Source organism: Delphinus delphis, chromosome 15 (genome assembly GCF_949987515.2).
Source record: "Delphinus delphis chromosome 15, mDelDel1.2, whole genome shotgun sequence".
Classification (NCBI taxonomy): domain Eukaryota; kingdom Metazoa; phylum Chordata; class Mammalia; order Artiodactyla; family Delphinidae; genus Delphinus; species Delphinus delphis.
The window spans coordinates 27,499,034-27,570,424 of record NC_082697.1 but is presented as its reverse complement, the minus strand read 5'-3'; the positions used below and the strand labels follow the sequence as shown (position 1 = coordinate 27,570,424).

The following is a 71,391-nucleotide window of genomic DNA, read 5'->3' as shown; positions in this document are numbered from 1 at the left end:
GCTTGGGCCACAAGCCTCTCTCATTGCCGCTTGGCCTCTGTCTGTGTCCTCGGAGCTTCAGCCTTCTCATAGAAACCTGGAACTCATGCAGCCACTCATTCATTGGTTCATTCAACAGCTCTTTATTGAGCATCTACTAATATACCAGGCCCTGTGCTAGGCACTGGGCCTACAGAAGTGCAGACAACTCCTGCCATCGTGGAGCTCACATTCTAGTGGGTTAGAGAGACAGTAAAGATGAATAAGTCAATATTTAATCCATTGCCAGGCAGTCAAGTGAGGACAAATAAAGCAGAGGTAGTAGGTAAAAATGGTGGTGGGCAGAAGTTCTCTTTGAGGGGATGTCTAAGCAGAGACCTGCAGGGAGGAAGGAGTGGGCTGTGGGAACAGTGGCACTTCTGCCATAGCAGGGACAGACTGGCCTCGTACCTCGACCCCTCTTTTCTACCTCTGGGCTTTTGCCAAGGCTTCTGTGGACTGCTACCGGCTGTTAGGAGTCAGGCCGCACAGCAGGAAGTGAGTGGCGGGCAAGCGAGCAAAGCTTCATCTGATGCTCCCCATCGCTCCCCATAGCTCGCGTTACTGCCTGACCCATCCCCACTTCTTCCGTGGAAAAACTGTCTTCCACGAAACCAATCCCTGGTGCCAAACATGTTGCAGACTGCTGCATCAAGAAATAGCTATACATTTGTGAGATTCAGAAATGCGGAAGTCAATACCAGCAGACACAACTAAAGATACTGAGATGCATTTTGGATCAGGTGAGGTAATGGTTACATCCCTGCAAAGTGGGAGGTAAATTTAGAATTTCACCACATCACACAAGGGCAATAAAGACGCTAGGCTCCTGGTTGTGCCACTGTGTGTAGCACTCATACTTTTCAAGCCACCCGAAGGGCATGTGCTAGAGTTTCACTGACACCCCGGCCAGTGGAGTTAGGGGGAGCCCCTGTGCTCCCAATGGCCCCCCACATGGGTTTTCTGGAGGACAGTCACATCCTCATCACTATATTTTGGGGTCCATCTAAATTGAATTTAGTCTGCCCCTCAATTTTACACAAAGGGACTGGAACTCTGAGAAGGGATTTGATCAAGGGGACAGTGAGGTCTTAGTGTCAGGACAGTTGACAGAGAGGAGTACTGGGCCCACCAAGCTTGATTCCAGTCCCTGCTTTGTTGCTTACATGGCTGTGTGGCCTTGATCCCCTGATCTCTTTGAGGCTCAGTTTCTTCATCTGTAACATGGGGTAATACAGGTGGTCCTTGTGGGTATTGTGAGGTTTAAATGTCATCAGGTAACCCAATGGGTCTTCGAAGTTCTTGGTTTCTCATCCACCCTAGTATATTTTATTTATTTATAAAGTGAAAACATGTATCACTGTCCCAATATATCATTACTTTATTATATGATATACACAATAAAAAATTTTAATGACATAAAAATATGCAGATAGAATTACTAATCATTTTCCTGTAACCCACTAGGATGTATCCTGCAGTGGTTGACCTCCACTTTGGAAACCGCTGAACTTGGACACAGCAGGTGCTTATTAATGGAAGTAGTTTTAATGCTATTACTTTAAAAATACATAATTATTATTGTTAGAGAAAATCCTTGCTCTAAGAGAAAATCTTACACTAGACTATAAGCTCAGTGGAAGTAGAGACCAGAGAAGGCTTCCCTGAAGTGTACACAATAGGTGCTTAATAAATGCTTGTTGATGGATGTGCCCAGGGGTGAGAGAAAAGTAGAAGAAAGAACAGTGGGTTTGGAATGAAACAATCTTGGGCCCAAATTTTAGACTGACCAGCTCACTGTATGACTTTGGGCAGGTCCATTTACTGGACCTCAGTTTTCTGGACCTCAGTTTCCACATATGTAAAATGGGATTAATAAACTCTCCCTGGTAGGATTGAGGTGAGGATGATGGGCATTGGATGTGAATGTGCTCTGTGCTCTATTCCCCGTAAGAAAGCTCTGCATGGCCATTATCATCACTCACCCAACAAACATCTTCTGAGCCTCCAGGGTGTGTTAAAGAAATGTGTTACTTGGAGTGCTTTTGGCTGCAAGTAACAGAATACCTGATTTAAAGTGACTTAAACCATAAATGTTATTATTTTTAACTTTTTAGATTGGTGTATTGCATAAATAAAGTGCCTAAATCTTGAGCCATACAGTTCAGTGATTTTTGCAGATGTATCCACCACCCAGATCAAGATATAGAACATTATTGGAACCCCATAATGAGGAAGCCAACCTCATTTCCCTTTCATGACTAATTCTCCCTCCATCTGCCACCACTGCAAAGGGTAGCCACTAACCTGACTTCTAACAGCATAGATTAGTTTTGCCAGTTCTTGAACTTCATAGAAATGGAATCATACAGTATGTACTTTTTAATGTCTAGTTTCTTTTGCTCAACGTAATGATTTTAAGATTCATCCCTGTTACTGCATATATCAGTAGTTTATTCTTTTTTACTGCTATGTAATATTCCATTATGTATGGAATAGTATGGATATATCACAACTTATTTGTCTAGTCTCTTGTTGATGGACATTGGTGGTGTTTCTTGTGTTCTGCTATTATGAATATAGCTACATGTACACAATCATTTGGTGGACATGTGTTCATTTCTCTTGGGTAAATACCAAGAAATGAAGTTACCTGGTCACTGGGTAAGTTTGTGTTCAGTTTTAGTAACTACTGGTCAACACTTTTCAAAGTGGTCGTACAAATTTACACTCCTACCACCAGAATATGAGAGTTCCAGTTATTCCATGTCCTCACCAACACTTTGTATTGTCAGTCTTTTCAATTTTAGCCATTCTGGTGGGTATGAGGTTATATCACGTTGTAGTTTTAATTTGCATTTCCCTGATGAATAATGAAGTTAAGCACATTTTTATGTGCTTATTGGATATTTGGATCTCTTCTTTTGTGGGGTTCTTATTCACGTTTTGCCCCACTTTTTAAAAATTGGGTTGTTCATCTATCATTGATATATTATACAGATGAGTTCTTTGTTGGAAAGATATTTCAAATATCTTCTCCAAGCACATGGGTTGTCTTTTTGTTCTCTTAATGATTATTCTGATAAACAAAATTCTTAATTTTAGTGTAGTCCAATTTGTCAATTTTCTTGTGATCATGCTTTTTGTGTTCTGTGTAAGGTATATGACAATTGCCAAGATTATTAAAATATTTTTATAATATGTTTTCTTCTAAAAAACGTTCATTAGACCAAAAGGGATTTATTATTATCACACATGGTAAGAAATCTCTGATCCCAGGGTTGATTCATCATCAAAGTCTTGGGCTCCTTTGATCCTTCTGTATATTGTGTGGATGTTCCCTCATGGCCACAAGATGGCTGCCACAGCTCTAGGCAACACATTCTTACATGACAATAACCAAAAGCAGGAAGAAGGGGAGTGGGGGAGATAAGTATAGATAGAGGGAAGAAACCCTTTCCCAGAAGCTCTCAGCTGACTCTTTCTTTTGCCTTATTGGCCACTGGGTCACATGACCAACCCTCACTACAAGGGAGGCTAGGAAAGTATCTGGCATTTTTGGCCTCTACCATGAGAGGTGGGCTCTGCCAGCATGGGAGAAGAAGAGAACTTCTGATTCTGATCTCTCTGATCGCTCTCTAATATCTAATCAGTGAGCAAATACAATATCTGCCACAGAGATTCAGTGGCAAACGGGGCCCAGATCCTTAACTCAAAGTAGGGTGACCAAAGGCCCTGGTTTGCCTGAGAAATGAGACTTTTAGAACTAAAACTGAGAAAGTCCTGGGCAAACCAGGACATGTCAGTCACCCTATGCCAAGGAGCTATCACTTGGCCTGAAGTCAGGGGTAGACTAGACGTTGTCTCTAACCTGGATGCAGAAAGTCATCCAGAGAAGTTGCTAGGAAGGAAGTGTCAACTTGCCTGCTTTAAATTTCCACCAACCTTAGACTCCAGCCCCCGATATTCCACCATTAACTGTACTCTAGCCAGTCACTCTGACTAAAAACATTTATGAGTACCTACTATGCACCAGGCTCTGTGCTAAGTGCTGGAAATTCTGAAATGAATCAGATGCAGATCTTACCCAGAGAAACTCCCAGGCCAGTAGGGGAGACTGTCAGGTAAACAGTCATAAGTTAGGGTGGTGATGGAGGAGCCATGATGGGAGGACAGTGCAGCCTGGCAGGGCTTTCTCGGGGAGATACTGCCCCTCAGAGAGCTGCAGGAGCCTGCCAGGTGGAGGAGGAGTGCAGCGGTCAGGAATGAGCCAGGAATAAGCACTGTCCTGTTTGCCACTTCTTTTAAAGATGCTGGGCAGCTCATTCTTCAGAATTTTATTTTTCCTTGAATAGAAGTATATTTCCCTCTTAATAAGAATGTTTCCCCTGTGTGTGCAGAGCTCCCTGCGAAGCCCTTTCACATCCACCCTTGTCTGAACTTCACGTTGGCATTATGCGGGTGCAGAGCTGCAAGGATGATTATCCTCATTTTATTGAGGAGGAAACTCAGGATGACCCAGAGAGGAGGAGTCACCTGCCCAAGGTCACAGGGCTACAAAGTGCCAGAGTGGGCATGTCAACTCAGCTCCATTCCCTCCAGCTGCCCGCCTGCAGCCAGGGCCGAGGTTGCCCTAGTGCTTGGGAGAAGAGGTCAGATCTCCTCGTGACAGGGCCCTCCCAGAGCTGTGTAGTGTTCCCGGCAGGAGCACCCCTACAGGTGATGGGAGCCGATGTCCAGACGTGGTCCCAGGACCTTCCCATTAAACACCAGCCGGACACAAGGAAGGCCTCCCCCATCCTCACCCCTGGAGTCCAGGTTAGCCCCCTTAAAAACAGGGTGTCTGGGCTTCCCTGGTGGCGCAGTGGTTGAGAGTCCGCCTGCCGATGCAGGGGACACGGGTTCGTGCCCCGGTCCGGGAAGATCCCACATGCCGCGGAGCGGCTGGGCCCGTGAGCCATGGCCGCTGAGCCTGCGCGTCCGGAGCCTGTGCTCCGCAGCGGGAGAGACCACAACAGTGAGAGGCCCGCGTACCGCAAAAAAAACAAACAAACAAAAAAAAACAAAACAGGGCGTCCTCCTCTCCCTCTCAGAGATATGGTGGAGAGAGGGCACTGCAGTCCCATGGGGTCTGGCAGAGTCACTGATGTGATTGGTCACTTTGCCAGACAGCATCGAAATAAACACCCCCCAGGGAAGGATGAGGTGGCTTCAGGGTGTCCACAGTCTCGTGGGAGTGGCTCCCCACATCAGTGGGGTATGAGAAGTGGGGACAAAGGGCAGCCTCTCTCCCTCCAGATCCAATCACTGAAAACACTCTGTAATCACTGCGCAAATGAGGCGTCACACCCCTCAGACCTCACAAGGAACTAGCACGGATTCACTCACTCATTCATTTACTCATTCATTCATTCCCTCATCTATCCAACAGCTATTTTTTGAGCACCTTACCTCAAGGAGCTTCTTAATTTAATGTAGCCTAATGTATCAATCTTTTCTTTTATGATAGGGCCCTATTCTTGGAGCTGGGGAGACGATGGTGGCAGGCTGCCTCACAGAGCTAACAGTCGAAGGGGAGAGAACTTAGTCCCATCAGTAACATGCGAAGTGAGGATAACACTAAAGGGAACAGTGTAGAGACCGACAAAACCAGATTTATTTGGCAGGGGGGAGGTGTGAGAGGGTGACTCACTATGGGCCCCTGGCATCCTTTTTCTTTAAATCAAATTGAATCAAATATTCTAAAATGTACCTACACTAAATATATTTTTAGCCATAACATAACTTGAAAGAGTTTAAATCTTTTACCTTTTACTGGCTATGAATAATTTATTTCATTAGCAGTTGTCTAAACTCTATGGCAGTTGGCATGCACCCCTGGGAATGCTTGCAAAGTGAAAAAAATTAGAATCTACAAAGGATTTTCAACTCCAACTTGAGATGTTGAATGAGCTGGAGTTTTGAGTAGGATTTTATGTGAGCAGAGATCTGTGGCTAAAATGCCTTGGAAACTTTCCTCTCCTGGGGCCACTCCTGGGCTTTCTCCTGGGTGGGAAAGGTGGTATGGGACAGTCTGGAGTAGTAGGGGCAGTACTGGGAGCCTGAGGCCAGCACAACATTGGTGGTGGGGGGGGCACCATTCTGGAGCAAAGTTCAGCATCCAGAGGATGCAATGGGTAGAGGGACTTTCCCTGGACTGGGGATCGGGGCATGGTTAGGGGGTGATAACTGTAGGGCTAGGGCTGGCTCTCAGGGCAGGCTGTAATCTTGGCCGGGGCCACCTCTGACCTACAGCCTATGATAGCTGCAGTCCCTGGGAACAGCAGGAGGCATTTCTCTGCCCCTTCCTGCAGCAAAGATTGCCTCTGGCTGTCATCAGGAAGGGCGAGGCATGCCAGGCCCATCCCTCGGCCTGAGACCCAGATGACTTTTGGAAAGCAATCCTACTTGCATGTGCTAGAGAAATAAGGATTTTAAAAAAATTATTAGTATCATCGTGGATCAAGAACTATAGGGCTAAGCTCAAACCATGCAGGTTTTAAAAAATAAATAGAATAAATAAAGTAAAATTTAAATAAAATCTAAATTTAAGAAAAGAAAGTCATTATCAAAATTTAATAAAAAGGAAATCCAGTGTTTCCTAAATACAGGAGCAAATGCTCCCCATCACTCCCAATGAAGAAATTTACATTTAAAATGTACAATGGGTTTGACAAGGACAGCTATTTAATAAAGATATTAAAGTACATCCCTAAAAGTTAATTACAAAAGAAAAAGTAATACCTTTATGGTGGAGAAAGGACACCACCTTCAACCAGTGATCAAAGTTAACACTAATAAGGGGACAAATTGACACCATGTGTTTGCTGATGTAATACACGGGAAAGGATACACCACCACTTCTAAGGCTTTCTGCGAAAAAGGCATAACCTGAGTCTGATCATGAGGAACAGTGCACAAACCCAAAGTGAGGGATGTGACATTCTATAAAACAACATATTTATATTCTTCAAAAATGTCAAAGTCATAAAACACAAAGAAAGGTCAGAAACTGTTCCAGATTAAAGAAGACTAAAGAGGCACAACAACTAATACAATGGGTAACGACTGAACCTTGCACCGGAAAAAAAAAAATGTATAAGGGACATAATCGGAACAGTTGACAAAGTTGGAATACAGACTGCAGATTAGATGAAAAGTACTGGGTGACAGACTGGCCAGTGGGGAACAGGAATTCTGCTACACTGGTTGGAGTGTCAGGCCATTTGGCAACATTTAGCAGGTTACAAACACATATTCACACTGATTCCAGTTCTAGGAGTTTATTCTACACGTACTCATATTTGCAAAATGATGTCTGCATAAGGACAGGCGTTGCAGCCTTTGCAATAACAAAAGACAAGAAACAACTTAAACATTCATCCAATTAAATAAGTGATGGCACATCTAAACCATGGAATTCATGCAGCTGTGAAAAAGAAAAAAGGCGGATCTCTAAGTACCGCTGGCCAGGGAGTGTCGCAGCAAATGAAGTGCAAAACACTGAAAAGTAAGGTACCATTTGGTAAAGAAAAAAGGGGAGGAGGGAATGTATGTGCATATGCTCACAAGTGCATAAACCACTTCTGAGTGGAAACACAAGAAAGAAGCTGAAAACAGTTGCCACTTAAATCTTAATTTACAGACAAAAGGAACTGGTGCTCAGAGAGGTGAAGTGGCTCACCCAAGATCACACAGCCAGTGAGCGACTCACAGAGCTTGAATCTGACTTGTCCAATGGTCCTGTCCCCTTCCCACCCATTCCCTAATAAATACACCCCCATTATTAAGTGATGACTCACATTACAGAAACGTCTTCTAATTAAATTTGAAAATAGGAAAAGCATTTGGAATGTACTCTGAGGAGGCTAGCCTTAGCAGAATTACTTCCATACCAAGAATTTGTTCCCCCGCTATGTAGCAGCTGGATTTTTTTTTTTATTCCTTGATGAGTGGAATGTAAGAAGCACAGAAGATGACCAGTTTCCACCCTTGGCTTTCTTCCTAAGCTGCCTCGAACCCTTTGTACAATAAGGACGTAGAAATCAATTGACCAATCAATTAAGAAACCTATTGATGAATTAATTCCCATGTTTACCAGATGTGCTTATTTGGGAGAGTTATTGACCCAGTATGGACACAGCAAAGTCCTAGGCTCTATTCCCCAAAACACAATGACAATCAGGGGGGAAAGCTGGTTCGTTTTACAGCCAACAGTCTGAGAACACATCTGTTGTCAAGCTCCAAGTCAAGTTACTAAAATTGTGGAGGAAAATATGGGCTCTTTCCTTTTCCTACCATGCAGAGATGTAGTAAAATAAGCTGAATGTTACTATCCCAGCTCCCTCCTCTGTAGGCTGTGTGACCTGCAGGATGTACCTTCACAGAGCCTCTTGTTTCCCCATCAAGGGAATAGTGGATTTTGCCGGGTGGTTGTGGAGTTCGCCTCCAGAATTGGCCATAAGCCTACAAGTGTCTCTCACGCTAAGTCCAGCACCCAGTAAGAACTCAAACTAATTTTTTGGAAGATTTAACTGAGTAGAGTTGAAAAGGTAGAATGTGGGCGAGTTTGGTGCCACCTCCTGGCCATGTGACCTCATGCAAGCTCATGACCTCTCTGAGCCTCGACTTGCTCTTCTGTAAAATGGATTCGATGATGCCAGCTTCGGAAAGTGGTGAAGATGGAACAGGTTAAGGGATGTGAACAGTGCTTAGGAATGGTTGGCCCCTCCCCTTCATTACCCAGTGAAGGACAGACTCGTCTCCTGTGGAAGCTGATGCACAGGTCTCAGCCTCGTAGGCCCCCATCTCTGGCACCAGCTCCAGTGGCAGTTGTGAAAAGCACTGGCTGGTTGCTTGAGGGAGAGATCAGGAAGTAATGATGCCCACAGCTCTGTGGCCCCTTCCCTGGCAGATGAGGAATCACTCTGCTATTGGGGAGACTCTGTTGGCTAACTCACCTCAAATAAAATGTATTCACCGGCATACCCCTCTTTTTGAAAGTGTGCTTTACGCTACTCTGCTTTTATGAAACATCTACATTAGTACGTGTTATCACTAACCAAAAGAAATTTGAAGAGGATTTACACTTTTATAAAAAAAAAAGGTGAAAAGCAAAGACAGAAAATAGCATTCAGCGTTTGCTTTGCAGCGAGCCCTTAGAGAGGCAGCGCACCCCCTGAGCAGTGAGAATGGCCCCATCCAGCTCATCCCCCGCCCCCACCCCCGCCGCCCAGAACTACACTCAGGATCTCAGCATCAAGCTGCCCTAGCTTTGAACTGTGGCTGTGGGCATCTGTGCTTCATCTCAATTTATTTCATGCATATCCATTAGCAAGATGTGTCCTAAAGCAATCGTTTTTTCACCCTACACCATTTTGGCTTACAAAAGTTTTCATAGGAACCCTCTACTTTCAGATAGCAGAGGAAACCTGTGTTCACAGTGACCAACAAGGGCTGATGTCATCTAGCCCAACTTGCCTCTTCACCTTCTCTCTCTCCGTCCCTTGTTCTGCTTCATCCACACCAGCCTCACTGATCTTCAGGCCCATCAAACTTGTTCCCACCTCAGGGGCTTTGCCCCATTGTTCCCTCCGCCTGGAATGCTCTTCTCCAAAGTTGTCACAAGGGCTCAGAGAGGACTTCCCTGACCTCCATCTTGCCTTAGTTACTCCCAACATAGCTCCCCGGCTTTATGTTTCTTTGCAGCACTTATGCCTCATGTACAGTGTGTATTGATTTGTTTGTTGTCTGCCTCCCACAACCAGAGTATGAGCTCCAAGGGGGCAGGACTTTGTCTAGCTCCAAGTCAACCTCAGACCCTACAACAGTGATTGCGGGATGGTAGGTTCTCAGTAACTATCGAATAAATAGGGATTATCGGGTGGATTGGTGGATGGGAGGATGGATGGATGAGAGAATGGTAGTGTAGGAAGATGGGTGGTTATAGTTTGGTGGATGGGAGGATGGGTTGATTGATTGATTGATAGGTGGATGGGGAAATGGATGGATGAGAGGATGGGAGGGTGGGTTGATGAGCTGATGGGTCAATAAGTAGATTGGAAAGAGCACTGGGTTTGGAATAAGACAGACCTGGGTTTTTGTTCCAATCCTCTGCCCACTCCTTATGTTACCTTAGCTGAGTTACTCATGCTCGCTGACCCTCTATTTCCGTATCTGCAAAATACGCAGAATGAATCCTGCCTTATGGGGTCATCCTTTGGACCTCTATCTTCTAAGAGAATGGGCAGAGGCAGAGCTGAGGGTGGATCGGGTAGGTAAAAGCAAGGAACATCGGCAGAAAGTATTGCCTCTTCTGACTTTGTCTCCATGTGGGAGACCAGATGACCCACGATAAAAATGAAGTTGTGGGGCTGGAAAAGAGGAGAAGTATATGGCAAAAATATTGGGAAGGAAGGATGGGTAGGACCAGCGATTCACTTAACAGAGGGTCTGATAAAGGGTGGAGCCCACAGCGGAGCTGGAAACTGGAGGGAGAGTGGGACCATGCTCCCAGCAAGGGGAGATCTAAACCAAACCAAAATGCTCCTGGATCCCCAGCCACGGATTCTTTATTGGAGCTTTGTGATGATTCAGAGAGGCAGCCCAGTAGTTAGGAGTAGCACTTTGGAGCCAGAGGGACCTGAAGCTGAGTCCTAGCTCTGTCCCTGACTTGAGCAAGTTGCTTCCTCTCTCTGAACTCTGGTTTCCTCATCTGAGAAATGTAGATAATAATCATTTCTGGCCCTTAAGGATGTTGTGGGGATTAAATGAGACTGTGTGTAAAGTGCTTAGCATGGAACCCTTCACTGGGGAAATCAGCCACCATGTAGTGAGGAGACTCAAGCAGCCCTGCAGAGGTGCCCACGTGGAGAGGAACCGAGACACCCAGCCGACAGCCAGCACCAGCTTGCTGGCCATGTGAGTGAGCCACCTTGGAGGCAGACCCTCTGGTCCCAGCCAAATCTTCAGGTGAGTGCTGTCCCAGCTGACATCTGGACAACAACTTCCTGAGAGACCCTGAGCCAGAACCACCCAGCCAAGCCATTTGCAAGTTCCTGGCCCTTAGGAACTGTGTGAAATAATAAATAATTATTGGTGTTTTAAGCCAGGGGTCAGTGAACTTTTTCCGTAAAAGTCCAGATAGTAAATATTTTAGTCTTTGTGGGCCACGTGGTCACTGTCATAACTACTCTGTCATTCGAGAGCAAAATCAGCCGTAGATAAATGTGGCTGTTTTCCAATAAAACTTTATTTATAATAAAAAGTAGTGGGCCGGTTTCAGTCTCTGATCCATAGTTTGCCAACCCCTGCTTTAAGCCACTAAAATAAATGATTCATGCATTTCTCACGGTGTATAAAAATGGTCCCTTTCTTCTTAGAGTTGATGGTCTTACCTGGAATGCCATCTCCTGTACATCCTCTCCACTGGATTGCTCAGACCTCAAGGGAGGGTCTGTGCTGATTCACTTCCATGTCTTGGCTCTCCCAGCTCTCAGAGAAAGTGTTAACCTAACTATTTTCCGGAGAAACAAACCACGTAAAACTCAAGACACTATTTGTGTCACAAGTAGGAAGCAGACACTTAGGGCTGTGGGAACTCTCCAAGGATTAATGTAGTCTGCAAGGCTTCCTGGAGGAGGTGATTTGAGCTGAATCTTGAGGGTAGGTACAACTCATTAAGCAAAGGACAATCATTTCAGACCAGAGGGAACAGCATGAGCCCAGTGTGGAAGGGCAGACACGTGTGGTGGGGTCAGTGCACTGAGGGCCTTAAAGACCAGGCTTGGATGTCATCCTGGAGACCAGGGCTTCTCAAATAGGGGCTCCACAGATGGGTTCTGGAGAGAGATGCTGTCACTTTCATAAAATTCTGTGACCCAGAGACAATGGGTCCACTGGGGTAAGCCACTGAAGCCACTGAAGATTTGTGTTTTATTTTTAAACAGAAGAGGGTGAGTTGTTTGGGGTTCCCCGTGAAGCAGACACAGAGATGAGGAACCAAGCAAATGGTTAATTTGGGAGGTGACTCCAGGAAGCACTGTGAAGAGAGGGAAGTGAGGCCTGGAAGGAAAGACAACCAAAATAATGCAACAGGTTGCTGATGTGGGCTATGAGAGCTCAACCCCAACAGGACCTCAGCCGGGGACCTCTGGGAGACAGTGAGAGACACAACAAAGAGGCATCCCAACTGAGGGCTGGGAGCTGCGTATCCACCCATCAAATCCTATTAGTCATTGGCCAAAGGGGGACCCTTGATTCCCCAGCACCTCTGGGGAACCCTGGGGGACCCTTGATTCCCCAGCACCTCTGGCCTCGGGCAGAGAGTTGCAGATGTTTTGGGAAGGCTCCTTGGGCATGGAAAGGCGAGCACCAAGGGCACACTGACACCAAAGGGACAACGACAGCTTGTGCTATAGGTGGGGTGACACACGCACAGTAGTGTGTTAGAAAGAGTAACTGAGCAGCTGTGGAAGGCAGGCGGGCACTGACGGGAGGAAGTCAGAGGCTGAGGCCTGGGGAAGTGGTCGCAGCAGACACTGCAGCCCAGCCCTGCTGGGGCTGGGAATGGAGGAGGGGCTACCAAGGGCCAGGCCTGGCCCCACAGACCCAGTGAAGAGGTGGATCGGCCCTTCCCAGGGTCGGAAGCCAGGAGGGCAGGAGGCTGAGTCAGGTTCCAGACGCCCCAGGTTTGACATGCCCACAGGGCTTCAAGTGGAGAGGACCAGCCAGGCAGATGGAGCCTCATGTCACAGCTGGGGACGGGGTTGGGGATCCCCCCGGAGGCGGAGATAGGAGAACAGAGCTGAAAACTGACTCAGGAATGTAGCTAGGTGAGGGAAGAGCAAGAGGAGTTAGAAAAGAAGGAGAAAAGAGCACAGAAGGGCCATGGGAAGGGCAGCGTGTCTGAGCTGATGCGTGGGAAGAGCTTGGTCCCTGAGTAAACAGGGAGTGGAGAGGCCAGACCTCCAGAGAGGGTGGAGAGAGAAGAGGATGAGAAAGCAGCCCACACACAGGTGGGCAGAGCTTCTAAGATGTTTCATGACAAGAGGGAGAAGTGAAGTGAAGATCAGAGCGAAGGGGACAGAGAGGACAGAGACCAGAGACAGGCAGATGGAGGCGGGGGAGGGGGAGGGCCCAGCTGGAATCGCTGAGAAAGGACCAAGGGAAGGAGGGAGCTAGCAGAGGGGGTGGGATCCCAGAGGTGGGATTCAGGCTCGTTCAGGACCACGAGCAGCCACCTTTCCCTCCTCCTCACACAAAGAAGGACCAAGAGACAGACATGCAGCAAACAGGCAAGCCGGGGCTGGTGGCTTCCTGCTGGTGCCTGAGGCAAGGAGCCCCAGGCAGCCCCCATACCCAATCTCCCTTTGTCTTGGAGAATAACATTTCCCCTGATTTTTAGCTGAGCGCATGGCTGCCCTGCGTGATACCACATTTGCCAGCCTCCCTTGTGGCTGGACATAGCCATGTGGTTGTGGGCTGACCTGTCCCACCCGCTGGAGGATAGATGTGTTGGGGGCTATCTCGGACAGCCCCCGGGGAGCCGTGCACCATGCAGACCCCGCACCAGGCTGCGCTGCTCACATCCAGGCTGCTGTGGGAGGAGTTACACTTGCACCTTATTTAAATCATTCTTATCCCAGCTCTCTGTTCCTACACAGGATCTAGGCACCCACTGCTCCCCCAGCTGTCTACTTTCTCTCTCCAAGTTCTCTTCCTCTGTGGCATCTTCCACAACTGGTGCATCATCTGCCTTCCTCCCTCCAGCCCCTGTCCAACCAGATTATCAACTCCAAGAGGGCAAGGACATCACCAAACCCACAGCTAAACAAGGAAGCTGGCCAAGGGCCTGGGGCAAGAAGCCCAATGTGTGCAGACAAGGTCCCTGCTTTGGGGGCACAGTCAGCAAGACAACAAATCAACAAGATCGGTTCAGATGGCGGGAAAGGCATAAAGGGAACGAAGCAGCCTAAGGGGATGGAGCGTGGTGACGAGGGACCGGGTGTATTTGACTGCGTGGTCAGGAAAGGCCTCCCTGGCGAGGTGGCATTCAAGATGAGCCCAGGAGGACCAGAACGAGCTCACCATTGGAGATCTGGGGAGTGTTCCAGGCAGAGGGGACAGCAAGAGCAAAGGCCCTGAGATAGTAATGAACAGGTGTGCTTAAAGAGCAGGAAGGCAACCAGTGTGGCCTGGGGCAGAGAGACAGAGAAGCGGCCAGCGGGGCTGGATCCTGTGGGCCTTGTGGGCCGTGATAAGGGGAGAACCAGGGGCAGCCATGGCAGGTGTTAAGCAGGAGAGGATGACCTGGTTCTCTTTATATCAGATCCCTTTGGCTTCCTGGGGCCGGGTGGGAGTGGGGGTGGGGGTAGAGGGCAGGGGTAAAAGCAGAAGACCACCTGGGAGGCCTTTACGTGTGTGCAGTCAGGGGTGCCGGATGCCTGGACTAAGCAGTCACAGAGGTGATGGACAGAAAGGGCTGGTGTGAGAGCTATTTCACAGGCAAATCTGACGAGTCACGGTCATTGTCTTAGCAGACCTGGAAATTAGAACTCAAGTGCACATTGGTTACTTGGGAGTGGACCCCAGAAAGCAAGGAAGTGAAGGAAGACAGGGAAGGAAAGGAAGTGAATGGAAGGAGTGAAGATCAAGTCGGGCAACCCGGCTTCAATCCCACTGGGAAGTCTGGAGACAGAGTCATCCCACCCAAGGGGCGAGGAAGCTGCGGGCTTATCCACAACTCCCAGTATCATCCTGGGACGGGGCGAGGAGGAGGTGTGTTAACTTACCAGCACTCCCAGCCTGCCCGGTGGGTGGCTGGAGCCCTGGGTTCTGCACAGCAAGTACCTGAATGATGAACACCAAATGGTATGGGCAGGGCACCCACTGACAGAGCCGGAGAAATGGCAGGACGGAGAGACTTGGGACTGGATGCCTTTGCCAAGAATTCTCAGGAGCTGAACTGGTCAGAAGTCACGAGCGATTGGTGGGGGACCATTGAGGCCCAGGTAGGGACTGGGATTAAGGGGCTGAGGAAGATCAGAAGGTTGGTGCCTATCGTTTCCTCCTCAGCCCAGTTTTGGCGGAGCTGGCTGAGAAGGAGGTGGCTGAGGACTCTGTAGGCTGGGGGAGGCTGGGGGTCCCGAGGATCCTTAGGGCTGGGAGTCAGACACCAGAGAAGACAGTGGGGAACTCTGGGAACCAGGGCTCGGAAGCTAGAGGCAGCCAGATCTGTGTTCTCTCCGTGTGACTCTCTGGGGCCTCCATTTCCCCACCTGTGAAATGGGTCGTTATGGGAACTAAGGACAGAGTGTGGAAGGACCCAGAACTCTAGCCTTTCTAAGGCCGGTGTCTGATCTTGTCCCTCCCCAGTCCTCCTCAAGGGCGGCAGCTCCTACTTCCTCTCTTCCCACCCACCCCCAGCCACCCGCCCCCTCCCCATCTCCTTGGGAATACACTCAGACAAGGCCACGCCTGCCCCAATCCCACCACCCTTGCCACTGCTCCGCTCCCCTTCCTGCACACCCCCTCGCTCCCTCCATCCTAGCCACTCTACCTCCCTTCACTGCCTTGACCCCAAGTTCATTCCCACCTCCGACCCTTTGCATCTGCTGTTCCCTCTGCCTGGAATGCTCTCCCCAGATCTCCACACAACTCGCTCCCTCACTTCATTCAGGTCTCCGGCCAGTGTCACCTCTCAGAGAAGCTCTCCCTGACTACCCCTTGTCGCTCTCTGCCTCCTCACGCCACTCATTTTCTTCATAGCACTCGCCCTCTCCCCTGCTGGACTGTAAGCCCCAGGAGGGCGGGATCTGGACCTGTCACGTTGTTGGTTGAGTCCTCAGCGTGTGGACCAGTGCTCAGTAAATATTTGTTGAATAAATGAATGTTTAACTTCTGGGAGTTGTTTAAGACTCAGTTCAGATATCAGCTCTTGCAGGCCTCCTTCCAGCACCTTCCCGGGGTCTCCACCACCCCTGCAACATGCCTGCACTTTAGAATTTATCCAATTTTGTTGTAATTGCCTGCTTTCCCGCTCTGCTCCCCACCAGGCCATGAAGACCTTGTGTCTTTAACTCTCACCGCTCCCTGGCACACAGTTGGTGTTAGGTAATGAATGAATGAATCAATCAATCAATTATCCAACTACTAAAGGTTGGAAGCAAGACAGGGGATATGGGTCAAGAAAACTTGGGGGCCCAGTGTCCCTCACTGCACTTCATGTGAAGTAATTTTTCTATCCCTAAAAGCGGCACATAATAGGGCTGCATGAAATATTTTTTGAACAAATAGTAATAGCTAACACTTATTAGGCACTTACGATGTGCCAGGCACAGTTCTAAGTGCTTTGCAGGTATTAACTCATTTAATCCTCACAATAACTTGATTACCATCCCCACTTTACAGATGAGGAAACTGAGGCACAGAGGAGTTCAGCAACTTGCCCAAGGTTACATGAGTTTTAAGTAATAGAATCAGGACTTGAACCCAGGCAGTTGGATGCCAGCCTCCATGTGTCACCAAGCTCTACCGCCTCTCAGCTGACAAACAATGGATATAAATAATAATGGTGGCATCACCTGCTATAATTTGCACCTTCCCAGGGTCAGCACTTGTCTGCGTGCTCTGCAGTTATCTGTTGATCTCCAGAGTCCTCCTTGGGCATGTATTATCTCCATTTCATAGATGAGAAAAGTGAGGCTCAGACTTAAGGGTGCACAGAAAGTAAGAGGCTCTGGCTCTCAGCTCCTCCCAGAGTGGGAAGTTCAGAGGCCTGAACCTTGGCTTTTTCCTCCACCTTTCTGCACTCAGTTCTCCCTCATCTTCCCAGAGCCAAGGCTGGTCCCAGCACCCCTGCCCCCAGCCCACCAGAGACCTGCTGCCCCCAACTATGCAAAACTTCTCTTTGTCCTTCCCTTCTCTCCCCCAGCCAATTACTGAGAGATCAACTTGATTGTGAACATGTTTTAGAAATATTTTCACTATTGTTTGAAACATTTTCCCTTTATTTGAAAACGTGTTACAACTTCAACCGCAGGAACAAGAAAAACCCTGTCCTAGCAGACAATGGCTGTGAGTGTAAAACCAGGAACGACTGTATTAAATAATCAGAACTGAAAACTACCCAAACAATAGAACTCCTCAGAGTTCTGGCATCAGGAGGACTTGGGTCTTTGAGGCTGCCCCCAGGTGGGGTTTACAGGGTTTGCAAACACAGGAGAGGATATGGGGATCTTGCCTCCAGTAATAGGTTGTAAATCCTGCTCTGATGCCTGCACCTTCTCCAAAGGGTGCTGAGAGCAGTTTTCTTTTCCACCCTTTTCTGGGAGATGGACTGAAGCCTGGGGAAGATGGGAAATTGGATTCATACAGCAGATCCAGGATGAGGCTAGATCTGGAGTCCCAGGTTAGAGACCCCACTGGGGGCTCCGTCTGGGGCCAAAGCAGGGGGTCAGTGTGAAACCAAGATCATAAGTCAGTATGGGGCCCGGGGTATGACTCAGTCTACAAGAAGGATCAGGGCTCAGCGTGTCACAGGATCAGGCTCAGTCGGAGGCTGGAAACTGTGAAACAACATTCAAGGTTCTGACCAAATCCAAGATGGTAGCTTAGTCTGGGACTCAGTCCATAATCAAGAATGGGGTCAGGGCTTCCCTGGTGGCACACTGGTTAAGAATCCACCTGTCAATGCAGGGGACATGGGTTCAAGCCCTGATCCGGGAAGATCCCACATGCCACGGAGCAACTAAGCCCGTGCGCCACAGCTACTGAGCCTGCGCTCTAGAGCCCACGAACCACAACTACTGAGCCTGCGAGCCACAACTACTGAGCCTGCGAGCCACAACTACTGAAGCCCGTGTGCCTAGAGCCCATGCTCCTCAACAAGAGAAACCACTGCAATGAGAAGCCCGCGCACCACAACGAGGAGTAGCCCCCGCTCGCCACAACTAGAGAAGAGCGCGTGCGCAGCATCGAAGACCCAAAAATAAACAAATAAAATAAATAAATTTATTTAAAAAAAAATAAAGAATGGGGTCAAAGCCCCACCTGGGACGAGGATTATGATTCAGTCTAAGATCAGGGTCAAGTATCGGTGTGTGATGAAGGACCAAGGCTCAGTCTATGATGAGAGAATCAGGGTTCAATGTTACGACCAGGATCAGGATTCATCTTGGGTCCCTGAATGACCAAATAGGAGTCTATCACTTCCTGAGACCTTGGGTGAGTCAGTCCACCTACGAGGCCTCACTTTCCTCTTCTGTAACCTGGGCTAACCATAACCTGTGTTCTGAATCCTTCCATAGTTAAATGTCAGGCCAGATGAAATAGTAGATGTCAGCAAGCTTTGCAAACTGTAGGGCACTGGGCAGATGTTTATATAAACACCCCAGAGGAAACCCCAAACAAGGCTTATTGTGGAAAAATCTAAATGTCACTAAGCCTCCTACTCCATCTTCTATCCCACTTTCTCTTCTGTCTGTAAAACTAATAATAGCTAACAGTTACACAGCATGGCCTTGTGCCAGGCACTGTTTTAAGAGCTTCATGTATATTTAATCTAATCCTCAAACAACCCTAAGAAGTAGGTATTAATATCATCCCTATTTTCAGAGGAGGAAACTGAGGCAGAAATAAGTAATTTGCTTAAAGTCACACTTAATACACAGGAAATCTCTGGTTCAAACGCAGGCAGTTTGGCTCCCAAGTCTATGCTGTGTATAGGAACTAGGGTGGGGGATGAGTCTGGGGGATTCTTCATGGAACAGACAGACAGGGGTAAGAGATGCAGGTCAGCAAAAGGCCTAAGGATGACCCATGGCCCCCAGCAGCATGCCTGTGCCCAGGAGGCTGAGTCTCTCAGCAGACCCCACTCCTACACAGGGACCTAAAAGGCTGGGGGGAGGAGTTGGTGGGTGGCATTAAGGCATCTCTTTAAACTTGTTTGTTTATGGAAAGAAATTTCGGGCCAGCTGCTGAAAACCTGTATTTTATGGGTAATTTTTCAATTTATTTCACACTGGTATTAAAAACAACAACCCAACCTACCACAGAGGCTGTGATTCCACTGGGGTTGGTGAGGGAGGGGTGGATGACTTGAAGTAGCTCCTTTGTTTGCCTGAGCATCCCAGGGCCAAGGCTGCTTGCCTTCCCTTGGGAAAAACCAAAGTGAAGAATGAAGACAGGGGTTGCAGAGGTTGTGATTTAAGAGGAGAACAAGACGAAGTCCGGTGGAGGAAGGTGGGGGGTTCAATGCCTCTCTTTTACAGATGATGAAACTGAGGTATAGACAATGGAAATTATTAGTGAAGATTTACTCTGGATTAGGCATTGCTTTTACCTGCACTACCTCAGAAGCAGTCAGGACAGAATTAGTAAAATACTGTCTTGGTTTGGGGTGGCTGAGAAGCAGACCCTGAGACACAGATTGGAGTTCAGGAAGTTTATCTGGGAATTGATCTTGAGAAACACAAGAATGAGAATAAGGAGTGAAACAGGACCGAAAGGCAGCCCATGAAGGATGGCTCATCAAGACAGTTACCACTGGGCACAATTTGAGCTCAACCGTGCTGGAGAGTTCTGGGAGACAGCATAGAACGTGCCTCAGGCTCTCTCACTTACTGAAGCAGGGAGTGGGGGTATTTGTCCATCACTGGGTATCTCCACTCTGCTAGTGAGTCTATTAGCAAAGTTTTTGTTTCAATTATTGTATTTTTCAGTTTTATAATTTCTTTTGGGTTCTTTTTTGTAACTTCTATTTCTTTGTTGAGATTTTCTTCTTCCATTTTTTTCAAAAGACTGTATAATTTCTTCTCAAAGGATTTTTTTTTTTTGATGGCTGCTTTAAAATCCTTGTCAGATAATTCCAACATTGGAATCATCATGGTTTAGCATTGGCTGATTGTCTTTTCTCATTCAAACTATGGTTTTCTGGTTCTTGGTATGACAGGTAATTTTCTGTATATCCTGGACATTTGGGCTATTATGTTGGAAAACTCCAGGTCCTATTTAAATCTTTCATTTTAGCATGCAGTCTCACGGTTTAGGTATAGCATATAATTTCTCACCTACTTTGGGGGCTGTAGTTGCAATGACCATTTGGTTTCCACAGCCCTTGCAATTCTCTTCTGACCTGCTTTGTTCTTCTGGTGTTACTGGGGTAGTATTATCCTAATACCGAAACCAGACAAAGACAGTACACAAAAATATATAGAGATCGATATCCTTCATGAATATAGCTGCAATAATCCTTAATAAAATATTGTCCAGTAGAATTCAGTAATATATAAAAAGAATCATAAACCATGGCCAAGTGGGGTTTATTCCAGGGTGGAAAGGCTGATTCAACATTCAAAAATCAATGAATGTACCATATCAACAGGCTAAAGAAAAATCACATGATTATATCAATAGATGCAAAGAAAGCATTTGACAAAATCCAACACCAATTCATGATAAAAACTCTCAGAAAAAAATGGCAATAGCAATAGCAGTAATAGAGAGGAACTTCCTCAACTTGATAAAAAGCGTCTACAGAAAATCTACAGCTAACATCATACTTAATGGTGAAAGACTGAATGCTTTCCCACTAAGATTGGGAACAAAGCAAGGATCACTCTTGTTCAGACAGTGCTGGAAGTTCTAGCCAATGCAATAAGGCAGGAAAAGGAAATAAAAGGAACATAAATCAGAAAGAAAGAAATAATAACTTTTATTTTATTTGCAAGTGACATGATTGTCTATTTTGAAAAGCCCTAAACATCTTTTTAAAAGTACTCCTAGAATTAATAAGTGAGTTCAGCAATGTGGCAGGATAAAAGAGCAACACATAAAAATCAGTTGTATTAACCCAATCAAAGATGGGCAGAAGACCTAAACAGACATTTCTCCAAAGAAGACATACAGATGGCCAATAGGCACATGAAAAGCTGCTCAACATCCCTAATTATCAGAGACATGCAAATCAAAACTACAATGAGGTATCACCTCACACCAGTCAGAATGGCCATCATTAAAAAGTCTACAAACAATAAATGCTGGAGAGAGTGTGGAGAAAAGAGAACCCTCCTACACTGTTAGTGGGAATGTAAGTTGGTGCAGCCACTATGGAAAACAGTATGGAGGTTCCTTTAAAAACTGAAAATAGAGTTACCATAAGACCCAGCAGTTCCACTCCTGGGCATATGTCCAGAGAAAACTCTTATTCGAAAAGATACATGCACCCCAATGTTCATAGCAGCACTATTTACAATATCCAAGACATGGAAACAACCTAAATGTCCATCAACAGATGAATGGATAAAGAAAATGTGATATATATATATCTGAATTTGCCATAAAAAAGAATGAAATAATGCCATTTGCAGCAACATGGATGGACCTAGATTTTATCATACTAAGTGAAGTAAGTCAGACAGAGAAAGAGAAATATCATATGATATCACTTATATGCGAAATCTAAAATATGATACAAATGAACTTACTTACAAAACATAAACAGACTCACAGACATAGAAAACAAAACTTATGGTTACCAAAGGGGAAATGGGGGTGGGAGGGATAAATTAGGAGTTTGGGATTAGCAGATACAAACTACTATATATAAAACAGATAAACAGCAAGGTCCTACTGTATAGCACAGGGAACTAAATTCAATATCTTATAATAACCTATAATAAAAAAGAATATGAAAAAGAATACATATGTATAACTGAATCACTTTGCTGTACATCAGAAATTAACACAACATTGTAAGTCAACTATACTTCAGTTTTTTAAAAATCAGTTGCATTTCTATATACTAGGAATGAACACGTGAGGCAGCAAAACTAAAAATACAGTACCATTCACAATTGCTTTTTAAAAAAGGAAAAGAAATACTTAGGTGTAAATCTAATAAAACATATGCATATGCTGAAAATGACCAAACATTGATTTTTTTAAAAATCAAAGAAGATCTTAATAAACGGAGAGACATATCATGTTCATGGATTGGAAGATGCAACATAGTCAAGATGTCAATTCTCCCCAAATAGATATACATACTTAATGCAATTCTGATCAAATTCCCAACAAGATTTTTTGAAGACATAGACAAAATTACTATAGAATTTATATTGAAAGGCAAAGGAACTAGAATAGCTAAAACAGTTTTGAAAAAGAACAAAATGGGTAGGATCAGTCTACCCAATTTCAAGATTTCTTATGAAACTACCATAATCAAGACAATGTGGTACTGGCAGCCAGAACAACGCAGAGTTCATGCAATAAAATGGATAACCTAGAAATAGATCCATACAAATATACCCAGTTAGTTTTTGACAGAAGAGCAAAAGCAATTCAATGGAGGTAATACAGCCTTTTCAACAAATAATACTGGACTAACTGGACATCCACAGGCAAAAAAAGAACCTGACTTACACCTCACCCTTTATACAAAAATTAATTTGAAATAGATCATCGACTTAAATGTAAAACAATATAACTTCTAGAAAAAAATAGGAGAAAATAGTTGAGACTTGGGACCAGGCAAATGTTCTTAGATTTAACACCAAAATCATGATCCATAAAAGGAAAAATTGATAAAGTGGACCTCATCAAAAGTAAAACCTCTGCTCTATGAAAGACACTGGTTAGAGAATGAAAGGACAAATTATGGACTAGGAGAAAATATTAGCAAATAACATATAGAATAAAGAAGTCTTAAAATGCAACAATAAAAAAATCTAATTAAAAATGTGCAGAAAGACATGCACAGACGTTTTTGCCGAAGAGGATACACAGAAACTTGTGTACAAACGTCCACAGTTGCTTTAGATTTAATAACCAAAAACTTGAAATTATTCAAATGCCTTTTGGTGGATGAATGGTTAAACAAACTATAATACATCCATATCATGGAATACCACTCCGCAATAAAAAGCAACTATTAATACATGCAATAACTTGGACACATCTCAAGGAAATTATGCTAAGTGAAGAAAGACAGTCTCAAAAGGACACATACTGCATGATTCTATTATATAACATAAGTGTAACAACATAATTATAGAAATGGAGAACAGATTAGTGGCTGTTAGGGGTTAGGGTGGAGGGGAGGGAGTGGGTGGGGTCCTAAAGGAAAGCACAAGAGCGCGAGTCTTGTCATGGTCCAGTTAGGCATCTTGATGTGGTAATGGCTACATGAAACTATACACGAGATAAAATTGCATCCCAGGAAACTCTTCAATCCCTGGCAAACCAGGAGAGTTGGTCACTCTAGCAGAGGCCATCCAGCAGCCTCTGTAGCTCTGAGGAGGAGTTTGGGCTTCACCTGGAAGAAAAGTCAGGTCCACTGGCTGCTTAGGAAGAAGAGCTTGTAGGGGCCAGAACTGCCACAGCCAGGAGCTACTACATCAATGGGGCCAGAGCGGCAGACCGGCCAGATGTTCACCAAATGTTTGTTTTCCCCCTGAGCACATGGCTAGACTATATTTCCCAGCCACCTTTGCAGACAGATGTGGCACGTGACTGAGTTCTGGCCAGTGAGATGTGGGGGGACATGATCTTCGCCTCCAATATGTGGTCCTCCATGCCCTGCCCCTTCCTCAGTGAGCTTTAGGCCATGTACCAGAGAGCAGAGCACAAGCTGGAAGGAACCTCGGTCCTGGCTATCCCACAGAGAAGGATCTGCTGGTCAGGAACACGCACTGTGAACATAACGCATTGCAGCCATTATACCCATCTTCATTTATTTGTGACGGTGTCCAGTGGTTCCTTAACTGATGGCCCCTGGCGTGTACACCTCCTATTCTGCCATCGGCACCACTGGTCTTGATGTCCTCCCTGTGTACCTATGTTGGGGGAAGGCGACTGGATGGCAGGCTGGGATTCCCAGACAGCCCTCTACAGCTACAGAGAACCCAAGACCCTCTGAGCAGCTCAAGGTTTGGTGGGGGCCTGAGTTCTGGCTCTTAGAACCCTGGAAATACCAAATTCTGAAAGGATTGGAAGGGCCCCTGGAGAACACAAAATCCCATCCGTACCAATGAATGAATGGGGAAACTGAGGCCCTGAGAGAGAATAGGAGGTAGTTGATGTCCCACAATGAATGAAGGGATGAGTGAACATTCATTCATTCTTTTATTCATTCCACAGATATTTATTTAGCACTTTATGTGTCAGGCACAAGGATAAAACAGAAGATTCCTGCCCTCATGGAATTCACAAACAGGCAAATTACAAACAGGAACAGGCCTGGTGGTGCTCGGTACTATGGACAATAAAGCAGGACCAGGGGATAAAGGGCCCAGGCAACTATTTTGTCTGGAGTGATCAGGGAGGGCCCCTCAGAGGAGGTGACCTTGAGTGGAGACAGGCCCTAAGGATATGTGAGGAAGAATTTTCCAAGCAGAGGTAACAGCAAAAAGCCCTGCTGGGGACACATGGCAGAGTTTGAGAAGCAGAAGGCCGGGGGCGGGGGCGGGAGGGGGGCGGTGTAGGTGGAGCAGAGGGAGTCAGGGGGAGAAGAGGCGAGAGGCTACAGGCTGCGGAGCTCTGTGGCTACTAAGTGGCCCCAGCCTCTGCCTGATTCCCATGCACCCTGCCCTGCCCCAGCCCTGCTCACCTGGGGGATGGCCTGCTCTGGACTCTGGAGACTTCAGGACCGGTGGTGGCTGGGTAGGTGCTGACTTTCAAACTTCTTAAAGTTTGAACTTCTAGGGTCATCTCATTTCTCCAAGTACCCAAATTCCATGTATAAGCTGGGAGACTCCTGCATCTGGAGAACTCATTCATTCATTCATTCTACAAACATGTTGCATACCTGCTCTGTGTCCAGCACAAGCTAGGCTCCAGGCATCCCAATATGACCTCATCTCTGGCCTTAAAGAGTTGACAGTTCAGAGGAAGGGACAGACAAATCCATAGTTACCACCTGCTGTGATACAAGCTGTAATAAAGAGATTGTGGGAGCCCAGAGGAGACACTGGACCTGGCCTGAGAATCAGGTAAGGCTTTCTGGATGAGGGGCTATTCAGGACTGGGTCCTGAATGAGTCAGTGGGGATGGGGATGGCATGTAGACCAACATCCCATGGAGAGGCCACTAATGAAAGGCTCAGAGGTGTGAGAGGTGTCTGTGAAATACTGCAAGGAGTTGAGATCTGGGATTAAGGGGGTGAAAGGTGGAGTAGAGGGGAAGACAGAGATCAAAGAAGTAAGAACAAGAGGGCTTTGTAGGGTCTGGTGGATGGGGACCATGCTGGGACACCTGGGTGCCCATCCCACCTCTGCCTTAGACTTGCTGGGCTGCCTGAGCTAGGCACCTCCAATCCCGAGGTCTCAGTAGCCCCATCTGTGGAATAGAGCCATTTTGGGGGGGTGGCTCTGACATTCCACCAAGACCCCTAGGATGTTGTTTGTCAGTATTCGTGGAGCCCTACAGAAGAAGAACAGCCAGGGCAGAGTTGCCTCACTCTCTGTGTTTCCCTCCCCCGACATGCCCTCAAATGTCTTCATTATACTGGGGGCCTTACTAAGGATGAGGACAAGGGGCTGGAGAAGGAGATGCCGGCATTTACCTTCCTTTTTTTTTTTTTTTTTATCAAACTACACACACAGGATAAAGGAAGGATAACTGGTCAGCAAGAGACTGTCAAGAGTAAGTTCCTCTGTGCCCCAAGCAGTGGCTAAAAGGGTGGACACTGGACCCAGACAAACCACTGATCTGCTGTGTGGCCTTAGGCAAGTCACTTGGCCTCTCTGAGCTTCCCTTTCCTCCCCTGTAAAGTGGAGCTAATCAGAATAGAACCTCGCTGGGTTGTTATGAAGATTATATCATGTGTAAAGTGCTTAGAACACCACCAAGCACGTAGGCCTCAAAGTGATAGGCAGTATTATTCTTACTCTTACTGTTTTTAGTGGGCAAGGTGGCCGGAGGCAGGAGTGCACCGTTTGTTGGGGAGAAGGAGGGATTTGGCTCTGAAAGCGTTAAAATTGTACCAGCTGCTCCCATCCTGTAGACAAGGCTGGAGGAAACACAGTTCAGGTCCTGGGCCCCTGATTTATCAGGTGCTGGTCACTTCGGGGCTTAGGAGAAAGAGGAAACAGAGAAAGCGGAAAAAGAAAATCCGAGGCGGAGAGTGGGGTGGAGGGAGATGCTGAGAGGAGGGGGTCACCTGGCGTCCGCGCGTCTGTACCTCTGTGTGTGGCGTGGAGGGCCGTACCTGTGTATGCCACGGGACAGTGCCGGGCGCCGGAACGACGCCAGAGCGCGCACGGCGTGACAGACCGACCTGGCCGGGCGACCCCCTCCAACCCCACCGCGCGCCTTCCCCTAGCTGGTTAATGCACCGCCCCCGCCTCGCTGGCTCCTCCCCGCCCGCCCCTCCCAGCCCCGCCGACGCCCTCTCTAGACCTGGAGGTCGGCCCCTGGGCTGACTGCAGGTCCCTGGCGGCGGGACCGACCCCGCACTCGCGGATGCTCCCGGCGCGCCCCGAGCAGCCCCCGCGCCCTCTGTGCCGCCGCCGCCGGTAGCCGCTGGGCCGTCGGGCCTCCCAGGGAGCCCCGCGCCCCCGCCCAGACCAGGCTGCCCAGATGCGGGCGCCACTCTGCCTGTTGCTGCTCGTCGCCCACGCCGTGGACATGCTCCCCCTGAACCGAAGGAAGAAGCAAGGTACGAGGGGCAGCCGGCAGGGTGGCCGGGAAGACGCCGCGGGATAGTCAGGGGGGTCGCCCTTGGGGCATCTGCCTGCTGCCCGACGCCCGGGGCTGTTAACTCTTCCAGACTGCTGTCAATCTCACTTTACAGATGGGGAAACTGAGGCCCCAGGGCACCCGTGGGGCAAGCTGGACCCAGAGGCTCTCCAGGGAGGGAAGGAGCTGCCAGGGCTCTCTCATTGCCCCCGCTCCCTATAATCACAGCATTGCTGGGCGAGGGGCGGGGGAGTGACTTTTGCAGAGACAGGAAGCCTCAGGTGGCAGGCTAGAGGTCGCAGGGCCTAGGGGACAGAGTTAGTGGCTCAGAAATCATCCCAAGCATGCATACTGAGCCAGGAGTGACATAGAGAGCCCTGAGCTGGGAGTCCAGATGCCCCGGTCTCAGCCCCATTACAGACCCTGATCCCCCACATCACTTTCAAGAAGCCAGTAATCTTTGGTGGGTTCCCCTCTGGTGAGGGCATGAGCTGCATGAGCTCAGAGAGACCTGAGTTTGAAGACATTTATTCTGGGATGACCTGGAAGACGTCCAGCCCCTCTAAGAGCCTCAGTTTTTCCATCTTGACCTCCTAGGGCCACTAGGAGGATGTACCAAGGTTCAGACCATAAATGTACCTGGGGCACAAAGCCAGGGGCCCCTTGCACTCTCACCTCGGGGGTCCTGTGCCACAGCCCCTCCCTGAAGGAGTCAAAACATCCTCAGGAGGTGGGTTTGAGGCTGTCCCTGCAGAGCCAGGGTTGGCAGAGCCTGGGGGACCGAGGAAGGTGATCAAGTCCCATACCTGAGCCGGCCGCCCTTTGGCCTCCGGATGGCAGTCTGAGAATCAACAGCCAGCCACTGTGCCCAGGGTTTTCTGCTCACGGAGGGAATCCCCACTACATCCTCATGACATAGGGCTTACCCCATTCTAAAATCCAGGTGCCAAGGCTCAGACAGGCTAAGTAACTTTGCCAAGTTGACCAGCAGGTGAATGAAGACCCTGTGTCTTCTTTCCTTGCAGCTCTGGTGTGAAGTCTGAGCTTGGCTACATGGGAAAGAGAATGAGAGTCTTCCCTCTGGGGGATTCTAGTCCACCTGAGTGAAAAAGCCCTAAATAGACACAGTTACTCCTGGAGTGAAACAGGAGGCAGAGAGAGGCTGTGGGAGAATTGGGGGTGGGATCGGGTGGGACAGAGAGACTGTGGCCTGAAGGACTTCAGCTCCAGGTGTGACTGGATGGAGGGATCCAGGGAGAGGAGAGGTGGGTGGGCTTCACATGAGCTGGGGGCCTTCTGGGACCTCATGGGGACACTGCTCTGTGAATGGCCCTTGTATAGTAGTTCCAGTCATGGGCTCTGGAGTCAGCCTGCCTTGTTCAAATCCCTGCTTCCCCAGTTACCAGCTGAGTGACCTTGGGGAAGTCACTTTGCCTCTCTGAGCCTCAGTTTACCCATCTGACGGTCTTTTAGAAGTTCTCTGTGATCTTTCTCAGTTCTTAAAAAGACCAAAAAAATAGATTAAATAAAAACTATCTCCTCAGCGACTCCTCTTTAAAATAGGAATAATAATCTTCAGTATCCAACTCACAGGGCAGATGTGGGTAAGACTGAATGAGTTAGTGTGTATGTTACACGAGTAGCCAAGTACAAGTCATTCTCCTTTCCTGTCCATTGCGTCCTTTGCCTCTCATAACAGCCTAGTGGGGCTGGGGGGATGCTTATTTCCTAGACAAGGAAACTGAGATTCAGAGAGGAAAATTGATTTGTCCAGCGTTGCACAGAGGGTTAGTAGCAAAGCAGGCTTGAATCTCAATCCGTCTGACATGACGCTGAGAAGATATCTCCTGAGCTGTGTTGGTCTTCTCTTCTCAGAGCCTCACTTTCCCCATCTGAAGAGGAGCCGGTTTAGAAGATCTTTAAGATGCTTTAAGATCTAAAGATGCTAAAGATCTTTAAGATCTTTAAGATGCTTCTCAGTCAGTTCTGAAAGACACACACACACAAAGAATAAAGAAAAAGAAAACTTTCAGTCCCTCCCCCCATCCCCAGTTGCTCAGTGAGGTCGGGCATGGCTGCGCCTTACATAGCCACCATTTGGTGAGGGGGCTATTGGCACCCCTCCCCACGGTAGGTGATCTCTTGCATCTGGGACACATGCATGTCCAGCGCAGCGTCTTCAGAAAGAGGCTTGTGGCTCCATTTATCAGTCAGGTGCAATGGAGACAGCCTTGGATTTCAGTCCAACCGCCAACCCCTTTGGGTAAGTGGATTCCGCACCACCACCTGCCCGCTGCCCACAGCCTTGGTTTCCCCATTGGCACTGGGGTGGAGGTGGAGGGGTAGCAGAAGGCTTCCTGTAGCATCTTCTGCAAGGTGGTCATAGGAGTCCTGGCCAAATAGGTATGAGAGATGCTGGCTTTAGCAGATTTCTTAACTGTGGGACTTATCAGAGGATTCATAGTGAAGAGGCTGAGGATAGAGAGTGGGACCTTTCCCAAACCAGTTACAGATTAGAGACCATTTTTCGTAAGACAGCTGCTTGGAAAATTGCACATGAGATCCCTGAGGGTCTTACCAGATTTGACATTCTGGTCTAACTTTGGCAGGAGAATGTGTTCTGAAGGCACCTAGGTATTGGCAGTGTCTTTTCTTTCCTTTCCTTTCCTTTTCTTTTCTTTTTTCTCCCTCCCTTCCCCCTTCCTTCCTTCCTTCCTTCCTTCCTTCCTTCCTTCCTCCCTTCCTTTCTCTCCCTCTCTTCCCCTTGTTCATTCAACAAGCATTACAGGGCAGACCGTGCGCCAGGCTCTGTGCTGGGAACTTTGGGAGTGCCAAGGTGAACAGACCTGGGGCCTGTCCTTGAGGAGCTGCCAGTGTGGAGGGATGCCCTTCCTTGGCCCTCTCCTACCTCCCCTGCGTGCCCGAGTTCTTGGCCCAGCCTTTGGCCTACTCTGCAAGGTCAAGAGGAACACTCGCTGGGCCCAGCAGCCACCCAGGCTGAGCTGTCACCCTCGGGGCCTGGTTCCCACAGACCCATGCTTCCTCAAGCTCCAGCATCACTGTTTTTTGATGAAACCTAATTTTTCTGTTTCCAAGACAAGAAAGACTAAAAGAAAAGGCTTGAGAACGGTTCTTGGATCTCAAGTGACTCTTACAAAACAACATGTTGATTAATTAAGTATAAATGAATCAGAACCAGATGAGTACGTTTCTCTTGAAACATGCTGGGGTGTCCCCGCAATAGGACAGTCGGGCAGGGTGAGGGGGCCCTGGTCTGTACTCCTACCTCAATACGGAGCTTCATTTAGGCAATGAGGAGAGGACAGGCCGTGACTGACTTTCCCAGCGTCCAAGGCCTTCTGGGGAGGGGGCTTGGTGGAAGCAACTGTCACCCACATTCACATGGTGCCTTTAGATCCTTCTAGACCTGAGGCAGCAAAGGGCAGAGGGAGGAGCTCTGAAATTCAGGGCCCTCTCCTTCCCCGGATGTGTGATTTGGGGCAGTCCACGTACCTTCTGCATTGGTTCCACGTCTGTGAAATGGGAACAGTTGTACCTACCTCTTTGGTGTTTGGGACGATTCACCACAGTCCCGGAGGGAAGGTGTCCAAAGGCATAGAGTAGGTGCTTCCTGAGGACTCAGCCACTTCCCCCTCCCATTTTACAGCAGAGCCGGATGCTCCCTGGGCTGGGGGAGGGGAGTTTCATGCAGGTTGAATCTCACCTCTGCCCTTCTCCCCTCTCTGAGCCTCTTTTTCTTTATCTGTAAAAGGACTGTGGCAGCACCCACTCCAGAGTCCTGTTAGGGGGACTGAATATAATAATTCTCTGTAAACTGAAAAGCCCTATGCGGATGGCCAGGCCAGCAGCACCGTCCCCTGTACACAGACAGAGAAGCTGAGACACAGCAAGCAAGTACCTGAGGCAGGGGTGGCGATCGGGGACGACCCAGGTTTCTAGTCTCCAGGTCAGGGCCATGGCTGGGCCCAGAACAAGGTGTGTCCCACAGACCACCCCACCCCTGCCCAGCCACCAGAGGAGACCCTTGAGGCCACTTGGGGCCAGCCACGTGCCGGGAGCTCTGCATGTGGGTTTCGACATCTGACTGACTATGGCGCTACCTGTGTTACACCTGTTTCCTAGACAAGGGGTCTGAGGCCCCAAAAGGGGCAGGGACCTGCCCAGGAACTCCCAGAAGCCGAGCTGGTACGTGGACCCAGAGTTTTGGAGGCTCCAAAGCCTGTGCATAGAAAAATAAATGAATTCTGCTAGAGACTTGCCAGCGGCTACAAGGAGGAGGCATCTGAGAAGAGCCTATCAGAGGGCTGCAGAGGTGGCAGCAGCATAGGAGCTGGGGACTCTGGCAGGAGGAGGGGAGGGTCTGGCCGGATGGGAAGGGCCGAAGGGGCTGTGTGGCAGAGGGGGTGGAGGTCCGATGGCAGACAGGCCAGAGCCCAGCATCTCCTAGGGATGTCGGGAATGGATCCATCAGAAAAACTGACATGGACAGGATCCCTCAGTGCAGCCCAGAGAGGCTGGTCGGCGGCAGTCCTGGGCTCAGCTGAGGAATCTGACACTCAGAGGTGGGACGTTACTGGCTGAGGTGTCACAGGATAAGGGGACCTTCTTCCCTTTGTTCCCCTGCCTCCTCTAGTCCATCTGTCAGTCCACTGTCTCTTCAGCCATCTTTCCATCCTTTCATCTAGTGAAAAAACTGAAGCTCACGTCGATGCAGAGTTTTTCCATCAGCAGATGAGGGAGATGAATTTAGTAAGTGCAGCTAGCATTTAGAATGCCGAAATGGAGTAGAATGGATAAAACAGAACAGAATGGTATAGAGTAGAATAAAATAGAGTGGGGTCGGCAAACTGTTTTTGCAAGAGGCCAGATAGTTACTCTTCTAGACTTCATGGGACATATTCTTCCTGTTTTGTTTTGTTTTTTCACAAGCCTTTAAAAATATTAAACCATTCTTAACCTACAGGCCATACAAAAAGAGGCCATAGCCCAAAGTTAGCCCATGGACCATGGTTTGCCAGCCCCCTTTTTAGAAGATATCAGAGTGCATTGCAAGTGTTAAGATTAATTATCATTTTGAGAAATGGGTTTCGGCTTACATATGTATGTGAATGTATGAGTGGATGCATGTGTGTGCATATGGATGTGGGTGTGTGTGAGTGTGTGAATGAGTGTGTGTGTACTCTGTGTACTGTGTGTGAACTGATGTAAAAATGTAATTTTTACCATTCCCCCAAAAGTGCGGAACTTTTGGCCGAGCCCAATGCAGTGCTCCTGACAGCTCCGAGAGGCGGGTTCTAGGGGATCCCAGTATTGCAGATGGGGAGACGAAGGCCCCATGGGTCACACAGCCATAGGCGTGTGAACCCAGAGAGTCTGGCTCTGGAGCCCCAAACAGGACACCGAATTGCCTTTATAAGTGGCAACTGCCCTCGACACATTTTGCAAACCTCTGTTTCTTATGCTTGTTTCTAACGGCCCAGGACCCGGCAGCCACATCCTTCCCAAGGTGTTTTCTTTTCCCAAGGTAGATTTTAGCCCTAGGACCCATTGGGGGCCTAAATATCCCTCCTGCATTAGACACCCTCAAGCAGCCAGTGAGCGCCGGACATTGCATGTTCGTTTCTCATCGACCCTCCCCCAACCCTGCCAGGTGGATGTGGTTGCCCCTCTTCCTTTACAGAAGAAGCAGGCTTGTCCAAGGTCACATAGCCAGTGTTCCTGATTCCAGAACCACAGGAGCAAATCCCGCCTGCTATAGACTGCTCCAGAAAGTCCACCTAATGCTGCCGTTCACCACCCGGTCATTTATATAGCACTTTATTGTTTGCAGAGCAGTTCAACTTTCATTTTCTCTCTGGAGTTCTGGAGAAGGTAGAATAATGGAATGTTAGGACTGAAAAGGCCAGTTGAGACCTTTGAGACCCACGCTTGTAAAAATGGAGCCGCAAGTGAGGAAGTACCTCACCCAGCATCCCCCAGCCAGGAGTGGAGGTGAGGATGCAGGAAAGCGAACGGGGGAGGTGAGGGTGGCCTTGGATAGGCAGAGGAAGGCAGCTTACTCCAGGGCCTGGAATCTGGTTTAGAGCTTCTCAGAGCCTCAGTTTCCCCTGTGTGACTTGGCCATACTCAGTCTGCTTTGCCTTTCTCCCAGGCCTAGAAGAAATGCTGGATGAGAGGATGGACCAAGAGGGCTTTCACAGCTTGAAGGCTGTCTGCAGAGGTTTCTTAATAACCAGAGGCCAGCCTGTGGTCCAGGAGCCTCGTAAGGGCCTCCAGAGTTACCTGAGTGCCACATGGGGTCTGTGGCCTGGCTGTGTGGTTCCATAAGAGGGACCTGGTGGAGGCCTGGGCCCCACACAGAATCACCATGGCCTGGAGGGCAGTCCTTCCATCAGAGCCCCAGGCTGTGGACACTGTCAGGACGTAGATCAGCCCCAGACCCTGTGGACACCCAGGAGCACACGCCTCACGTATATATCCACACGCATATATGTTCCTAAAAACATTTATTTATTTTTTTTAAAGTACTTAATTTTCACTGGCACCAAAGGTTTAGAAAAGTCTCTTTCTGATTTGGTTTTATGGTTGAGCATTTACTCTATGCCAGATGTTACCTGTGTTGTTTTATTTTATTTGTCAATGTCAGGTACTATGCATATAAACTGACTAAATTCTCCTAATAAACCTGTGATGTGGGTACTATTATCATCCCTGTTTTACATATGAGAAAACCGAGGCACAGAGGGGTTAAGTGACTTTCCCCAGGACACACAGCCAAGTTCAAATCCTTCCTAGTCCCAGAGCCAAGCTCCAACTACTGAGCTCAGTTGCCTCCCACCCTTATTTAGTCCTCACGTCAACTTGCGAAGGGACTGTTATTATCCACATTTTACAGAAGAGGAAACTGAATTAAGAAGAGAGGAGCATTAGTTGAAGTATGTGAAACTACCATTTCTGTAGGTTGAAAACAGCCAAATATTAGCGATTTCATATGTTCCCAATAGCTTGGCAAGTAAGTTTGGCAAAGCCAGGATTTAAACCCAGACAATTGATTCCAAAGGTTGGGTGCATAGCCGTCCTGCCTGGCCTCCTCCCAATTCATCCAGGTGATAGCCCACGAGGTGATTTGATCCTTTTATTCTCCAGAGGCCCTCCAAGCATAGAGAGGGCAATCGACTTGCCAGGGTCACACAGCCAGGATGGGGAGAGGTTGGAATGTGCCCCCCAGGTCTCCATAGCCAGAACCTCCTTTTCTCAGCCCTGTGCAGTAGTCAGCGGCACTCGGGACACAGGAGCCCTCAGCCCCACCCCTGGGGATTCCTCCAGGATCCCGAAGGGAATGGCTTGTTCCCATTGCCTGGGTGAAGCTCACTCATCTTGAGCACTGCTGCCTCAGGCTAGGCCACTACTGCCTGCCCCTGGGATGGTTTCTTGTAATGCCGTGTGACTCATAGAGCCCCTGCTCTGTGTCCCGTGGTGGGGACTCCTCTGTGCTGCTGTGGGTGGGGGGTTCTGTTTCAGCAGCTCAGAAGAAAGGCATTCTCAAGCCCGGGGGACCCAGACTACATAGGGAAACCACTCCCTTTCCCTGCAGCCTGACTGCAGTACCCACATCCGCAGGGGTGGAGACACCCAGAAAGGAATGTCACAACTGCCCTTCTGCAGCCTGCTCTGGTGTTGGCAGGCAGGCACAGCTGTCTCTAGCAAGTGCCAGATGAGCAGTGGGAGGCTGGCTGGCTGTCACGAAGGCCACGGCCTCTACTGCTCACCAGCTGAGTGACCTTGAGCAGGTCATCTCTCCCCTCTGGGCCTCAGTTGGCTAATTTGCAAAATGGGGCATGAAACGCATCCCTAGCACATAGTGAGTGCTCAGTTAGTGACTATGAAGAGTGTCCAGTGCCAGGCAGTGGGTGTGGGATTTGGGCTGTGACAGGCCTGGGCTCAGCTCCCAGCTCTGCTACTGCCGTGATTGGGTAAAAATATTTCACTCCTGAATCTCATTGTTGTCTATCAATACAATGGGGACGATAATAGCATCTACATCATAGGATTGCCTTGAAGGTCAAAATTGTGCGTATAACCCACCTGGGAGACAGTAGATGCTAATGAATGGTGATCACAGTAATGCGTCATGGGAAGGTTGGCTCCTTCTAGCATCCAGGACATTCCAGCCTGATGTCAGACATGCTCCCGCCTGTGTCTGAAAGTCCTCTGTAGACCTAACTCTCCAAAAGAAGGTTATTTTGGGGAGCCCGGATTCAGAGGATAGGGAGGTCCTAGGTGCTCTGTGTCTATGGCACAGTGACTCACCCTCTCTGAGCCTCTGTTCACTCCTCTGTGAAAGGGAACCTCAGAGAACAGCAGTGAGGATGGAAGGATGTGTGTGTGTGCGTGTGTTGCTGGCACATTATAAATGTATAATGATGTGATGGCTGTTTGCGGATGAGGCCATGATGGGGCCTGACATCCTGCCCTCTGCCCATATGGCAGGCTGGAAAAACCCGGTTAAATGCTGTCTTTCAGACCCGGTTTTCCTTCCTCCTCCCCTCTTGCCCCGCTTCTGACAGGCATCTGAGTCAATCAGACTTAATTCATAGCACATTATCAGCATCAGCCGAGCTGATAGTACTCTTGTATTATTTTATTTCTCTTTCCTTATTTTTTAAATGGTTACACATTGACAATTTTTAATTTTACTCAAAATTTATTTCACTTATTTAAAATTTTTTCATTTTTATTTTATTTAAACATTTTAATTTTATTTTTAAAGTTTTAATTTTTATTAATTTTAATGTAGTTTATTTAAATTTACTTTAAAATGTATTTTTATTTTATTCTTACATTTTATTTTTCTAAGTTTTTTATTTTATCATTTAGTTTTAAAATGCCATTTTATTTTAATTTTTTTATTAATTTTAGTTTTGCTTTTTTTGTTTGTTTGTTTGCGGTACGCGGGCCTCTCACTGTTGTGGCCTCTTCCGTTGCGGAGCACAGGCCCCGGACACGCAGGCTCAGCGGCCATGGCTCACGGGCCCAGCCGCTCCGCGGCATGTGGGATCTTCCCAGACCGGGGCACGAACCCGTGTCCCCTGCATCGACAGGCGGACTCTCAACCACTGCGCCACCAGGGAAGCCCAATTTTAGTTATTTTTTTATTTTAAATCTTTTAATTTTACTTTTTGGGGTTTTTTTTATTTTAAAATTTTTATTGTATTTTTATGTGCCCACTTTTTTAATTGGGTTTCCTGGATTTTTCTTGTCAGTTTATAGGACTTCTTTGTATTACCTACATATTAATCCGCTGTTGGTTTTGACATGGAAGATACGTTTCTTCAATCTGATACCCAGCTGCTAACTTTGTATGTCCTTTGGAGAACAGAAATTGTTACTTATAATACTGTTCATGTGATCAATCCCTTAAAGGTTTTTTAGGTAGGAGGGCATTGTTTCTGCCGTATGTTCTGAGCTTTTTGATTTTACAGAAAGTCCTCATAAGATGGTCTCATGAGAAGGGTGTGAGCCCCCGATTCTGTATCCCTGAGCGGATCACCCTTCCCGCAAGTGATTCTTCCCTGACAAGTGTTGACAGTCCTGATGCAGTAGCCCTCAGCCCTTCCTGAGTACATTCCTGGAACTCAAATTCAGGTGACGCTTCTCTGTCCACCCTCATTCCTGGATGTCCCCTGAGTCATTGCATTTCAGCCAGCACATGTCTGCTGAACACTTGCTGTCAGCTGGCCCCTGTCCTTGGGAGCCCCAGACTGATGAAGGTGGCAGTCCCAATAGAGTGAATAGCAGAGGTGTCAGCTGGAGACCCCCGCCCCTGGGACAGGGGACGTTGGCTTGACGTCCTCCCTGAGAGCAGAGCATCCTCGCAGTGGCTGCCATTCTCCCAGGGCTGCTTTGGCTGAATAGCTTCAGTTTGTAGACCATCTTATTCCCCTGCATCAATAACCCTCCCTCCAACCACCTCCCCCATTAAAAGAAAAAGAAAAAAACAGAGCACTCAGGACATTTCTGGGTAACAGACTTTATTAAAGGTCTGGGGATGCTGCTAAGGGCTCCATGGTTTCAGACTTAAGACCACTGGGTTGTTCCTGCAGCCTCCCCTCTTCTCCTGTCTGATCCTGCGCACAGCTCGGGGCCCCTCTTTGGCCCTGGAGACGTATGACTTTCAGTGGCACCTCTCTGCCTTTGGAGAGCCACTGGGCATTAGGCAGCAGGGAGCGGCTGAGAGGCCATCAGGGAGGCATGGCTCCCAGCAGTTAGGAGCTAGGACTCTGGTTTGCATCCCGCCTGACTCTTCACTGTGGGTTCCTGGGTCAACCACTAACCCTAACCTTAACATCTCTGAGCCTTAGTTTTCTCATCCATGAAAATGTGCAAATGTAGCCCAGCTTTTCAGGGCTGCGATGGGTTTGCAGTGATTTAACACAGGACCTGGTAGCTCAGGATCCTGCATGCTGCAGACGGCATCAGCCTGGCTCTGCCCATCTGCAGACCTGGTCCCTCAGAGGATCTACAGGAGCTCACAGAGACCAGCACCTCTGGCTGTGGCTGCTCACCTTGGTTCCAGCCCTTAATCCTGGTTTAACTGGCAAGAAGGATTATGGTTCCCATTTTGCACAAGAGGAAACTGGGATCCACTGACAGTGGTTGTAGAATTTCCAGGCCCTGCAAGCCTAGGTCCCTCCAGCTGGCTGGGTTTCGGTGTGGTGGAGACAGTGCCCCAGGACCACGAGAGGTTTCCAAGGTAGAACCCCACCACATACTGTGCCTGTGTCCCCTTCTTCCATTCAGCTCCTCCCTACTGGCATCACACCATTTCTTGAGCACCTACTATGTGCCGGGTGATTTTTGTGTGCATTAGTTACCCACAACCTTCGAAGATAGGACCCGTTTTACAGAAGAGGAAAGTAGAATCCAGGTAGGTGAAGCCACTTGCCCAGGTTTCCACAGCCCCCATCCAGTCTGGGTTGGAAGCCAAGCTGGGGCTCCGAAACCAGAGCTGTTTTTCACTGTGCTGGGAATTGGTGAGCAGAACCCAGGGCAGAGCATAAGGACAAAGTTGGCTCCCATTTGATGTCCTTGGCATATGAGCTGGGCACAGAGCCAGGGGCTCTGCAGGTTATTACCTCCCTTTATCCTCCGGGCACCCCTTCGATAGCATCACTCTCATTTTGCAGCTGAAGTGTGAGGCTCAGAGAGGTTAAAGGGACTTCCCAGAGTCAAGGTGGCAGAGCTGGGATTCATACCCAAATGTGTGTGACCTGGACTCCCGCCTGCGCAGCACTGCCTCCCTCCCATCTCCCATTTCCTGGGCAGTTGGTCTGGGGACCTGGCCCGGGCAGATGCCACTGTGACTCACCACTTATTCTCACCTTCGAGAATGACTTAGGGAACCATCCAGACAGGGCCTCGGGTTTCAGTCCAGCTTGGGGGCGGCGGTATACAGCTGGTTTAGGGAGCCACTGAACAGCAAGGCGGCTTAAAGCAACCAGAGGGAACCTTGAATGAGACCTTGTTCTGGTGGCCTGCGAAAGTCGAGAGGCCACAGCAGGTCAAAGAGGCACAACCCGAGCCAGTGGCAGGGAGGAGCAGAAGTGATTCAGGCATCTCTGAAGGAGGCTGCGGGGCAGACACAGTCATGGGATTCTTGGGTTAGGTCCCCTGATTGCTGAGGACGGGTAGCTGAGGTCTGCTCACACCAGCTACCTGCTGCACCATGGGCTAGGCCACTTACCTTTTAATTCTCATAATATCCCACAAGCAAGACTTGTCCATCTGCTGCTCACAGCCAGCAGCCTGGTCCAGACCCCCTAGGTGGTCACAGGCCTCTGCCCTGGGCTCCCAGCTCCTGCCCCCTACTGTTCATTGTGCTCAGCCCCAGAGGGAGCTTTCAAGATGGCAGACACTCCTTGGCCTGCACCACGCAGGGCCTTCCCATCTTGCTTCCAGGAAAACCCAGCGCCGTCCACACTCCTTCTGAGCCTACCACCCAGGTCTGGGCTGATCTGCCTTTCCGACCAGTCCCTGTGCTCTGGCCTCACTGCTCTCTTGCATGCTAAACCCCTGGACCTTTGTACCTGCTGGTCCCTCTGCCGAGAACGCTTTCCTTATATGTCTCAGCGAGTCCTGTCTTGTGGCCGGGACCCTCCTCTCCTCTCCTCACTCTGTTTACTGTCATTCACTCACTGTCACTATCTCAAATGACCTCTCTCTCTCCTTTAGGATGCAAACTCCCTGAGGGGAAGGGCTGTCTTGTCCACTGATGTATCCCCAATGCCTACAACAGTTCTTGGCACATAGTAGGCCCTCGAGCACATTTGTGAAAGGAACAAGCTTTCCAGTGAGTGGATGATTGCCTCTATCTTACATATGAGCAAACCGAGGTTCAATAACGGGCCCAGGGAGTGAAGTGCGGAGCTGGGATTTGAAGGTGGGGTTGTCTGATCCCAAGCCTTAGGTTCCCACCTCCACTCTTTATGCCTCACTGCTGAGCAAGACTGACTGGGAGCCTCATCTGTTGTGGGGAAGGGGTGATGATAATGTGTCACCTGGAACAGCAAGAGCCCAGCCATCCTCAGTCCCAAAGCAGGTGCAGCAGTGGGTATAGCAGGCCTGGCCACCCCAGTCAGAGGCCAGGGACCAGGCTGTTCACAAGGCCAGACAGGGAGAGCCAGCTGGCTGGAGATAAAAAGCCAAAGGCACCCATCCAGAGACCGGGGTTCCAGCCCTGCCTTCCAGTGACGCATTGTGTGGCTCTGAACAAGTGCCTGCCCCTCTCTGAGCCTCAGGGCACCATTTGTAAAATACTACTACTATCCGTATACTACAGAGTTCAAACTTTAATAGACACTGCCCAAATCCTTTATGAAAGTGAGCACTGGATGTTGTCAGTCTTTTAGTTTGCCTTTCTGGTAGGTCACAAGTAATATTTTGTTCTTATTCTAAACATCATTTTGAAAATTATTAGTGCAATATAATAGCTCTTCCTGAGGTTACTGGTCCATTTGTCTTTCTTTTTTGAATTACTTGTAATATTTTTGCCCATTTCACAACCTTGTGTTGTTGCTGTTTTTCTTCTTCTTGATTTCTAAGAGCTCTTTGTATATTAAGGATGGTAATCCTTGGCCGTCTTTTGTGAGGCATAATGATCAGAGTGGACATGTAACAGAGGATCACAAACATGACATTTGCTTTTTTTCTCTCTCTCTCTAATTCTGTTATATCTCTAAAACCCAATCCTTAATAACTTTGGGTAGATCTCAGAGTTTCTGGTATTAAAAAGCTCAGTTTGGTGCTAAATTTTTAAAAACACAGGTCTAATTCAACGCTGTCTCCTTCCCCATCAGTGACTTGGCTCCTGACTCCACTGATCTGCCCTGTGGGGAGATGTGTCGTCCTCCCTCCGTTCTTCCCCTGTGTGCTGGGGAGCAGAAGAGGGATGGGGACAGGGACAGCTGTGTCTTACTTCTCTGGTGCTGCTGTGGCCTCACAAGTCCCAGCAGTGAGAAAACTCAGGGCCGCATCACCAGTGAGCACAAGGAAGCGGTTGTGTCTAAACGTTCCTATGCCGCCTCCCTCCACACCCTCCGTGTGTGGCAGGTGCCCTACCTGTGGCACGGCTGTGACTTATTAGGGGAGGAGCATGGCCTCGACCTCTTCGCATATTCCCAGCTCCCTCACTACCCCATGGTACCCCTACAGCACCTTTGGGTTAGAAATTTTGGATCAAGTTCAACAGCCTCCTTCAGTGTCCACGTGATCTGGACAGAGAATTGGCCAAATGGTGGCAGCGCAGGCTTCTGAGAGACTGACCCCTCCCCTTCTGCATCTCTCATTCACTCTCCCCCCTCCCCCAATAGACGTGGGAAGGATCAGCAAGTGTGTGTTCAGTCAGGGGATGAAATGCCCATTTCCATGTCTTATCGGGTTCCCTCCAAACTGTGAGTGCTTCTCTTGCCACCCCACCTGGGTTTAGGGAATTGGGGAAATGCCGTGCCCCGCCGCAGCCCCTGCTAGACAATCCTTCCTGGATCCTCTTCAGACATCGGTTTACACCAGCTGGTAGGCAGTGGAGGGGGAGAGGATGGAAGGTGCAGAGATATCTGGCCTCCCCCTTGCTAAGTTCTGAAGGGGGTGTCTGGCTCCAATTCCATACTCACGAGGCAGCTTTCTTTAGAACACAGTGGTAAGGGGAGGGGAGGACTCAGACTTTGTTTCCACCCTTAGTCACAGGTTTTGGAGCAGCAAGATACATCTTGTTCCTTCGTTCACCCAGTGGACATTTACAGAGCACCCAGTGTACCCCGGCACTGTGCATGGCACTGGGAGGCGTGGGTGAACGAGACAAGGTGCCTGGGAAATTTCCCTTCCTGATCTAGTATCGTTTTGCTCATCTTTCTAAAAAGTTTCCACAGGTCTGTGATTTGTCTTTTAACTTTGTCCAATAAATCAAATAAAAGAAAAAAGTTTTTGTTTCTTGTTTTCACTGGAGTCTAGACAAGGGCCTGGTATATTGTAGGCATTCAAGAAACACCTACTGAATGGTTGGATGGATGGGTGGATGGATGGCTATTGGGCCCTTAGAAACGCTGAGTTTAACCATCCACTTGACAGATGGAGAAACTGAGGCCCAAAGACAGGGAGGGACTTGGCTGAGGACCCACAGAACTGGGATAAGAGTCCATATCTTGTGCTCTCTCCTTTCTACAAGGTTTTGAGAGGGGGAGGGAGCCTGTGGGGAGAGACCAGACCCAGAATAGGGTCCCTAAAGATGTTCACCCCATGTCTGGAGGTCCAAACTGGATTCCCAACTCTTTGTCACCGCTCGGAACCTCCAGTTACCCCGGGTGCTGGATGACAGGGGCTGGGGCTGTCCCTGGAACACCGAGAGGGTCCAGTGCTGAGGCCCAGCCCCATTCCCTGATACTCACTGGCGGCAGAGCCCCAGGTTTTCTCTGCACTGGGAGCTGATGGTATATCCAAAGCTTCCTTAGGGCTTAATTGTAAGAGGCAATGAGGGTGTTTTCATGGGACATATTCTAGGGGCTAGGTTCTCCGCAGTACTTAATAATATCTACCAGTCACTAAGACTCCCTGGCTTTAAATCCCAGCTTGCCACTATGTGATCCTTAGCAAATTACTTACCTTCTCTGTGCCTTAACTTCCTTGTCTGTAAGAGGAGATAATAATACCTCGTAGGGTTGTTGCAACAGAGTCTGGCCTTGTAAGAGCTCCACACTGCTCACAGCCACCCCATTGTCGTGCACCTACCATCTGCCAAACCCTGTTCTGAGCATGTCAGACACACCAACATACTGAACCTTCTCAGCAATGCATGAGGACAATGATTATGCCCATTTTACAGATGGGAAAACTGAGGCTTACTTTGTGATTTAGACCCAGGCTGTCTGCTTGCAGAGGCTGACTTAACTGCTACACCATGCTGTACTGCCTCTCCTGCCATTGGTGCTGAGGGACTTCGGGGTCTGAAAGTCTTTAGAGATTATCCATGCCCTTAGGGGATGCCCCCTGAAGTGAGCAGACGAAACCAAGAGGACTGGCTTGAGATCCTCCCCCTCACCCTAGGCAAGCCTCAGCCAAAGCAGCTCAACTCTTAGCTGCCCTATTAATCGAGCTCCCAGATCACATCCTATCTTGGGAAGAAGAAAGCTTCCTTGGCTGAAAAAAGTTGGAAAGTCCTCTGTCAAGACCAATCCCTTGTTTTTCTGCTGGGGAAACTGAGGCTGCCAAGGTCACACAGTGAGCCTGGGTCCCAGCTGAGACAGGAAGCACAGTCCTGGCTCCTAGCCCCGAGCTCTGTTCATTGCGGGTCTTCAGCATGGTGGGGTGAAGGGGTCATTTGTGGAGCAAACTGCGAGACCTGGTACCTCTCAGTCGCGTGCATGTTAGGAATCATGTGCTCTCAGTTCCTCTTAGGAAGTTCCCCCACCTTCCCTGGAATCCTGGCACTCATCCTCCCCACGGCTCGTGGGGGGCTCCTGGACTGGATTAGTGGGCACCATCCCCCCTACCCCCGGCCTGTGGCATCAGGTCTCCAGATTGGCTGGACATGTCCCACCAGGTCCTGACTGCTGCAGCATCCTCCCACGCAGCCGAAGCTGAAGCTTTCACAGCCTCCCAAAGAGCCACAGGAGGCCTCCACAGCCACAAAGCGTCCGGGAACCGTGAACTCCCCACAGAGGGAAAGGGAATTAGCAGCTAGTGTTTCCTGTCCCCAGTACTGCCAGGTGCTTTATACACAGCTCTTGGGGCACTTTACAGCACCCAAGGCAGGTTCAGAGAGAATCAGAGAAGCAAGAGACGTGTCCGACGCCACACGGCCAGACAGCCCCACCATAGGCAAAGCCAAAACCTGTCTGAGTCCACTCCCCAGCCCACAAGTTCTCACTGAGCACCCACTGTGTACCAGGTACTGGTGCTACAGACATGAACAAGTCAGAAACACCTGCCTCAGAGAGATTTCGTGTGTGTGTGTGTGTGTGTGTGTGTGTGTGTGTGTGTGTGTGTGGTGTAGCAGGGTCTCTTGAGCACCTACTGTGTGCCAGGCACTGTTTCGAGCATAATGCATTTTTTCTGCAAAATAGCCCTGTAAAAGTCACTAGAAGAAGAAACTGAGGCACAGAGTATTTCTGCAACTTGTTCAAGGTCACGCACACAGCAAACCTATTCTTCTAACACAAAAAGAAAAGGAACTGTCCTCTCCGTATTTTTTCAGAAGAATAGCAACTGCACGTACCCAACACTTCATGACAGTTTTACATGTAGGACAATTGCAAGACAATTCCTTATGCAATTTCACATACCTGACACTTTCACACGCAAGAGAGTTTTGTGACAATTCCACAGACAGATGGATTTTGCGACAGGTTCGCACTCCGGGCAGATTCGTGACAATTCTGTTCATGGATAATGGCGTGCCGAGCTCTGGGGGCGTGGATGCCGGGGAAGCCAGCTGGGGGGTGTGACTGCCTCCCCTGGTCCTGGTCTCAGCCGCTGCTCCTACCCGCCCCTTCACCCACCATGGAGCTTGCCGAATGATGAGGAATCCAGTAACAGTTCTTTTTTTTTTTTTTTTGAATTTTATTTTATTTATTTTTTTATACAGCAGGTTTTTATTAGTCACCAATTTTATACACATCAGTGTATACATGTCACTCCCAATCGCCCAGTTCATCACACCACCACCACCACCACCCCCGCGGCTTTCCCCCCTTGGTATTCATACGTTTGTTCTCTACATCCGTGTCTCAATTTCTGCTCTGCAAACCGGTTCATCTGTACCATTTTTATAGGTTCCACATATATGCGTTAATATACGGTACTTGTTTTTCTCTTTCTGACTTACTTCACTCTGTATGACAGTCTCTAGATCCATCCACACCTCAACAAATGACCCAATTTCGTTCCTTTTTATGGCTGAGTAATATTCCACTCTATATATGTACCACATCTTCTTTATCCATTCGTCTGTTGATGGGCATTTAGGTTGCTTCCATGACGTGGCTATTGTAAATGGTGCTACAATGAACATTGGGGTGCATGTGTCTTTTTGAATTGTGGTTTTCTCTGGGTATATGCCCAGTAGTGGGATTGCTAGGTCATATGGTAGTTCTACTTTTAGTTTTTTAAGGAACCTCCATACTGTTCTCCATAGTGGTTGTATCAGTTTACATTCTCACCAACAGTGCAAGAGGGCTCCCTTTTCTCCACACCCTCTCCAGCGTTTGTTGTTTGTAGATTTTCTGATGAAGCCCATTCTAACTGGTGTGATGTGGTACCTCATTGTAGTTTTGATTTGCATTTTTCTACTAATTAGTGTTGTTGAGCAGCTTTTCATGTGCTTCTTAGCCATCTGTATGTCTTCTTTGGAGAAATGTCTATTTAGGTCTTCTGCCCATTTTTGGATTGGGTTGTTTGTTTTTTTAATATTGAGCTGCATGAGCTGTTTATATTTTGGAGATTAATCCTTTGTCTGTTGATTCGTTTGCAAATATTTTCTCCCATTCTGAGGGTTGTCTTTTCGTCTTGTTTATGGTTTCCTTTGCTATGCAAAAGCTTTGCAGTTTCATTAGGTCCCATTTGTTTATTTTTGTTTTTATTTCCATTACTCTAGGAGGTGGGTCAAAAAAGATCTTGCTGTGATTTATGTCAAAGAGTGTTCTTCCTATGTTTTCCTCTAAGAGTTTTATAGTGTCCGGTCTTACATTTAGGTCTCGAATCCATTTTGAGCTTATTTTTGTGCATGGTGTTAGGGAGTGTTCTAATTTCATTCTTTTACATGTAGCTGTCCAGTTTTCCCAGCACCACTTGTTGAAGAGACTGTCTTTTCTCCATTGTATATCTTTGCCTCCTTTGTCATAGATTAGTTGACCATAGGTGCGTGGGTTTACCTCTGGGCTTTCTATCTTGTTCCATTGATCTATATTTCTGTTTTTGTGCTAGTACCATATTGCCTTGATTACTGTAGCTTTGTAGTGTAGTCTGAAGTCAGGGAGTCTGATTCCTCCAGCTCCGATTTTTTTGCTCAAGACTGCTTTGGCTTTTCAGGATCTTTTGTGTCTCCATACAAATTTTAAGATGATTTGTTCTAGTTCTTTAAAAACTGCCATTGGTAATTTGATAGGGGTTGCATTGAATCTGTAGATTGCTTTGGGTACTATAGTCATTCTCACAATATTGATTCTTCCAATCCAAGAACATGGTATATCTCTCCATCTGTTGGTATCATCTTTAATTTCTTTCGTCAGTGTCTTATAGTTTTCTGCATACAGCTCTTTCGTCTCCCTAGGTAGATTTATTCCTAGGTAGTTTATTCTTTTTGTTGCAATGGTAAATGGGAGTGTTTCTTTAATTTCTCTTTCAGATTTTTCATCATTAGTGTATAGGAATGCCAGAGATTTCTGTGCATTAATTTTGTATCCTGCAACTTTACCAAATTCATTGATTAGCTCGAGTAGTTTTCTGGTGGCATCTTTAGGATTCTCTATGTATAGTATCATGTAATCTGCAAACAGTGACAGTTTTACTTGTTCTTTTCCAACTTGTATTCCTTTTATTTCTTTTTCTTCTCTGATTGCTGTGGCTAGGACTTCCAAAACTATGTTGAATAATAGCAGTGAGAGTGGATATCCTTGTCTTGCTCCTGATCTTAGAGGAAATGCTTTCTTCAGTTTTTCACAATTGAGAATGATGTTTTCTGTGGGTTTGTCATATATGGCCTTTGTTATGTTGAGGTAGGTTCCCTCTGTGCCCACTTTCTGCAAAGTTTTTATCATAAATGGGTGTTGAATTTTGTCAAAAGCTTTTTCTGCATCTATTGAGATGATCACATGGTTTTTATTCTTCAATTTGTTAATGTGGTGTATCACATTGATTGATTTGCGTACATTGAAGAATCCTTGCATCCCTGGAATAAATCCCACTTGATCATGGTGTATGATCCTTTTCATGTGTTGTTGGATTCTGTGTGCTAGTATTTTGTTGAGGATTTTTGCATCTATATTCATCAGTGATATTGGTATGTAATTTTCTTTTTTTGTAGTATCTTAGTCTGGTTTTGGTATCAGAGTGATGGTGACCTCATAGAATGAGTTTGGGAGTGTTCCGTCCTCCACAATTTTTTGGAAGAGTTTGAGAAGGATGGGTGTTAGCTCTTCTCTAAATGTTTGATAGAATTTACCTGTGAAGCCATCTGGTCCTGGACTTTTGTTTGTTGGAAGATTTTTATTCACAGTTTCAATTTCATTACTTGTGATTGGTATGTTCATATTTTCTATTTCTTCTTGGTTCAGTTTTGGAAGGTTATACCTTTCTAAGAATTTGTCCATTTCTTCCAGGTTGTCCGTTTTATTGCCATAGAGTTGCTGGTAGTAGTCTCTTAGGATGCTTTGTATTTCTGCGGTGTCTGTTTTACCTTCTCCTTTTTCATTTCTAATTTTATTGATTTGAGTCCTCTCCCTCTTTTTCTTGATGAGTCTTGCTAATGGTTTATCGATTTTGTATATCTTCTCAAAGAACCAGCTTTTAGTTTTATTGATCTTTGCTATTGTTTTCTTTGTTTCTATTTCATTTATTTCTGCTCTGATCTTTATGATTTCTTTCCTTCTGCTAACTTTGGGTTTTGTTTGTTCTTCTTTTCTCTAGTTCCTTTAGGTGTAAGGTGAGATTGTTTATTTGAGATTTTTCTTGTTTCTTGATGTAGGCTTGTATAGCTATAAACTTCCCTCTTAGAACTGCTTTTGCTGCGTCCCATAGGTTTTGGATTGTCGTGTTTTCATTGTCATTTTTCTCTAGGTATTTTTTGATTTCCTCTTTGATTTCTTCAGTGATCTCTTGGTTATTTAGTAACGTAGTGTTTAGCCTCCATGTGTTTCTGTTTTTTACATTTTTTCCCCTGTAATTCATTTCTAATCTCATAGTGTTGTGGTCAGAAAAGATGCTTGATATGATTTCAATTTTCTTAAATTTACTGAGGCTTAATTTGTGACCCAAGATGTGATCTATCCTGGAGAAGGTTCCCTGCACACTTGAGAAGAAAGTGTAATCTGCTGTTTTGGGATGGAATGTCCTATAAATATCAATTAAATCTATCTGGTCTATTGTGTCATTTAAAGCTCTGTTTCCTTATTTATTTTCATTTTGGATGATATGTCCATTGGTGTAAGTGAGGTGTTAAAAGTCCCCCACTATTGTTGTGTTACTGTTGATTTCCTCTTTTACAGCTGTTAGCAGTTGCCTTATGTATTGATGTGCTCCTATGTTGGGTGCGTATATATTTTAATTGTTATATCTTCTTCTTGGATTGATCCTTTGATCATTATATAGTGTCCTTCCTTGTTTCTTGTAACATTCTTTAATTTAAAGTCTATTTTATCTGATATGAGTGTTGCTACTCTAGCTTTCTTTTGATTTCCATTTACATGGAATATCTTTTTCCATTCCCTCACTTTCAGTCTGTATGTGTCCCTAGGTCTGAAGTGGGTCTCTTGTAGACAGCATATATATGGGTCTTGTTTTTGCATCCATTCAGCTAGCCTGTGTCTTTTGGTTGGAGCATTTACTCCATTCATGTTTAAGGTAATTATCGATATGTATGTTCCTATGACCATTTTCTTAATTGTTTTGGGTTTGTTTTTGTAGGTCCTTTTCTTCTGTTGAGTTTCCCACTTAGAGAAGTTCCTTTAGCATTTGTGTAGAGCTGGTTTGGTGGTGCTGAATTCTCTTAGGTTTTGCTTGTCTGTAAAGCTTTTGATTTCTCCATCAAATCTGAATGAGATCCTTGCTGGGTAGAATAATCTTGGTTGTAGGTTCTTCCCTTTCATCACTTTAAGTATATCATGCCACTCCCTTCTGGCTTGTAGAGTCTCTGCTGAGAAATCAGCTGTTAACCTTATGGGAGTTCCCTTGTATGTTATTTGTCGTTTTTCCCTTGCTGCTTCCAATAATTTTTCTTCTTCTTTAATTTTTGCCAATTTGATTACTATGTGTCTCGGTGTGTTTCTCCTTGGGTTTATCCTGTATGGGACTCGCTGCGCTTCCTGGACTTGGATGGCTATTTCCTTTCCCATATTAGGGAAGTTTTCGACTATAATCTCTTCAAACATTTTCTCTGGTCCTTTCTCTCTCTCTTCTCCTTCTGGGACCCCTATAATGCGAATGTTGTTGCATTTAATGTTTTCCCAGAGGTCTCTTAGGCTGTCTTCATTTCTTTACATTCCTTTTTCTTTATTTTGTTCTGCAGCAGTGAATTCCACCATTCTGTCTTCCAGGTCACTTGTCCGTTCTTCTGCCTCAGTTATTCTACTATTGATTCCTTCCAGTGTAGTTTTCATTTCAGTTATTGTATTGTTCATCTCTGTTTGTTCTTTAATTCTTCTAGGTCTTTGTTAAACATTTCTTGCATCTTCTCGATCTTTGCCTCCATTCTTTTTCCGAGGTCCTGGATCATCTTCACTATCATTATTCTGAATTCTTTTTCTGGAAGGTTGCCTATTTCCACTTCATTTAGTTGTTTTTCTGGGGCTTTATCTTGGTCCTTCATCTGGTACGTAGCCCTCTGCCTTTTCATCTTGTCTGTCTTTCTGTGAATGTGGTTTTTGTTCCACAGGCTGCAGGATTGTAGTTCTTCTTGCTTCTGCTGTCTGCCAACAATTCTTTTTTTTAAGCAGCGGTGATTTTCTGAAGGTCTCTGGCAGCTGCTCTGGGCTGCTCAGGGCCCCCAGTGCTCCCATCAGGAACACAAGCGTGACCTCCCTTAATGAATAGCTAATGAAGGCAGACCATATCTTGTGGATCCAGGGTGGGTCGTTAAGGGTTAAGGAAGCAGATATTTGGGTTGATGCGGGGAGGTATTCCAGGCACAAGCAGCCCGCTCTGGACTGTCCACCCTCCCCCGCCTAGCAGGAGGGCTGGGCAGCGGTAGCACAGCCAAGGCCTTCTCCATGCTTCAACCTCCAGGCACTAGAATCCTTTTGGTATGGGTCTCATCTGTCCGCACACACCTGCCACTGTCTCAGAGACACACACATGCTCAGGGCACACGAACCCAGCCCCTCTTCTTCTTGCCATGCTGGGCTTGGCAGGGACTGTCCTCAACTTGGGCCACTTGGAAAAATGCCCCTCCTATGAGTGGTAAGAGGGGCCAAGTTGCCCCTTCCAAATATCAGCCCAACCTCTCATCCATCGTCACGCCAGCAGGGACAGGCACTGTGACACAGTAGAGTCTGGGGGCTCGGTCTAACTCTGTGACTTATAGTTGTTGGCCTTTGAGCCTTAGTTTGCTCCTCAGTAAAGTAAGAAGTAATAACAGCACCTGCCGTCTTGCTTCTTTTTTTTGTGGGGGGGGGGGCGGTACGCGGGCCTCTCACTGCTGTGGCCCCTCCTGTTGCGGAGCACAGGCTCCGGACACGCAGGCTCAGCGGCCATGTCTCACGGCATGTGGGATCTTCCCGGACCGAGGCACGAACCCGTATCCCCTGCATCCGCAGGTGGACTCTCAACCACTGCGCCACCAGGGAAGCCCCGTCTTGCTTCTTAAAATGAGGTCTGGAGACCAGCACGATCAGCATCCCCGAGGAGCATCGTACAAAAGCAGAATCTCAGGCCCCAGCCCAGACCTTTAGCATCAAAATCTACACTTGAACCCAAGGTCCCTGGGCACTCTGTGTGCTCCTTAGAGTTTGGGATGCCCTGGCTGACCTCACAAAGTGGTTTCTGAAAATCACGCGAGTTCATACATATATGACCCCAGGCACACCAGTGTACACGTTAAACCAACAGCATATATCGAGGGATGGAGGTGTCTCTGCTTTTAATAAGCAGCCCCAAGTGATTCTGATGTGGATTTAAATCTCAGGATCACCACTGGCTGGGAAACAGCAGATGTGGGTATGAGCCCTGGCTCCACTTCCAGCCTCCATCTCCCCACCTCCCCAGCCCATGGAAGCCGATGTCTGAAAGTGATTCTATGTGGACCTCAAGCAGGGGCTGGGGCAGGGCACTTCCCCACCTCCCCAGGCCTAGGTGGGTGGCAAGGGAATCACTTGTAGAGAGCTTAGAGGGGACCTGAAGGACGGGGAAATAGGCATGTCACCCCAATTGAACACGCAGGTACTGATCTGCCCCACATCATGGAAATGAGGGGAGATGAGTACGGGATGAGGGGAAAATGAATGAGAGATGCAGAAGAGGCAGGGTCTGTCCTGCGAACACGTGTACTGCCACTGTTTGGCTAATTTCCTGTCTCAGTCAAGGTCAAATGGACATTGAAGGAGGCAGTAGCCTTAGCACAGCACTGGGAACCTAGCAAGGCCTTAGCAAGGGGACCTGTTATTCTGCATGGAGGATTAAAGGAGGTGCTGGGATACACTGGCAGCTGGGAGGCCGTGTGGCCTCGAGATGAAGCCTTCAGGTTCTGCAGCCACACTGCTTGGGTCTTCTTACTAAGTGACCTCAGGCAAGTAGCAGCCCTGCCCTGGGCCTCAGTTTCCTCCTCTCTGAAATAGATATAATAAGTATACCTAAATTAATTTTGCAGCATCTCTATATGGAATGGTAAGCAGCTATAAAAAAGCATGAGTCAGTGATGTGCAACATTCGCCAGGATAATTTAAGTGAGCAAAGCATGGTGCTAAAGAGTCTGTGGAGTGTGCTGTGGTTTACCCCTGCCCTCCTGGAGCTCACCTTTCAGTGGTGGGAAAGAGACACCAAAAATTCAAACGAACACATCACACATCAGGTGGGGATAAATGCCAAAGAAAAACAAAGCAGGGTGAGACAAGGATGCAGGGATGGGTGCTACTTCAGGCGAGGTGGTCAGGGAGGTCTCACGGAGGAGGGGACGTTCCAGCAGAGACCTGAAGTGGAGTAAGCCCTGAGGATGTATGTGGGGAGGGCATTCCAGGCAAAGGGAGGGGCAAGTGCAAAGGCCCTGAGGAGGGAGTGGTCTTGGCATATTTGAGGAACGGCAAGGATGAGGCCAGCATGACTGGAGCAGGGCAAGCGATGATTGGGAGGGAGGGGGGAAAACGTGTTGGTGCAGACCAATTTCTGATAGATTCCATGTGGGACAGGAAGGAAAGAAAAGAGGCAGGGGGACTCCAAGAGTTCTGACCATGAGTGGAGTAGCCATTCACCCAGATGGACAGGAGAGGCAGGTTTGCGGGGAAGGAGGGGAAAGGATTACAAGTTTCCATTTTGGATGTGTGCCTATTGTTACTATATGCTGAGGGTCCTACACATTAACCCCTTGGTGTCAGGCACAGACATCGTAGCAGGGATTCACTGTCTGCTCCTTGCCCGAGCTCCCTCCCTGCCACCAACTTATATACTGTCATGTACTCACCTCTCTTAAAAACCTTTCTTTCTCCCACACAGACTAGCCCTGCTCTCGTCCCCACATCTGCCTCTCCAGAAAACCATCCCTGATGACTGCAGTCTGTGCCCAGCCCCTGGCTCTGAGCTCTGCTGGGCAGACATCACCAGCTTTCTTTGCAATGTATGATCCTAGTTCTCCCAACTAGACTGCAGCCTCCCTGAGAACAGCTTTTGAGAACTTTTATTAAGCCATCATTCATTCATTCATGCATTATTCTTTCTTTTAAGAAATAGTGGGCACCTACAATGTGCAAGACTGTGGAAATCTGAAGGAGAATGAGCCAGGCTGGGCCCCAGCCCTCAAGTGAGCACCTCAGGGTGCCTCTCATGTATCTCCCATGAAGCAATAAATAATGCTCATTCATCAGCCATGAGCTGAGCTGGATGAGCTCACAAGTGCCTGGGAGGTGATTGCTACTACCATTGTCCCCATTTTGCAGAAGAGGAGACTGAGGTTTAGAATAGTGAAGCCACTTCCCTAAGATCACCCAGCCAGAAAATGGTGTTTTGTCATGCTGCAGAGCTGAGATCATCTCAATGTCCCCACACCTGCAGGAGTCTCCAAACCTGGAGTCATCTCTAGGGCCCGTGCCTTGCTGAGGATGGTACAATCTGCCCCCGAGGCAGGAATGTGCCTGGGGCCCTCTGAGCCAGCCTCCAGTGGCAGTGACTGCCTCCCATATGTGGCGGTCTGAGCAGGCGGACGGGAGCCCAGATGTTGTTTATTTCCTCTGGTTATCGGCGACATGCATCCCACACTGCCAGGCAGGGATCCGAGAAGGCACTGCCCATCACTCTCTGCATGGGGTCTCCCTACATGGTTCTGGATCCTTCTCAAGGACATAGCAGGGCCCAGGGCAGGGCCTGGCCCTCCTCAGGTTGCACTGCCTTGGGGCAGGGAGGAGCGGTCTCTTTTTCTTCTTCCCCATCTTCCTCACCCACAGGGAGTCCTTCGGGACAGCTGTGTCAAATCCTTTAGTCCACCATGACACACAATGTTCTCATGCAACACACACTTCCCTGGGCACATCCCAATTATGAAGAAACTCTACCCCAAAAATGTTGACATCAAATTAAAAGTTCTGCACTGATTGCCAAAGCAAGTCCAAGATCACAAACACCAATGGAGGTGTGGCAGGTGGCGACAGTAACATTACTGAGACCCTCATTAAGTGTCAAGCCTGCTCAGGTCCTCAAGGTTCTGTAAGGTTGGCCGGTGTGATTTCTATTTTACAGATGGGAAAACTGAAGCACAGAGAGATTAAGGCAGTAGTTCAGGGTCACATGGCAAGGATAAAGGGTAGAGCTGGGATTTGAACTCGAGCAGTCTGTCTCTTAACCCAACTCCACTTTAAAGTGGGAACCTGTTAGCAGTGCAGATTCTCAGCCTCCCCCCCGCCCAACCCCAGACTTACTGGATCAGCAGCTCTGGGGGAAGGCCCAGCAATCTGTGTTTTTAACAAGCCCTCTAGGTGAATGTGATGCGTGCCCAAGTTGGGACCCCCTGTTCTACATTGCCTTCTAATGTGAACGAATGAAGCAGGTACAAGATAAACAGCAGCTCGAGGGGGATAACACGTGGCAGCTGACCTTTGCCCTCAGTGTCAGGGGTAGCAATGGGGGGGCGGGGACTGACAAACTGGAGAGCACATGCCCCATCTATGGAACTCCAACTAAACGTTGCCCTGCAGGAATGCAGGCCCAGTGTTAGCAGGTATTCATACCTTTTCCAGAGAAGTCCAAATTCCAGCTTCTTATGTGAAATCTGATTTTTTTTAAATGTTGGCAAATTTTTTTGGTTTTTTTTAAGTGTGTGGCTGGAGTTCTTGGCTTTTGGGTATTGAGGATTTTTCATTGACAGACTCACTGTGGGCTGCTGAGGAGATGAGCCTGTCTGGGGAAAACAGGTAATTTTCAGGGTCCAAGATGTCTCCCTGTGCCTTTTGACCCCCTCAAGGAAAGCACTGCAGAGTGAAGGTGGGGGGGAGGCATGATAATGCAGAGATGACCCTGAATCCACTCAAATCCCTAAATGAAAACATATAGAGATCACTTGCAAACACTGAACCATTGACTCCTATCAAAACAAGGGGGCTTGGAGGGCTTCCCTGGTGGCGCAGTGGTTGAGAGTCCGCCTGCCGATGCAGGGGACGCAGGTTCGTGCCCCGGTCCGGGAAGATCCCACATGCCGTGGAGCGGCTGGGCCCGTGAGCCATGGCCGCTGAGCCTGCGCGTCCGGAGCCTGTGCTCCGCAACGGGAGAGGCCACAGCAGTGAGAGGCCCGCGTACCGCAAACAAACAAAAGCAACAAGGGGCTTGGGCTCATTCTCAGGATGTGGATGACTCTGAGGTTGGGAACCCTCACAAGGAACCCACTTGTGAGCTCATCCAGCTCAGCTCATGGCTGATGAATGAGCATTATTTATTGCTTCATGGGAGATACATGAGAGGCACCCTGAGGTGCTCACTTGAGGGCTGGGGCCCAGCCTGGCTCATTCTCCTTCAGATTTCCACAGTCTTGCACATTGTAGGTGCCCACTATTTCTTAAAAGAAAGAATAATGCATGAATGAATGAATGATGGCTTAATAAAAGTTCTCAAAAGCTGTTCTCAGGGAGGCTGCAGTCTAGTTGGGAGAACTAGGATCATACATTGCAAAGAAAGCTGGTGATGTCTGCCCAGCAGAGCTCAGAGCCAGGGGCTGGGCACAGACTGCAGTCATAATAATAACTGAGGGTTAGTCATAATAACTGAGGCCCAGAGAGTTAAAAGTACTTTGCCCGTGATCACACAGCTGCTGCCACATTTCATAACCATTGAGCCCCCAGCACTGGACCTCACAGAAAGCAGGGGCTCAGTAACTGTTGAATGAATGGATGGATGGATCACTCAGCCTTGGGCTAATGCACGTACAGAGTTGTTATAAGCCTGCATCCCTTCGTAAATTGCCAACCCCACTGTCATTCTCCATAACATGGACATCCAAGTCTCAGCTTGTCCCCTGGGTGCTTGGGGAAGGACAGTAGGACTCAGATGTCATTCCAAGCCCTTCCAGCTGCTGGAGCAGCACAAGGCCATCCTTTTTGGTACAACTGACACTTTGACCAGGGGAGGATGGTCTTGATTATGGGAGATACTGATTAAGGGAAATCACAGGGGGTGCCTTCCCCTCTGATGCCCCAAGAAAGCTCGGGGAACTTGCAGATCAGAGCTCAAATACTTCATTTAGAAACGTGTATCAGAGCTGCTAGAGGGCAGCAAAGAAGGCCAGCATGCAGTTGAGGTGTAGAAGGAGCCAGGGGTTTTCAAACTGTGCTCCCTACAATCCCAGGGTCCCTTGGCGTGCCATGGTCAGGCTGGGCGGGCAGTGCTTCAGGTCCCTTGGCCTTGAAGCAGAGCTGCTCCACCATGATCTGTTGGGCTCCACCTATCTGGTGAGATACATCTTTTTTTTTTTTTTTTTTTTTTTGCGGTATGCGGGCCTCTCACTGTTGTGACCTCTCCCATTGCGGAGCACAGGCTCCGGACGCGCAGGCTCAGGGGCCATGGCTCACGGGCCCAGCCGCTCCGCGGCATGCGGGATCTTCCCAGACTGGGTCACGAACCCGTGTCCCCTGCATCGGCAGGCGGACTCTCAACCACTGCGCCACCAGGGAAGCCCGAGATACATCATTTTGATTGCAATTTGACAGGAGGAGAGCTAGCTCAAGTGAACTAGTGACTTTCTTTGGAGCTATGGGGTGAGCCAAGCCTTGGGGGACTGGAACCTGGGCTTGGAAGATGGTCAGAAACTCTGTCTGACCATCTAGGGCCCATGAAGTTTCTGGTTGCTTTTATTTCTCTCCCTGCATCTGATTTATTTTCTCTCTCTCTCTCTCTGCTTCTGTGTGGTCAGGAGTCTTTGGCTGCACATGACAGAAAACCCTACTCAAAATGGCTTTAGAAAAGAAGAGACTTTATGGACCCTCCTAGGGGTGGATCCAGGTGCACAGACAATCTCTTGTGTGGCCTCCATTCTCGGGACACTCACCCCTCATGCGTTGCCCACCAGCTCTGGCCTACATCTTCTCAAATCCAAACAGAGTGCAAACACACACACACACACACACACACACACACACACACACACATACACGCAATCCTAAGACTAGCTCTAGTTGAAACATGTGCCTGTGTCTGAACCAATCACTGCAGTCAAGGGGACCTGGTTCTCTGGTTGCCGAATCCCAGGTTAAATGCATCTGGACAGAGATGGTTCCACACGAACCTGAAAGTCAAAGACGGGGCCTCTGTTAGCAAAGAAAGGTGCCACAGATGCCAGTGCTCACCAGAGCTTCTCGCACAGGCCACCTTGCCCTCCTACAAACGTCCTTAGGTCAAGAGGCCATCCTAGACCATTGTCTGTTGGCCCACAGTCAAAATTCTCAAGAGAGATGGTCTAATTGTCCCAGCCTGGATGAACTGTCAGGCCCTGGTACAGCCTGTCCACCACTGGCCAGGGGACAGGGTCATGCAGTACAAGAATATTTGCCACGTCTCGTTCTCAGGGAAAGGAGATTGTGAGCAGGGAAGACACTTCCACAATGCCAATTACATCTATTTTGGTCTTGTTTAAATGCACATCCCTGGGCCTATATACTTTACAACCTCCCTGGGGATTCTTATGCACAGTCAAGTTTAAGAACCATCAAGTTTGGCTCTTTCTAAAGCAGCATTGTACAAACTCTAGTTGTCGTCACTTATTATTCATAAAAATTAGCATTCAGGTCTCTATACCCGTGATCTTGGGGAAGTGGGAGGAACAGTACTGCTCTCTCTAGTGAGTTAGAGATATGATGACAAGCCTGAGTGAGGCCATTAGAATCAAAAAGTCAGAGGTGCCATTACAACATAGAGGCACTAGAGGGCACCCTACCAACTGCCGGGACCAAGGATGCAGCAGGAGGCAGAGACAACTCTCTACAATACCCCGGTGATGAATGATGCTAGTTGAGACTCATCACCTGTGCGCGTGCGCGCGCGCACACACACACACACACACACACACACACACACACACACACACACACACACACACACACACACACACACACACACACACACACACACACACCCCCGCACCCTCTGAGGTCAGGGGAGGGTCCTTGTTGGGTTCTTTTTTCTGCAGCATGTTGAAATATCACTCTACAAATAGTGCTGTAGCTCTAATTGGAATTGCATTGCTGTTTGGCTACCTGACCTTGGGGAAGCCTGCACCTCCTCTGGCTTCAGCGTCCCCAGTGATGTGGCATGGGTTGTGCTGAGTGACCCCTAAGCTCTTCCAAGAGACAGTGGTTAGTAAGAGTTTTGCTTTGTCACCATCTGCGTTGCTATTACAGTCGCTTCTGTGGGCTTCAGCCCTACTACCAGGCATATCTGATTGGTCAGGTTTTGGTCAATGCCCACTCACTGTCGACTTGAAGGGCCAGGCCTCTATGGATTCTGTTTCTGGGGGCAGGCACCAGGATTTGCCCTTCTCCAGGGCCCCTCACAACAGGGAATTCCTCTGAAAGGAAGATGGGGCACCAATAGGAAGGGGGTGGGGGTGAGGCTGGAGAGTCAAGAATGTCCCCTGCTAGGTGGCCATGGGCTCGGGTGGGCCAAAGTGTATAAGTAGTTTATTAAACAGGCTGACCTTGATGGAGTATTAACATACATGAAACAGCTTCATGTTTCCCTAATCGCTGTGTCTAAGAAGCTGCCTGGTCCTCTTCTGTCCCTTAATGACACCTGGTCACTTTCTGACTCTCCCCAAATACCATCTTCCCCCGATGGTCTGCCCTACTGCCTCCTGCTGGGGCACCCGCCAGCAACCAGCCTTCTTGGGGAGGCAGCAGCAGCGGCACTTGAGCCTGGCTACTCCTATGGGGCCCTCGCTGCTGAGAACCCCCTTGCTTGCCATGAAGGATGTGCAGGTTCTTCTGCTGCCTCCCCCTCCCAACTTGGCCCTTCTCTCTCCTGGTCTCTTTTCTCTGCTCAAAGAGATGTTGGACGGGGCAGACCTGCAGGGCTGCCACACAGGTTCATGTCCAACCAAGGCATGAGGTGCTGGTCACCCCTTTTTGCAGGCATCCGTCTCTGTGAGGGGTACCCTTGCCTCTCCTCCCTCTTGGTTTGGGGGTTGGGAACAGCGGGAAAGCCACAGCGTTCCCCCTTCCCCAGGCTGACAGCTCCTAAGTCCCCTGAGTCCCCCTCTCTAGGGGGTCAGCTTGATCAGGTGGTGGTCAGACAGCAGAGACTCCCTATAAGCCTTGGAGAAGCTCTCTTTCCAGGGTATTTTCCGCCTCTTTCTTCGCAGTTTTGAGCCCTGGTTGCCAATTCTGGAACAACAAAAAGTTCCTTTCCTCCACTTGCTATACTTGATGATTTGGGGAGCCTTTGATAATGGTGGCAGTGAGGAATGGGGTATTGTTCAGAAAGGCAGCAGGAGGGTGAGGGGCTCCTCCACAGGCATGTGCACCCCACACCCAGTCAAACATACACACTATGTTAGTGAAGATCAAGTTTGTCTGTGAGTGACAGAGGACTCCAAATAACGGTGGTATGAACAAAATAGATACTGATTTTTCTCTCATGTAACAGTCTGCACAGGCAGAAGAGGGCTGATGCAGCATGTCTACCTTCCTCGAGGACCCAGGATCTTTTTATCTTATTTCTCCAGTATCCTTAACACATGGTCTCTGTCTCATGATCCAAAATAGATGCTCATGCTCCAGCCATCATGTTCACATTCCACCCACCAGGAAGGATGAGGGGATGACAAAGGGTATGCCCCTGCCCTCTAAGCTCTCTAGAAGTTGCACACACTGCTTTACCTTATAACACACTAGATTTTGGTCGCTGACCACATCTAGTTGCGTGGGCAATGTAGTCATCTGGGTGGCCACGTGCTCAATTGCTATACCAGTGAGACAGTCTGAGCTGCTCACGCATACGGTTTGACTATCTCTCTCTTCCTTTCCCCACCCTCCACCCTGGTCTGGCTGGCAGTGGGCACTGGTCTGGGGGGCAACTGCACAGGCTGTGTCATCTGCTCAGAGGAGAATGGCTGCTCCACCTGCCAGCAGAAGCTCTTCCTGTTCATCCGCCGGGAAGGTATCCGCCAGTACGGCAAGTGTGTGCATGACTGTCCCCCCGGCTACTTCGGCGTCCGCGGCCAGGAGGTCAACAGGTGCAGAAGTACGTGGCCCCTCCCTTGTCCTGTGCTAGCGCTGTCCCCCTGAGCATCCCTGGCCCACATCCTGCCTCCAGCCCAACGCAGCCCCCGGGGAAGTACTATACGCCTGAGCCCGGACTCTGAGATACTTGCTGGCTTTCAGGCTGGCTGTGAAGCCCTTAGCAAGTCAGTGCCCTCTCTGGGCTCAACACTAATGGGACAGGGGACCTTCGCTTCTACCCTAGTTTGGCTTTGTGGCCTTTGGCAGGCTACTCACTCTCTCTGGGCCTAGCTCAATGGGAAAAGGAGCCCTAACTCCTAACTCTAATTTTCACTGTGACCTGGACAAATCATGACCATCTCTGAGATTTGATGGAAATGGAGTAGGGAGTCCTCACTCCCAGTCCAGATTTACTGTGTGACTTGAGGCAACTTACTTGCCCTCTCTGAGCCTCAGCTAAAATGAGAAAGGAAATCAAAATAACCATGTTACCTTGGACATGTCACCTGCCCCCACTGAGCCTCAATTCAAATGAGAACAAGAGTTCTTGAATGCGGCTCAGTTTGACCCTGGACAAGTCTGGGCTTCAGAGGACACACTGAATCCAGACCCCAGTGCTACAGAGCTTGGGCTACTCAGAGGCCCTCCCCAGTCCCAGGCAGTCCCAGAGGGTCCCCTCCCTGGGCAGCCACCCTCACCAAGGGTGGCCCTGCTGTATTACAGAATGTGGGGCCACATGTGAGAGCTGCTTCAGCCAGGACTTCTGCATCCAGTGCAAGAGGCGGTTTTACCTGTACAAGGGAAAGTGTCTGCCCACCTGCCCGCCGGGCACCGCAGCCCAGCAGAGCACACGGGAGTGCCAGGGTGAGTGGGGGCATCCCCACCCTGCCCTGTCCCCTCCCTCCCTGGAGCAGGGGCTGGTGAGGGGTGTCAGGAGACCTGGAAGAAATCATAGGAGAATGTCACGTGGTGATGGGAAGCCCAACACCGTGTCAGGTACACCTATGAACCCTTCAATACACTAGACCCATCATAAGCACCATTATGATTACTATTACTACCAACATCTACATCAGTATTATTGCCAAGAGAGGCCACAGAGCACAGAAGAAGAGCATTGATTTTGGAATAAGGCCTGGGTTCAAATGCTCGCTCTAAAATTCACCATCAGTGACCTTGAGCAAGTCAGTTAAGCTCTCTGTCCCTCAGTTTCTCCAAATGTTAAAAAAATTACAGTAGAACATAGAACCTACTTCATGGGGGGGGGTTGTCGTAAGGGGTAAATTAATACAATTTAAAGTACTTAATACAGTAACTAACACAGCAAATGCTCAATGCATGTCATTATTATTGCACATCATATTAGCTGTCATTGCTGTTCTGTTTTCCCATCACTCCTTTTCAGACTCCTGTGTGAGCCCCTCCTCTGTGATCTGTCCTTACACAAGGGTATTCTCCAGTGTTCTCACTTAAATCACATATCTCTGCCTATACATTCTCTCTGGGCACATGTTCACCGTCATTCCAAAAGCTGATGGCTCCTAACTCACTGTCCTCAACTGCATTTCTCCACGGGCAGCAGACTCACATCCTCACCTGCCCTAGGGATGCCTCCTTCCCTCCCTCCCCATCCCCAGCCTGGGGCTTCCTCTGGGCTGCCTCCATCAATAACCAGCTCCGGGCATCACTGTGGGCTCTTCTCTCTCATCCTACATCCAATCCAATCTCGTTCTTTCACTCAGGAAATATTTACTAGAGCATCTTCTACGCTCCAGGCACTTTCAAAGTTGCTGGGGACACATCAGTGAACAAAACAGACAAAGCTTCTGCCCTTATAGACGTGACATTTTAGTGGGGAGACGGAAGACACACAAAAATAAATACAGATGTTAGGTGGTAAAAAGAACTCTGGGGGAAATGAAGCAGAATAAAGCTCCCAAACCTGCCGCACCCCTCCTTCCCCCTTTTCCCCACCCCATCCCCACACATCCCTTTCTCCCCACCCTCTGCCCATTGCTGGGACCTTGGCCACAGCCTCTTGCCTACCTGCCTGCCTCTGGTCTCACTGCCTCTAGCCCAGCTGGCTCATTTCAGAAGCAAGAGTGATTATTTCAAAATGACAATCTGATCAGGCTTCTCTTCTGCTCAAGGCCCTTCAGTGGCTCCCATTGTCCTCAGGTAGAGCCCCCAGGCTATGGGCAGTCTGGTCCCCATCTGCCACCTCTCCACCCCTATCATTTTTTTCCTTCCCCATTTGAGTCCGTGCTCCAACTTCCCCATGAGGGCAGAGTCATCCTGGGGATTTTGCTAGGGTTATTCCTTTCACCTGAAGCACTTCTCCTTCCTGCCCCTCCCTGAGCCTGGCTGACCTCCCCAGCCCTACTTCAAGACACAGATCAGGAGTCTCCTCCTCCAGGAAGCCTTCCAGGTCACCCAGGCTGGGACCCTCTGGTCTCCCACAGCTGCCTGTTTTTCCCCATCACTGTCAGAGCACCCTGCCTTCCAGCCTGACCGCTCTAGACAGTGAACTCTGGGAGGCAGACCCAAGACCAGCAGACAGACCGGCAGGGTCTGTCTTGTTCCTGCTGCACCTCGGCACCCAGCACGGCAGGTGGCACACAGTAGGTGCTCAGTTTTTGCTTCCCAAATGAATGCATCTGTGAAGGACCATCATTCAAAGGTTTGGAGAGCTGGAGTCTGGGCCCAACTGGATCTTAAACACTTGCAGTTCTGTTTTGTGAGCTCCTTCTCTGTTCCCTTAGCAAGCCCCTCACCTGCTCTAGACCTCAGTGTCCTAATCTGAAAAATGGGGTATTAATAGCTGCCCGATTCTCTGCCTACCTTTCAGGGACTCTTAAAAGAATCAAATGTGAAAGAATACTATATATGGTCATATATTTTGAAAATTTCTCCCTACTAAGACCTTTCATGTCCGTGACTTCATTTTTCCTCACAACAGCCCAGTGTAGCTCCCACCTCCTACAGCTGATCAAAGGCACACGATCAAGTTCAAAATCCAGGTCCTGGCCCCGAGGGCCTCCCAGCTGACCTTGAACCTTCACTCCACCCCCACTGTAGCTTCCTTGTCCCTGACACAGCGTGGCCAGTCCCCCAGGCTGTACACAGCTGCCCCGCATGCACTTCCTTCCATCACCACCTGATGAAGAAGTCCTCTCTCCCTTTAGCTCCTTTGTCACCTCCTCAGGAAAGCCTTCCCCTTTAAAGCCACACAACGGGTCCCTCAGGCGTCTGGCCCGCAGCAGCCTGTGCTTGCTCTAGTACAGCTCTCATCCCAGGCTCTTACAAATAGCTGTTTAAACGTCCCCCTCTGCTGCTTGTAATAGCCTGTGACTCCTTTGCATGAGGAGATGGTGTCTTCAGGGAACTGAACCGCTCAGACCCTGCCCTTGAGCTGAGGAACACTCGCTGCCGCTGCCGGCTGACCCCATCTGTCTGTCTGTCTCTCCACCTCACAGAGGAGTGTGAGCTGGGCCCCTGGGGCAGCTGGAGCCCCTGCACACACAACGGGAAGACCTGCGGCTCAGCCTGGGGCCTGGAGACCCGCGTGCGGGAGGCCAGCCGGGCCGGGCGGGAGGAGGCAGCCACCTGCCAGGTGCTATCTGAGTCAAGGCAATGTCCCATTCGGAGGCCCTGCCCGGGAGGTGAGCACCAGGCCGGGCACGGGGGGCAGCAGCAGGCAGGGCCCAGGGTGGCTCTGAGTGGCCTTGGGACACAGCCCCCACAACGAGTCCCTGTAAGGCTGCCTGAAAGCCCCCCTCTAGCCACACCTTTCTGTGTCTTGAGCATTGCCCCCTCTGGTGTCCTCCTACTGGGGTCAGTCCCAGACCCCTTGGGAAGATCAAGCTTGCCCTTTCCAGCGGGAGTTTGTGACCCTTTCAGACTGACACCTCCTGTCAAAGGACTTGGGACGCCCTCTTTACACTCTGAAACAAAGTCATGGATAATGTGACCCACTGGCACTGGTCATTTTTTAAAAGATTCAGTATAGTGCTTAACTATAAAAGAGAAATAAAAGAAATTTCAATGGCAGCGCTTGGGTCCCAGGCACCAGAGAGTACTGACCGAAGTCAAATCACAGTGAAAGTGGTAGCCGTCCACGGTCAGGGCCTCATGCACGGCTGTGTTGCCGTCAGAGATGCAAATTCCCAAATGGCGACCAGCTCTTAGTAAAGTCCAACAAAACTGTCTGACTTCTCGATTGACACCACGCTGGCAGCCCTAGAATATTCAGTAATGGACAAGTGTTCCCAAACACTTGGCATTCACACAAGAGACAGAGTTCAACTCTCAGCTCCCTACGTGAGGCTGGAGCAGCCGTTAGAGAACTGGCTGGGATGGGGTCTTCTTCCTGGGGGACTGTCCCACGCAGCAACCCCCATCCCTTCCACTGAATGGCCCAGGGAACCCCTTCATTGTAACAACCGAGATCACCACGGAGTTCCAGAATATCCCACTGGCTATGAAGAACCACTGATTTAAATAGAAGAGAGGCCGCAGAGCGTGTGGGTAAGATGTAAACAGCGAGTAGTAATAATGTGGCATTAGCTAATGTTAACTGTGCACCTACTATGCACAGGGCACTGTGATAATCCTCTACATTCATTAAGTCATTTAATCTGCACAATGACACTATGAGGTGGGTATTGTTATTCTAGTTTTACCGATGAGGAGATTAAGGACCAGAGAGGTTAAGCCACTTGCTCAAGGGTCACACAGCTAGGGAAAGGTGGACCTGGAATTCAAACATAGGTCTGTGTGCAAAGAAGAATCTACAGCCATGGTAAGGGTGAGGGCCCTGGAGCTAGGTGACCTGGGGCTCACTGGGTCGGGGTGGAGTCAGGACTTAAACCCAGGGGCACCCCTGGTTTCAGAAGGGCTTGTGGTGTCTGGGTTGGGAGTGCAGGTAACAGACATGGAGGCACCTCAGGGCCATAGTGGGCAGTTGGGGACAGAGGATGAGTTTGAGATGGGACCAGAGAAACTAAGAGACCCCAGACCTGAGGAAGCACCCACACAGACGGACAGGTGTCCGTAGCTCTATGGCCACATCTCTGATGGCATCTGAGAGCTAGTGGCTGATTGGCTGTGGAGGGATTGAGAGAGGAGAGCTGTCCCCCCAGGTAATAACAATGAGAATAATAACAACAATAGCAACAGCAGCGAACATCCAGAAGCGCTGACCACATGCCGGCACTGTGCTAAGTGCTTTGTAAATATGATGCCTTTGATCCTCACAACAGCCCTGCTGTGGGCTCCCTGCGGCATCTGCTCAAACGTCCCTCCTCAGAGAGCCTTCCATGAGCTTCCCCCAACCAAGAGTCACTTTCCATCATATCACGTCGCAAGCTCTTAAATCTTCCTGAAATGATCGTGCACATTCTTTGCTTGTTTAATGTCTGTCTTCCTCGATAGAGTGGGACCTCCAGTGAAAGCAAGCTCTTTGCTTTATTTCCAGCTCCCTCTAGCACCTAGAACAGGGCCTGGCACATAGTAGGTGCTCAGTCAACGCTTGTGGATGGCAGGTGTGGGTGGGTAAGCAGGCCTAGGGAAGAGGTGGGGACCCAAAGCCTCTCACCCCATTTCCCACCTTCACAGCTGGCAAGGGCCCCTCAGGCAGCCCCCCACCCCATCCCCCAGATGCTGTCCTCCCCTGAGGGCTGACACAGTCAGCGGGAGCTTAGAGGGGCACCTGGCTTCAGCGCCCCTGAAGGGCCCAGGAGTGGGTGTAGGGGGTCCCAGAAGCGGGCAGCTAGGTCTCAGGGGATGACCCTGAGAAGGGAGGAGCCCTGACTCCAGAGGAGGCGGGCACACAGCTGATACTCAGGTAATAAAATTGCCCTCCCCTTGCCACTCCCAGCTCTCTAAGTGCCTGACCTGTGACCTTGGGAAGTGGTTCCCTGAGCCTCGGTTCCTTCATGTTCAAGGGGGCACACAGCTCCTGTGGGAGAAGAGTATGGGGCCAACGATGGGTGAAAACGGCCTGGATGTGGAGACACTTTTAAAACAGAAATTTAGGGCTGGCCCTGCTCCCAGCCATGCCTCAGTCTTCTCACCTGTTGATAATAATAATGACAAAAAACAATGGGAAGAGCATTCCAGGCGGAGGGCAAAGCCAGTGCAAAGGTGTGGAGGTGGCATGAACCTGCCAGCGGCCAGGACGGTGTGAGCAAGGGGGCTGGGGCGGGTGCGGGGAGGCCACGGAGACAACATGATCTTTTCCTCCAAGTGAGTGAGGAGTCACTTGAAAGTGATGCCCAGAACTCCAGCCCAGGCTGTGCCACTGAGTTAAGTGAGGCCCCACCTGGGCCTCAGTCACCTCACCTGAGAAATGGGACTTGCTAAGATGTTTGTGTTAGAAACTCACCCCAGCTCCACGGGGCATGGGGAGTGGGGCACAATGGGGTCAGGATCCCGAGGCAGGTCTGGGGTTTGCATCCACTCCCCACGGTGGGAAGTGGGTGAGGCACAGACCCCGGTGACGGCGTCAGATGGGGCAGTGGGCCTGCGCCTGCTTCCCAGCTGTTGTGAGGGTGGCATACTCAGTGGGAGCATCAGCTAAGTGCTGACGTTACTGTTGTCGTTTTGAGGGCAGAGCTGGGCCCAAGCTGAGTGGGAAGGTTGGTGCCGGGACCCAGGTGAAAGGTGTTGAGTCTCCAGGGACGAGCCCCGTAAACCTCACAGTGAGTGCACGTGGGAGTGCCATGGGCGCCCCCTCGAGGCCACCCTAAGTCCCAACTGGGGTCCCAACAGTGGACCTCCAGGCCTGGCGGGGCAGATGCCCAGCATGGGTGGTGCTCAGCAGGTCAGCGCCCTCCCCACCCCCCGCCGAGGAACTGAGGGGAGTGTCCGGTTTGGGGTAAGTGATGCTGCCGTCCCAACTCCAAAAAGGAGTGATTGTCAGGTCAGCACCCCCATGTCATTCCGAGCCTGCTGCGGGGAGTGGGGGGCACCCTCGTCTGTCAGGATGGCCTCAGCAACAACGCCCCGCGATCTCGTTGCAGAAAGTAACCCCAACCAGAAGAAGAGCGGGAAAGATCGGCGCCCGCGCAAGGACCGGAAGCTGGACGGCAGGGGGGAAGGGAGGCCCCGCCCAGCGCCCGCCTAGGCACGCCCCCCGCAGCCAGCAGCCGGCAGCTCCAAGCTTTCTCTCGCGCGCTCCTCGCTTTCTTGCCGCTGCTCTCTCTTCCTTCTCTCTTCTCTTTCTCACCCACTTCTCCTCTCTTTTTTCTCTTTTATTTCCTGCATTTCTAACCCTTCTGTTTTCCCCTTCGCTCTCCCCTCCTTTCTCTTCTTTCTCTCTTTCCTTTTATCTTTTTCTTTCCTCCTGTTTTTCTTCTGTTCTTCACTGCGTCCCCCACCACCCGCCCCCCGACACACACACACTAAGACAGACACCAGCTCCTGTGCACTCCATCCCTCACCCCCTCGCTCTCTGTCTCCTCCTTAAAGAAAGCAAACATCTTTTTCTAGGCCTTTCCCGGACCGTCCCTGACCCCTTTGCAGAGAAGGTGTTTCTAAGGGCAGGGCCCAGGCCACAGCCCAGGCAGGCTTACTGAGTCCTGAGAGACCCGCTTCTGCTCCAGAGGAGACCCCAGAACCCGGAGCTGTGGGTGCCTCCAGCTCTGGCCAATCCCTGGAGGCATTTCCACAGCCCTCAGCCACCAGCTCCCCTGGGAACCCCCTGGAAGACTCTCAGGGCTTCCTGCTGCCCCAGCTGGCCACGGAGGAACCACGACGGGGCCTCTGGCTGGTCAACCAGCCCGTGCCCTCCTGTGTCGCAGTCACCCTCCTGGGAGCTGCCTGCTGCACTCATCAGTGCTCCCTCAGCACCCTCCCTCTCGCGGTTCCCTGGCCCCTGCGTCCTGAGCCCATGGTACACCCATGTCCTGCATCAGGTGGGGCTGTCACCCCCGGAGGAACCACCAGCCCATCCTAGAAGAGGCCATGGAGGCTGAAAAGAACGTTGAGATCATCCAGGCCACTCTGTCCCCCCGGGTCCTCCTGCCTGTTGTACCGCTGGGGAAACAGGCCTGAGAAGGGACTTTCCCAAGGTCACACAGGGAACCCAGGGGCTGTGCCTTCCACCTGTTGGTTGCCCTGCTCAGCACACCCACGGCTGAGAGGGAACTTCGGGAGCCCTTGGGGAGGTGAGGAAGGAAGTTGTTGGATCAGGGGAAGATTCCCCCACTCACCCACAGCACCCCGACACCCCAGCCTGCGACCCCCGCACACCAGCCGGAAGAGCAGGAGGCATCTCCTTACTGCCTGTTGTCCCGCCGTCAAGTGCCTCCTTCTTCCTTTGCTCCCCTGACTCCCCAGGAAGCAGTGCTCCCAATTCACATTGGCATTTCCAGCAGCCAAGAGCAGGGAGAGCGTGAGACCCCAGGGGCCCAGGGTGGCCTGGGAATTGGGGCTGTCAGCTGGCTGGAGGAGAGGCCAAAGGTGATGAAGTGGCACATCCCCACCCGAGACAGCGCCCACCCCCAGGCCTCCCTCCACCTGGTGCGTGGGGATCCCCTAGCACTGCCTCCAACAGATTCGGAGGAACTGCCCCTTCCCAGGCCTCAGTCCCCCTCTCACCTCCCTGAGGTCAGCAAGAGCCCCTTGCCTGGCCAGGCCACCAGCTTCTCTTCTGCAAAAGTTTGTGCCTCTGAAATGCTCTGTTGTTGTTGTTGTTTCAATACCCCACTATTTTTTTTTTTTTTTTTTTAATAAAGGGAAAAGAAAGAAACTCGCAAATGCTTCTTGGGCATCAAGCAGGTGTTATGAAATCATGACGCTGATGAGTTTGGAGTAGCGGAATCTAAAGGATGTGGGGTGGTTTTCTCTGGAATGCCCGGGGCCAAGAGGGCCAGGGTGTGCCAGGGACTGGGTGGGGGGCGTGGGGGGAGAGGAGAATTGGGCCCTCAGCCCCTCCAGGCCTCCTGTAAGAAGGGGGCTCGGCCGGAGGCAGAAGAGAGCAACCCTGTGCCTTTCAGCCCCAAGATTACAGGAGAGACCCCAGGAACCTATCTGTGTGCTATATGACATGTCTGAGGGGTCAGGGACACCTAGGAGGTGTGACGATTGCACGGAGCTGTCTAAACTTCCTGGGCTGCTGGTGAGAGGGGCCTCAGCACTGGGAGGCACAGGTCCAAGTCCCAGCCTGTCATCGGCCATCTGTGGGGCCAAGGCCAAATCATTTCCTCTTTCTGGGCCTCGGTGCCCCCGTTTTATGGAGGAAGACGAGGCATAACTGGATTAAATCCATTGCCCAGCCTGGGTGGCCCAACAGCATCCTCAGGGTGCTTCCTAAAAATTCAGATTTCAGGGCCCCGCCCAGACTTACTAATTGTGAACAAATTTCGGAACAGACAGTGAGCGCAAACGTTCATTCCAAGACGAGATCGGGGGAGAGGGCAGCTCTCAGATGACCTCCAGTCCCAGATCACTGGGTCTAAATTTGAGGGGGCTGCACTTTTGATTCCGACCTCGAGGCTCACTAATCTGATTCTACAAAGTTTATATTCTACATGGAGTTTTCTGGTAAGATTCAAATTCTAGGATGCTGAACGTTCTAAATTCCACAATTCTGAGACACAAAGATAGGATTAGAAAGTTCCAATCCTGCAATCCCCTGGCCATGTGCTTTCCCTCAGGGGGCCTGGTGCTCTGCCCCAACTGGGGGCTGTGGACAAGATTTTTTCTAAACGTTTTCAAATTAGGAGATAAAGTTTTTTCAGGGCCTAAGCCCCTCCTCTAACCTTTGGATCGCAGATGTTTCCCTGCCCCCCAGCTCCTAACCCTCACCAATCCCAGCCTCTCCCACATTCTCCCGGGGATTTAGGCCCCTTACTGGGAAGGAGACCCTCCCAGGTAACCACCTCTTAGAGGCCAAACTCAGAGAGAAGCTCAGAAACTGATGGGGCCACCCAGCAAGAGAGGACTGTCAGGAAGAGTACGGGGGAGGTTCCGGCTTCTGGCCCCTCCGGATGCTACCCCAGTGGCAGAGAATTAACAGCTTAGGCCAGGTTTAGGAGCTCCCGCCTGACCGCTCCGGCGGCCCACTCCAGCTAGGCCCGCTACGGCCCTCTCGCCCCGGCTCTGCATCCGCCTGGGCTCACTCCGCACCTGCCTGTCGGGGCACCACGGTGCCCGTCCTACCCACTTTCTGTCACTAGAGGGCGTCACCCAACCGGGAACAGGCTCATAACCGAGCAACACCGCTTGCGATGGTGGCTTCGGATGACTGGCGTTCGCAGCAGCGCGGAGAGGGTCAGACTTCAGAGGTCCAGGGCCCAGGCCATTTCTTGCACAGAGGGGAAACCGACTCAGCGGAGAACCCCCGCCCAGCATCCCATAGCCAGTCTCCATGATGGCGGCAATTATGGGCCTCCTGCCAAGACACACGGCGCCCCCGCCCCCAACTCGTGGAGCTTCATGTATCTCCATTTCCACGTATATGAAAACCATCCTATGTGGTCCTTCTGGCTCAGGAGATGTGCATTCTTATAATAACAAAAATAATAGTAAGAATGATAATGGTGACTAATAATGCCAGACACTGCTAAGTGCTTTAGGGACAGTACCTCATTTTCCTCGCTTTTCTCTCCGCAGTATACTAACGCCCACTTTTCTGACTGCTACCTATGCACATACATTTTCACATCCTTTATTTCCTGCCACCCTCACAGCATCCCTGAAAGCCAGCTTATAGAAGAGGAAATTGAGGCTCCAGTTAAAGTCATTCGAAAGTCATTGATCTCATCTCTTCATCCACTCAATAAATATGTATAAAGTGCCTGGGACTGTGCTGGGTGCTGGTGATAAGGACCCAGACCTTGTCCCTGGAGCTGTCACTCTGTGGACAAGTCCATACAATGGTGTGATAAGGCCCCGCACAGGGAACGGGATCTAGGAGGAGGGACAGCAAATCTGCCTACAGCCTATGGGGATCAGGGAGCTCCACCCCCAGCACCAGAGAGCCAAGCTGGGAACTGAAGAATGAGCGAGTGTGAATGAGATGGGTGGGGAGGGTCCCAGCTTGAGGAAACAGCAGGTGCAGAGGGGCCTAGACTTTCTAAGCCTCTTAGGCTGTCAGACCCTGGAATACGGGGACACAGCCTTGGGGTCTGCTGGCTCCCTACCCTGCAGTCCATGACTCCCAGCCTCACCTGTAGAAGTGCTTTTTCATTCAACCTGCCACCCACAAGGCAGAATAGATCATCCAGCCAGACCTGCCGGTAAAGAAGCCATCTCCGGAGCGGGTCTGCCAGCCCTGGCCTTTCCAGCCCCAGCTGTAGAATCCTCCTAGCCAAGGCCCCAGCAGAGATAAGCCGGGCCCGCTCTGCCCTGTCTGGACTCTGATCCTCAGAACTCATGAGCACAATAAAATGGTTGTTGCTTTCTGCCTCTAAAGTTGGGCGGTTTCGTAGCAATAGACAACAGGAGCAGGGGTTGACAGTGGGACCTTTCTCCTAGGGTGGAGGGGCAGATGGCAAGGCCACAAATCCCATCTCCATCTCTGACCTTCAGGCAAGTTATGAGCCTTCAGGCAAGACCCTGTACTCTCTGTGCCTCAGTTTCCTCATCTGTAAAAGGGGAAAATAAGAGTATCCCTCCTGTTGTCACTGTGAGGTTTAAATAAGTTAATATATGAGCAACAGTTTATATACACAGTAAGTACTCAATAAATTTTTTATTATGACATATATTTTGTTTATTCACTCAACTAACATTTCTTATGCACTAAGTCTGAGCCAGGAACTGTGCCAGGCACTTAACATTAAAAACTTAAATTCATCCTAGGTTCCTAGAGCCTCTGAAGTAGATTTTATTATTATTCCTATTCCTTACAGACAAGGAACCTGAGGCTCAGAAAGTAAGTAGTGGAATGGGAACTCAAACTTTTGCCCTCCACCAGGCGGCCACTTCATTCATGCACAGACACCCATGGAGGCATGTCCCACTCATCATTGCTCCCTTACAGCAAAAACATTCATCCAGAATAGGAATTCCAAATGGCTCTTACCTACACACTGGAAAAGACGGTCCACATCACTCAAATTAAATGACAATAAAATTACACAGAGCTACTATTTTTCACCTGATTGGTCAAGAGCTAGAATTTCAAACCACAGGGCCTCAGCCAGGCTGTGGGCAAGCCTCTGGAGATCTCTCCTACCTTCCTCAGGGGAGGACATGGCCCAGCCTCTGCAGAAGAGAGTTGACGACCTCTATCAAAATTACAACCCAGCAATCCACTTCTAGTGATTTATCCTCTAATCAGCCTCGTTCACATGCAAAGTGACAAGTGTACATGGTACACGGCTGTTCCCTGCAGCCTGTGTGTGATCACAAAAATCTGAAAACATCCTGAACACCTCTAGGAGATCTGTTTACCATATAATCGCAGAGTTTGTGATGGAATGCCACACAGCCGAGAAGCCTGAGGAAGCGGGTGGTGTGCTGGCCTGGAGCAATCCCAAGATACATTGTCACCCAGGAAAGGCCAGTTGCACAACAGGGTGCAGTGTGC

The 71,391-nt window shown here is 49.2% G+C and overlaps 1 protein-coding gene across 1 annotated transcript; it reads left to right on the top strand.

The window, feature by feature from the left end:
• The first annotated feature begins 26,634 nt into the window (after positions 1-26,634).
• On the top strand, positions 26,635-65,987 carry RSPO4 (R-spondin 4). Its single transcript, XM_060032825.1, has 5 exons — positions 26,635-26,713; positions 58,687-58,875; positions 59,577-59,717; positions 62,330-62,515; positions 65,876-65,987. The coding sequence occupies exons 1-5, from the start codon at positions 26,635-26,637 to the stop codon at positions 65,977-65,979; spliced, it is 699 nt and encodes a 232-aa protein (XP_059888808.1). The 3' UTR covers positions 65,980-65,987.
• Positions 65,988-71,391: the final 5,404 nt, after the last annotated feature.

Coding starts and splice junctions, on each gene's coding strand:
- RSPO4 (XM_060032825.1), top strand. CDS start 26,635: ATGCGGGCGCCACTCTGCCTGTTGCTGCTCGTCGCCCACGCCGTGGAC. Junction 26,714..58,686: donor GAACCGAAGGAAGAAGCAAG/GTACGAGGGGCA, acceptor TCTGGCTGGCAG/TGGGCACTGGTCTGGGGGGC. Junction 59,718..62,329: donor GAGCACACGGGAGTGCCAGG/GTGAGTGGGGGC, acceptor TCCACCTCACAG/AGGAGTGTGAGCTGGGCCCC.